At 48.8% G+C, this 60,948-nt stretch overlaps 1 protein-coding gene across 1 annotated transcript; it reads left to right on the top strand.

The window, feature by feature from the left end:
• Positions 1 to 762: 762 nt before the first annotated feature.
• MN1 (MN1 proto-oncogene, transcriptional regulator) lies at positions 763 to 40,392 on the top strand. The gene is made up of 2 exons (XM_081842597.1): positions 763 to 4,475; positions 35,715 to 40,392. Exons 1-2 carry the CDS (start codon positions 1,106 to 1,108, stop codon positions 35,897 to 35,899), a joined length of 3,555 nt encoding a protein of 1,184 aa, XP_081698723.1. The 5' UTR covers positions 763 to 1,105; the 3' UTR covers positions 35,900 to 40,392.
• Positions 40,393 to 60,948: the final 20,556 nt, after the last annotated feature.

Here is a 60,948-nt window from a genome sequence, read left to right as displayed (position 1 = left end):
CATTCCTTTTCTAGTTCTGAAATCTCGAAGCCATCGGCAAGGAGGATAGTTCACAGGAAAACTAATTACACAAAATCAATATTTAATCACAGCCCAGCATCCTGATCCTGCAGAAATATCCTTTACAAACTCTCCTGCCAGACACAAAGACTTCTTCGGGGCCGCTTATTTCTAGGTCTCCTGGGGGAGGCGGGGGAGGCGCCTGCGGTGCAGTGGGGGGGCGGGGAGCTGCTCCCCTTCTTCCCGGGGACCCCGAAGGAGCAGCCCGCGCGCTGGTCTCTGCTGGGGGGGGGGGCGGGCGGGGCGGGCGCGTAAACCAGCTGCTTGCTCGGGGCTCCGGCGCGGGACGGGGCGGGAGAGAAATCGGCGCTGGGCGGGTGAAGTTCAGCCCCCGCGGAGGTCAGCGGGCGAGGCGCGCTCGCACCCGGGCGACGGGGAGAAAGATTTCAGAAAGAGCCGCGCGGCTATTAAATGACACCCGATTGATTCGGGGCTGCCGGCCCACTAATTGCTCTCTTAAGGAGGCGCCGCTGGGGCGCAGCCCGGCCGCCCAGCCCGCCGGCAGCAGGCGCTGGAGATGCTCGGCGGCTTCCTTTGGCGGCGGGGGGGGGGCGCCGCCGTGCGAGCGCGCGGCCGGGAGAGCCACCTTAAGGAGGAGCCCCGCCCCGCCGGGCGCTCATTGGCGCAGCCCGGATGGCTGGACGCGGCTGCTGAAATGCAAAACTTGTTGCTGTTTCTTGGGCGCGGGCGGAGAGCGAGCGAGCGAGCGAGCGCAAAAGAGGCAGGCGGGCGGGCAGGCAGGCAGGCGAGCGGGCGGGCGGGCGCCTGGCAGCGGCAACGCGACGAGGACGACGAGCCCGCCCGGCTCAGCCTCCCGCGGGCCATGAGGCGGAGCGCGCCTCCCGGCCAGCCGAGTCCCTGAGCTCCGGCGCCGGGCAGCAACTTTCCCGCAAGATGTGAGCCGGGCGCGCGGGGCGTCCTCCCTCCTCGCGTCGCGGCAGCAGCGGCCCCCGGCTGGCTGGCTGGCTGGCTGGCCGGCCGCCCGTCATGGCCCCCCAGTGACGGAGCGACCCGGCCGGCCAGGGAGCGAGGCAGCAGCGGCGGGATGTTCGGGCTGGAGCAGTTCGAGCCGCAGGGCAGCGGGCGGAGCGGCGAGCGCGGCGGCGGCGGCGGCGGCTTCGGGCCGGGCATGGGCTCGGGCTCGCACTTCAAGCCGCCCCCCTTCCACGGCGGGACCCCCGGAGGCGAGGCGGGGACCCTGGGCGCCCTGAGCGAGCCCGCCTCGGCCATGCTGGCCATGAACTTGAACTTGCCCGGGGAGGCGTACGGCTTCCACGCCTCCCGCGGGGGCCACGCGGACCTGCAGCAGGCCCAGCCGGTGCACGGCTTCTTCGGCGGCCAGCAGCCTTCGCACGGCGCCCACCAGCCGCCGCCGCCGCACTTCGGAAGCGGCGGCTTCGGGGCCGAGCCCAGCGCCTCCTGCCTTCACGGCGGCCGGCTCCTCAGCTACCCAGGCGGCCAGCAAAGCTTCGCTGCCGACGGCTACGAGCAGCATCTGGCGGAGGGCCAGGCAGGCGCGGACGGCTTCGGGCAGCAGAGGGCAGGGCCCCTCCAGGACTTCCAGCCGCCGCCGCCGCCGCAGCAGCACCACAACCCCGGCGTGCCGGCGCCCTGCCTGCCGCTGGATCAGTCGCCCAACCGCGCGGCCTCCTTCCACGGCCTGCCAGGAGCCGCCACCTCGGAGCCGCACGGCCTCGACTCGCAGAGGCGCCTCCCCAGCCAAGCAGCGGCCGCCGTGGAGTCCCTGGAGTACAGTTACCCGAGCGGCGAGAGTCATTTCGACCTGCCCGTCTTCTCGCCGTCGGAGGCCGACGGGCAGCTGCCCCACTACGGGGCCAGCAGGCAGCAAGTGCCGCCAGGCGGGGGGAACTTCCCCGGGCCCTCCTCGGCCTTGCCCCGAGGGCCCGGCGGCCTCGGCAAGGTGCACCCCCAGCAGCAGCAGCAGCAGCACGGCGGCGGCGGCGGCGGCGTGTTTTTCGAGAGATTTGGGGGCGCTCGCAAGATGTCGGTGGGCCTGGAGCCGAGCCTGGGCGCAGGCAGGCACCCTTTAATGCAGCAGCCCCCGCCGCCGGGGGCCCTGCTGGCCAGACAGAACTCGTGCCCGCCGGCGCTGCCCCGCCAGCAGCCGTGCCCCGAGGGCAACGCGGCCAACCCCGGCCTTCAGGACGGCGGCCCCCTCCTGCAAGGCCAGCACGCGCAGTTCGAGTACCCCATCCACCGGCTGGAGAACAGGAGCCTGCAGCATCCTTACGGGCCGGGCGAGCCGGTCTTCAGCGTTCACCACCACCCGCCGGCTCAGCAGCCTCCCAGCCAGCGGCTGCAACACTTCGACGCCCCCCCCTACATGAACGTGGCCAAGCGGCCCCGCTTCGACTCCTGGAGCGGCGGCAGCAGTGGCGCGGGCATGCACAGCGCCAGCCTCGATAGCCACCTCTCGCCCTCGACCGCCTTCCCGGGTCTGCCGGGAGACTTCACGCCGCCGGGGCCCGAGAGCTTCCCGCCGCCGGGCGCCGACCACCAGGCGGCTCTCCAGCAGCAGCAGCAGCAGCAGCAGCAGCGCCAGAACGCCGCCCTGATGATCAAGCAGATGGCGGCCTCTCGCAGCCAGCAGCAGCAGCGCCTCCGCCAGCCCAGCCTGCAGCAGCTGAGCCACCACCACGCGGGCCACCACCACCACCACGCGGGCCACCACCACGGCGAGCCCGCCTTCGAGGCGCAGGAGGGCGCCTGGTTCCCGGCGCCGCATCCTCCCTCGGCTGCGCCAGGCGCAGGGGACTTGCTCTTCCGGCCAGGCGTGGGCGGCATGCCGGGCTTGCAGGAGCCGCCGCTGCGGATTCCGTCGGGGGGCGAAGGACACGTGCCCTCGCCGGGCAGCCTGCACGGCCAGTTCGGCCTGAGCCCGCCCTCGGAGCGCAGCAGGCCGGGCCCGCCGGACTTCACGGCCCAGCAGGGCTTCCCCTTCGGCGCCTCCAGCCGCCAGGCCACCCCGCACAGCGCCTCGCCCGCCTCCTACGGGCCCCCGACGGACTTCCAGCCCTCTGGGCCGCCGCCGCCGCCGCCCCGGCCGCCGCAGTCCAGCAGCAAGCTGGGCGCGCTGTCTCTCGGCTCCTTCTCGAAAGGGAGCGTGGCGGGCGGGGTGGCGGGGCCTCCCGGCGGCGGCGGCGGCGGCGGGGCCCCGGGCCCCAAGGAGAGCAGCGGCCTCTTCGGGCAGAGCTGCCTGGCGGCCCTCTCGACGGCGTGCCAGAACATGATCGCCAGCCTGGGCGCGCCCAACCTCAACGTCACCTTCGGCAAGAAGGGCGCTCCGGCCGCGGGGAGCGGAGGCGTCGGGGCGGGGAGCGAAGGCCCCAAGCGGAGCAAGCTCGGCCCGGCCGAGCCTCCCGAACCGGGCAGCGGCGGACCTCAGCCGCCCGCGCCGGCCCCGCCGGCCCCGGGCGAGAGCGGCCTGTCCCCCAATTACTCGCCCGGCCCGGGCCCCGACGCCAAGGCAGGAGGCGGGCGCGGTCGGGGGCGCAGGAAACGGGACAGCGGGCACGTCAGCCCGGCTGCCGGAGGGGGCGGCGGCAGCAGCTTCTTTGACAAGTACGGCCCCACGGCCGGGGTGGAAGGCGGGAGTCCCGGGCAGGGGGCAGAAAGAGGGGGCGGCACTCCGCATCTCCACGAGCCCCACAAGGCGCTGAGCTCGCCCCCGTCGGCTTGGGCCAAGGGCGGCGGCGACCTCCTCCTGCCTCCGCCGCCGCCGCCGCCTCTTTCCGAGCAGCCCGAGCTGCTGCCTTCCCTGGAGAAGGCGGACTCCTGCTCGCCCCGCGGCGCAGGCGACTTCCCCGACGAGGCCGGCAAGGAGGACGAGGTGTCGTCGAGTTCCGACAACCAGCTGGCCAAGGGCTGCCCGGCGGGGCGCAGCCCGGTGCAGCCCCGTCCGGGGGACCACGCACTACTGAACGGACAGAAGGCCTCCCTGGCCCAGCTCAGCCTCCACGCCGGCGCAGGCAGCAACTCTACCTCCAGCCCCGACAGCTACGGCGGCGGCCCCCCCGCCGGCGCCCCGGTGCAGGACGAGATCCACCCGCTGGAGATCCTGCAGGCGCAGATCCAGTTGCAGCGGCAGCAGTTCAGCATCTCCGAGGACCAGCCGCTGGGCCTGAAGAGCGCCAAGAAGCCCCCCGACGGCCCCGCCGGAGCCGCGGGCGGCGGCAGCCAAAGCGGCGACAGCGCCGAGCTGAGCAGCTGCTGCGCCGCCGTCGAGAGCGGCAAGGGCGCCATGAGCACCATCGACCTGGACTCGCTGATGGCCGAGCACTCGGCCGCCTGGTACCTGCCCAGCGACAAGGCCCTCCTGGAGGGGCAGGACGACGACGACGACAAGGCCCTGGCGCCCTGGGAGAAGGCCAAGCCGCCCAACCCCAGCAAAGAAGGTACGGGGCGCGCGGAGGGGGGGGGCTTCTGGGGCGCCCCTTCCAGGCAGATGCTGTGCAGAAAGGGGGCGGCAGGAACCCCCTTGCAAGGCTAGGCCAGCACAACCCGAAGGCGGGTGGGAAGTGGACTCCAGCCCCTTGGCGGCCGTGGCCTTCCTGGGTCCCGGGCAGGTGGAGGAGGAAGCAGGCTGCGGGAGGATCAGCCGCAAAACCCCGCGCCCACTAATGTCGGCCCCGTTCCCTCCGACCCCCCCCCCCCATGCCTTTCCTTGTGCTTGAGAAATGAGGGAGGAGCGGCAGAAGGCCGAGCTAGTATTTTTGTGTCTCTGCCGCACTGCCTGTGTGATGTGCAGGGTAAGTTTCCAACAATGGGATGTATGTTCTTGCCAGGATAGCTGCTTTAGGAAAAGCCAACTTCTTGGAGGCTCACGTGTGAATGATCCCTTTGAGGTGTCCCACATGTGCCCTTTGCTGTGCTGGGGCTTTGCTCCCTCCGCCCCTGCAGAATTATCAAAAGGTACTCATGGCGACATCACGTAGAGCAGGCTCTTCCAGCATATTTCCCCGACTCTTTCAAATAAGCGCACTTCAGTAGCATTTAAGTAAGAGAGGAAAGGAACTGTGTGCCTGGTTAAATTTCTTCATTCATCTTAGGAATCTCTGGTTTTCTTCTTGTTCCTAAGGTGCATTTGATTTATTCCAATTCAGGTGTTGTGTTGAAGTAATTAAATATAGTAATAAATAAAAAAGTTAGAGGAGCAGACATTGCTTAGTTTTTCATTTGTAGGTCAGACTTAAAATGTGTTGAGGGCTAAAGCTAGGCAGTTACAATGCTCTTCTTCATTTGGTGGAACTCTAGGTTAGTGAGTGGAAAGGCAGGGGGGCGGCAGGACCTGGTGAACTGTGACCAGGCACTTCTTCATTCGCTCATTAGTATGTGGAATTCAGTAGATGGGTAGGATCCCTGTGAAACAGGATAAGGAGCTGACTACTGGGGAATACTAGCCATCGGTCTTCCTTTTTTGTGGTTGTTTTTCCAGCATCTGCTCAGAAAAAGTTTTTGTTTTGTTTTGCTTTGTTTTGAGCCTTGTGTTTTTAGGGTATGTGGAAAGGTTTCTAGGAGGCTGTTTGAGAAACTCCCCGCTCCGCTGGCTTTCGTCTCTTTGGCTTTGTCGAATCTGAATGCTTCCTTTGCTGTTTGTCTCTTTGTTCCCTGGCAATGCCAGTGCAGGGAGCTTCTTTTTCTGAGGCAGAGAGTGCTTAGCATGCGTGGCAGATGCCGGGAAGCCCATCAGCATTCTTCAGGCTTCATCCAGGCAAGGACATAAATTGGTTTGTTTGGGGGGCTGCCTTTTCCATTTTTAAATGGAGTTTCACACAGCATCCTTCCTGGCTCCTTCTTTTATTGTTTCTTGTACACGACATCTAGATCTGACTGGATCAATAGCTAGTTAGCACAAATCACAGCTCCCGTCACCTCTACCTTGCCAGACGCACACCTAAGTGCAGACATGCACACACTTGTTCCCTATAAGTACAATCGGATTGGAAAGGAGAGAAATAACTTGACCATCTTAATTTGTTTCTAAGAAACACACAGGTGAAAAACTTCTGAGCTCTGCTTTGCTTCATATCAGTGATGTTTTGAGGTCACACATTGGCCACAATCCAGCAAAAGAGTTAGGCGGGTTTAAGCCTGATATTTGCATGATTTTCATTTCCAATGATTCCTGCCATTGTTATGTGATTTATAACAACTTTAAAGGCAGCAGCCCTTATTGTTCATACCATGCTAAAAAAAGGCACTGTCACTTAATCTGCCAGCTTTCTGAGCAGAAAGCTACCATCGTATTACTGGGTCTAAAGTTAAACGTAAGATACTCATCTAACTTTGCCAATGGTATGAGTAGAAAAACGTAGCCAATTTCTGAAAATTTGTCCTTAAGAAGGCTAACAGAGGTATGTAGAGAATTACAGTAGGTGTTCTTGCCAAAGGTTACCAAATATTTCAGGATTTATGCAGCTGAACAAATGAACCATCTACAGGAGGAAAAGGGGCAGTCTTTACATTTTTTTAAAAAAAAATCTGCCAAATATAATATATTTATTTTCATCCAAAGACCCACAAAAACATTTTCAAAAGCAAAATAAAACAGAAAATCAGGGAAAGGATTCCAAGGCAGTCACTCTGCTTTATCCAGAGCATGTAGGTTTCTATTTCTCATTACTTCCGAGAGGACAAATATATATTAGAAGTCAACCAGGACCTTTAAAACAGAGCCTATTCACACTTTGCTGCTGCATCATTTTTTAAAAAAATGATACATAAAATGAAACAAAGCTAAACATTTATTTTGAAGTGTTCATGCAGTGCAGTGCTGCTATTCTGTGAGTTTGTGAGTGAAGAATAATGGGATTGGAAGCTACTGGACTTTGGAAGTTAGGCTGTGCCTTGTTTCTGAGGATTTCTTGGAAACACTTGGTCATTAAGAACTTCAGACATAAGCATCTTCCTTTTTTCCAAGCTTAGCTGCAGTTTAACATCGACTGCAGTGTAAGAATTCATCCCCACCCCTCTCTCTCTCTCTGTGCGTGTCATATATCCCATAGCTATTCTAATTATAGCAGTTAACAATCTGTGAAGACCTTTTCTTACTGGAGAAATGCACTGTTGAAATCAACTACCATATCTCATTTTTGTTTATTTTATTTGTATAGATGTGTTTTTAGGTTTCTATTGGTTTTGTTATAATTGGCTTTAATGTTTATGCTCTTTATGTATGTAGTTTTGGGTCAGTTTTGTGAGAAAAGTGCTTAGTAAATATAAATAATGTTATATATCTGAAGGCAGCCCTGTTCAGGGAAGTTTTTAATATTTAACGCTGTACTGTTTTTAACACTTGATTGGGAGCCGCCCAGAGTGGCTGGGGAAACTCAGCCTCATGGGCGCGGTATAAATAAATTATTATTATTATTATTATTATTATTATTATTATTATTAGTTTAAAATTAGTTTGTGTAGATATAACACATGGATCTATATTTATGAGTAACGTTGTTGAATTTGTGTATGTCAGAAATTTAATACAGATCTGATACAGGTTTAAAACTCTAGGAAGCCAAAATAAGCAAAACCCATACCTTTTTTAAAGACTGGACTAGAATCTTCCATAGTGACTCCTAGCAGCAAAGGATGACATTTCAGTAGCAAACATCTGATAGGGCCATTTACAGTTAAAACAAACTTGGAAAGGCAGTATCAGTTTATCTATCTGTCCTTTGCTCTGGAACAGTTCCACAAAACTCAATGGGAGTGTTTCTGAGATGAATGGAGTGAGGAGGTATTCTGGGTTACAGTCTCAGGGCTGTTTCCCATGTGGCAGCAGGGAGAATTCTGTATATTTTGCTCCTACTACTCACATTTAGAAAGTATCGTAGAGCAGAATGAGACCTTTGAACCATTTATATGCATGGCGGTGTACACATTTTATTTCTAAGTGGAATTTATCTTTGAGTATAAAAATACCAGTATGGAGTGATGCTAGATTCTGTCTAGAAATAAGCTCCCCTCCATTCGGATCCTAGACACCTTCCGGAGAAGGAAGTTTCCTCTTATTTACTTGGGAGTATATTGCCAACTTAAATCAAGGTGACATTTTTCCTTGTTTGGGTATATAGAGTCACGTTTGTTGCACACGCTATTTCTTTCATGAATAAGCAAGAAAAGTGCTACAAAGCCCATTCTTTCTGTTCAATTTCTTCTGTCCTCGATTTCTTCATTATAACTTCTTAAGATCCATCTCAGTTGGACACACACCCCTGACGCCGTCCCATAGGAACAGGCAACCTTAAACAACTTAGGTGGCTGTCAGGCAAAATATAAATAGATGTGGTTACGCTCTGCAGCCGTTGCATTTTTATTCACAGGCCTTTGCAGTGCATTTAGCTCCTGTTTGTTGGTCTGGAAGCATGTCATAGCTCTCATAAACCTGTCCTTGTAACTAGCCAGCACATGGAGCAGACAGAACTCTGAACGGGAGAACCTGCTTAGCATGAAACGTTTATTTGTGCCCTGAATGACGGGCTGGATGAGTCTGTTGGGCCAAAGCTTTCATCTCCTAGTGTAGTCTTGGGTAGTCTTTATTTTTAAAGTTTCTGATCTGCATGAGGGAATAGCTTCGCTTGTTGAGACTTGTTTATAACTTGCAGAAAATTCCAAGCACCCTCAAAAAACAGTACCGTGTTTAGGTTGAAATTGATTTACGACGTAAGAGCTATTATAAACAGGTAACCTGACTAAATACTGCCATTGTCATAAAACTGTGAATCCCAATTATTTGGTTTCAAAGCAGTATTTAAACTTATGTGAGGTATTTTAATAGCATTGACAATGTAGCTTCCATCACCAAGTTGTTACATGATACAGTCCATTGATATGAAATATGCATCATTAATAAATGATCCGGTTTAGTAGTGTGATTTATGATAAAAACTCACCTGTGGAAAGATATTAAGATAGTCATGTAGTTCGAGTTTCACATTTAACAAGCTTTAAAAAAAATTATTTGTGCAATTTTTTTTTTTAATGAAATAAACCAAACTTCTTTTACGTGATTTGATTTAATTCATTTGTTAGCCAGCATCATACTTTTGTCTCTCAACAGTGAAGTATTTCACAGTCATTTGATGGGGAAAATACTTCTGGTCAGTCTTTTCATTTGTCTTTCCTGTCTTCTGTTTTCTGCATTTCTGGACGCTTCTCAGGAGAAAATGTGCATAGTTTCATAAAACAGCTGGTGCTAAAGAATTGGGGCTGTAAGTATAGAATGGTTAAAACCTTTCTCCATGTTTATCTGTGAGAATAACTGGAGGTAGCTTACATCTGCTGACTGACATAAGCACAAAGAGCTTTGCATTGAGTTTAGGCCCCCCCCTCATTTTTTTAAAAAACCTTAAATCTCAGTTTGTGGCACATTTGTGGTGCTACATGTAAACTGGAATTTTAATTTGCACGTCAAATTGAAGCAAGCAGGAGAATTTCCCCCGTGTTCTCAACATGCTGTGTGAAAGTATGTTCTGTTGCCTTGAATTGTTGGGCGTTAAATTTGAGTAGCATATTCCAGATTAACACAGGGAATGTGTTGCATAGTGAAATCAGGTTTAGGAGAAATGGTTTATGATTAGAATTGTGTTTTTCTTAAATGCAAATACTAGGTGTCATTTAAATGTACTGATTTACTATTTACTTATACAGTACGATTTTGTAAGAATCTTACAATAAAAATGGTTTGCATGAACTGCAGAGGAGGAGGAGGATAATGAGGATGTGCGTAACATTTTAATACAACCCAGTGACACTTTACTGCTTCTCCCGTACGTACAGAAGTATTCGTAGACATATAAATTTACACACTAATAATAATAATAATAATAGTACAATTTTTTCTACCCCACCTACCCAGCTGGGTCTCCCCAGCCACTCTGGGCTGCTTCCAACAGTTTAAAAATATATTAAAGGTACAAATACTGAGAAACCACTATCTTACTGGAGTGCAGCCTGTGTTTCCACATAACCCAAATCACATTTCATAAAATGAGCCTTGCCTTCCCCTCTCCCCCCCCCCTTTCTACAGAATAATTTATTTGAGTTCCCACTGTAGATTTTTGAAACTGCATTGGACATTTAGAATATCTTATGTGGGAAACTTTGCTTTCTTGAACCCTTTGTAGTGCTCCTCCTGTAGCTCATCTTAAAGCAGGAAAGCACTATTTGCCTAACGGTGTAAAGGTGTTGACTATGACAATCTATAGTTTATTTTGGTGAGCAGGAGCCAGCCTTCCACTAGCCTTCTCTAGTTATTTTTGCACATTACAGGAATCTTTGGAAGAGTGTTAACTTAAAAAAAAATCCTGCTTAAAATTGGAAGGTGGGCAAAAGCTTCTTCAGTGATATTCTAAGAATATTTTTCTTTGATTAGCAATACATTTGGAACCTGACTTGATTACCTGCTATTTATAGTCTGTATTTTAAAATTAAGTATTAATTGGGGCACAGGCAGTTTAGAAATGTGATGTAATTATACTGCCTAATAAAGTTCTAGGCATTGGTCTATTGTTGTAGTACGGCCTCTAGCTTTCATTAAAAATGGGTGGACAACCTCAGTTGTTTTTAGTGGTGTAAAGCATGTGGGAGAAAAGCCCGTTGCAATATCCAGTTTGCGCATGAATGGGACAACTGGGATGAGGTGCTCCCTTCCGCTGGTCCCTCTCTCCCCCTCGGGCCCTTTCTGCTCCAATGTGGCAGTCACATTTCTTTCAGCACGACATACATTTCAAGATTACGTGGCAGAGATCGTCAGATTCCTCTTAAATCTTGGGCTGTGTGAATTTTACTAGCTGGAGGGATAATCCATTAATTTTAACTAGCTGATTTTCTTAATGCTTCAAAGGGAGCAACTTAGATGATACTGCACTGCAAAAATTATTAGCCAAAAGCCTCTAATTGTTAGCTCCTTGGCTTTCAAATGATGGAAGTGATGTTTAGTTTTTATGCGGAACTGAGTCGCCTGGACCTCCTCAGTGGAATTTACTATGTGGAGGCGCCAGTTGGATGTTACAAGGGATTGTGTCAGTTAATGCTCAGAGTTTGATGCTGAGAAGGATTTGTTCCCTACATTTTCTTTTTAGAGCTTTTGGGTCTGTGTGGGTTCTAGAGGTCATGTGTGGCTGGTGGGTGTGTATCTTGTGTTGATTTGGGAGCCTTTTAAACCTGTTTGTAGCCGGCAATAATTGCACCTAAGATAAATTTGCAATGTGGGTTCTCTCAGCTTTGTTTAGGGACAAAAGCACTACTTGGAATAATCTGTAGATTTATTGGTTTTTAATAAATAAATTATAACAACTTCCGTTAGGTATTGGACTAACCTGAGATATTAAGTGCTGAAGACTTTTGCACAAAGAAGACTTTGTCTGAATAATTTATTTTTATGTGGGACCATTGTTTGTCTCAAAAAGCTGAGAACACTCCTTAAATAGCATCAAATGTTGCCGACATTGAGACCCTAATATTTTACCTGGTTGAGTATAGTTCCAATAGGTTGAAGATGTAGTGGTTAGAGTAATTATTGCTCAAGGAGAGCTCATATGCTGTTTTAGCTTGGTTTTTTTTATGTAAATAGCTTCTTTGTGCCTTGGACACATTAAGTTTTGCAAAAGTAGAAATTTTAAGGGTATCTTCCCACTAGAAATCCATTTAAAAACATAGCTTAAAAACACAGTAATCAGATTTATTTGGTATTGTGGCTTTTTTTTAATTAAAAAAATTAAAATCCAGTTCAGCACAGAAAATAGCTCCTGCTCTGAGTGTCACAACGCTTTCTCCTCTCAAAGTGCAACAGTTCATTTGAGGTTATATGCAAAAGCAACAAACCTCAAGGCTCTGAATAACTGCAGAGGTTCTCACCAGAAGATCACTTTCATTCAGAACGTAGCTCTTCTGTGTTGCGCTCCTTGTGCTGGATTTGTGGCCCTTGTGTGGGATTCTCGGTAGCCCTTGAGCCCCAGTGCACAACATCAGAGCTCCAGACCTCACAGGGCCCAACTAGATGTGACATGATAGGATATTTATTAAGTGATGTCCTGACCTCTTTTTCTTTGGCAGATGCAGTCACATTGACCCCAATTTGGATTGGGGTCCACAGCAAGGGGCTTTTAAATCCTTCCCTTGCCTCAGTTTTCAAATTTCATCCCTTCCTAGAGTTGCTAGTAGCAGTGGAGGGGAAAATATGCAGGCACAGACCTCTTGGCACCTGTTTCTTCTACTTGCCTGGGCTCAGTTGCCTGAAAAGAGAGCTGTTGGGAAACTGATGCAAAATCTGGTTTTTCTTTTAAAAGAATGGGGATTTGATAATTGAAATGCTTTCTTGCACTCCAGTCAATGGCAAAGCATCTTAGGAATTTCAGGCCAATTTTAGGTAAATTTTAATTGCTGAAGAAAAATGGCTTGGAGTAAAATGTCAACCAGCTACCTTTCTAAAAAATAATAATAATAAAAATCTTGTAACTGCTTCATCTAAGGCTAAGCAAACAAAAAATGGAGATATACCTTCGATTTGGGAGAATTTGTTGTCATTTAATGTTTAAATAAAAGATGGGGGTGGTGTCAGCCCCTTTGCTAATGTGAATATATTGAAAGGAACATGAACTATTAACACATGTAGAGGAGAACTAAATTAAGTTTTGGAGTGCCTGAGGCTCTGGCGATTCTCCCCTCTCCATTTTTCCCAGTGTGTTCTATGATATGACCCCCCCCCCGCCCCAATGCAATTTACATTTTCACACTGGAATGAAGAGGAGAACAGATAATCTCCTTCATCGCACAGAATCTGGAGCATGCGGTGGGCGGGTGGGGGGCAGAATGGCTACCTAGAGCCTCTTGACATGCTAGTCTTTAACATTTCTTTGTGACTTTAAAGATGACCCACCGCTCAGTTAAAGCAGCCTCCTTTTTTAATTTATTCTCTGGCACTTTTGACCTCCAGGGTTATATCTCAGGGCAGAGGACTGGGCTGTAAGCTGTTTTGGTCCCATAACAGTGATATCTGTGTTGAATTTTATGGACAAGGTGGCTCAAGAGAGATTGTTTTAGCCCAAGTCAGTCCCTCAGCTGCCCCGTATATTTTCCCAGTGATCAGTCAGTCTTTTAACACCAACTAGTTGTTCTGCTGCTGATGTTGGCATTGTGAGGTGAACTGCAAATCAGAGAGAGATGCAATTACCGTATGTTCCAACAGGAAAGAGAGAGACTGTTGGGCACCAGAGCAATCTGCATACTTTTGGTATTGATGTTCACACCATGCAGTGCTTCAGACTAAAGCACTGCCCTGTCTCTACTTTGACAGTTGCAGATTGATCATGCCACCATGAAAGGCACTTGAGTAAGTTTTCATGGGGTGACATTTCCCTCTTGGAGGTGCCATCCCATCTTTCTCCCTCTATGTAAAAGAGAAAAGTGTACTAGACCAACAATCTGAACCTAAGCAAGGGAGCGGGGAACAGAATCAGCTAGGCAATGTTTTGAACTCAGAATTCTGGTTGCAAAAATGGATCCAAAATGGACTCTTTCACTTCTTTCTGGAGTAGCTGAAAGGCAAAGTTCAAATTCCCAATATCTCCTTCAGACAGGTTCTCACTCCTTTATTTCTGAAACTAGCAATTCTTTGTTTGCTTGATCACAGCTAACGCACGGTTGTACGTATTGGTGATACGGTATGTTGGAAGTGTAAATAATGCAGAAGTGTAACAGCAGGTATCTAAACTGGGCAGTTCCAATTTACATTAACTGGTTCTTAGTGAAGATTTCTGTATGTGTGCTTGGGGAAGGCAGGGAGTTAGGCTATTTCCATCCAACTAAGACAAATATATAAGCCAGAGAATGACTTTGAAAACACTGGGAGCTCCATGACTCTCACTTCATGAAAGCAGCAGAGGGAATCTAATTACTGCTAGTCGCCAACTCTTGAATGCTGGCCTCATGTTTGATCAATGAAAGAAAACCCAATCCATTACCCGCACTTCCCCATAGATGTGCTCCGTCTGACTGTTCTTTCAGATTCCAGCCACAGCCATGAACCAGTGCTGCTTATGTCATAACTTTTCCAAACGGTGGAATTTCAGGAAATGTGAGACATTCTGATACTCCATGCATGGGGTGGTGTGCCAGCAAGAATGGTAACTCGTTCAACCCAAGTTTGATCATAGCTGTTCTGAAAAGGTGATGCTTGAAAACTCAAATAAATGCCACTGTGCTCCTTCATTCTTTTCTTCCAGCCTGCCTTCAGTTCTGGCGGTGGGGGCAATATTTAATTCATTTCAGCTCTTTGCAGAATGAACAGCGTCAGGCCAGATTATGAGATGATGGCAGTTGGCATTTCTAAAGTTTGGAAATGAAGCTTTCTTGACCCACCTTCACGCATATGCACTTTTAGGGTTGCAACTGATATATCTAGATGAATTTTCTGAAGGGTGCTTCTTTGCTTTTCTATCTCTATTTATTTATTCTATCTATCTATCTATCTATCTATCTATCTATCTATCTATCTACTATTTATTTATTTATTTCTGGGTATTTCTAGCCCTTTACTAACTGGTCCTAAGGCATAAATAAAACCATAAAGCAAGAACAAATGAATAAACAATAACTGTGTGCACATCATAATTAAAACATCCTTATTTGGATATAATCTGGAGCAGCAGCCTTCTTCAGGAAGAGTCTCTTGGTTGAAGGTTGGCTGTACACACGTAAATATATCTGAGTTTTGCCAAGTCTAAATTTATCCTGACCTGTCGTCCTTTGATTGTTTCTTTGAAATCCATTTGTGTAAATGACTCAAATTTTTTGGTTGCAAATTGGCAGAACTCGGAAGAGAGTGGCCGGTGAGGGTGGGGAGTGTCACTTGAGGTTGGTTTGGATGGATCCTGCAGTTTAATTTTTATGTTTGCCTGTGCGGAAGGGTTTGGCGGCTGAAGGGCCTTAAACTTCAAAGGGCTTCCAAGTGGAAGTTGCTGCTTTGTCTCACCCTGGGATTGTACACAATAGCCCAGCTAGGGAACGGCAAATAGAAGATGGCTGCCTGTCTGATGCGAGACTGGTACTTGCGGTTACAGAGCTTATTACCATGCTTTAGTTACAGGTTTCCTCCACCACCACCAGGACTCTTCTATGGTGGCACCTGGTTGAGGTGGGCTCCTAACCAGCGCTGTTTTTCTAGAAGGAGATGCTGGAACTCACCATGAACGCCTCCCTTGTACTCTCGTAACGGCAATGGTGCCTGCCTGAGAGGTGGCGGAACTGAGTTTTGGTGAGTTCCAGCTGAAAAAAAGTCCTGTTCCTCACCATTTCTTGGTATGCCTGGGGACTGTGCTGGTGTCTTTCTCGTGCCAGGGTTAGGGGAATGCATTTCTGTTCACCTGGGCTTTTAACTTTGTATTTACAGTGCTGTTGTTTTCTTAGTGGGGCTTTTGCGCTCTGTGTTCTGCTGTTGTGTTCCCTATTTCTGAATCTGATTTATTTGGTTTTAATGTTTTACAAGGCTCCGGAGACATTTTTATGGAGCTGTGGGGTGTGCATTTAGGAAATGAGAGAGAGAGAGAGAGAATTTGAAAGACTGTTGAATTTAAAAATCTGGACAATATCATTATTGATTTTAAATGATAAGGAAAAGGCTGTAGTCCTTAATTCAGCTCTGGGATGATAGTGTTGTTTCAGAAAGATTAATTGCCACAGTTAGGTAAAGGGACCCCTGACCATTAGGTCCAGTCGTGGCCGACTCTGGGGTTGCGGCGCTCATCTCACTTTATTGGCTGAGGGAGCCGGCATACAGTTTCTGGGTCATGTGGCCAGCATGACTAAGTCGCTTCTGGCGAACCAGAGCAGCGCATGGAAACGCCGTTTACCTTCCCACCGGAGCAGTACCTATTTATCTACTTGCACTTTGACGTGCTTTCGAACTGCTAGGTGGGCAGGAGCAGGGACAGAGCTATGACAGCTCACCCCATTGCAGGGATTCGAACCGTCGACCTTCTAATCGGCAAGCCCTAGGCTCAACCCACAGTTCTGGGATGATAGTGTTATTTCAGAAAGATTAATTGCTACAGTTACTTTCAGCTAAATACGACATGTGGAATGCCCAAACTGTGATTACGAATTTAAGTGGCATTGCTGAAGGCACTTGCTGCCCATCCAGGCTGCGATCTTGCTCCCCGAGAGCAGCGTCTGCAGGGCAAAGTGCGTGTACAGGTGGCTCCATCATGTGGAGGCAGAAATCCAGGCTCAGCCAGAAGGGGGGGGGGCGCTTTGCTGAGCTTTTGTGAAGTTTCTGTTAATCTTGCTGCTTCTCATTCTGCCTCTTGGACCTGATGTTTAACTGGACATCCCACTGTCAATCGCTCTGTAGGATTGCCACAGTAGAGCATCTCTGCAGTCTTTGATCTTGGTGGAAGCGGCCCGTGTGTGAAAACAAGAATTTGCTTCTGGCACTAACTTGCATGGCCTCCGTTTAGCCCTTTTCCAGAGGATGGGTCATGGGGAGGAGAGCATTATTCATTTATTTAAAATCTTTAATACTCTGCCCTTCAGTTTGACAACTTGCACAGCAATTTGCAGCTGGCATTTAAAAGAAAATACCCCCCCCCCGAAAAACACACATTTGATTTAAAAAATAAATAAAATGCAGTGAATACAGTGAAAGAGCAGAAATACAGTGAAAGAGCAAAAGCAGCAAGGACAATCCCATACAAATAATAAAAGTGTTGGATAATTCAACAAAAAACCAGTCTTCAGCAGGAGGGCCTAATATACAGCAGCACCTGCCAGTCCCCCTGCTCAGAGCCTTCCACCAAGGAGGTCTCCTCAGCCTGGAAAAGGACCTTTCTCTGTCTGCTACCCACCTAACCTCTGAAGGTGGAGGCGCCCAGGCCAAGCCCTCAGAAGGCAGCATTCCTGTTCGGGCATTTTTGCATGGGAGCCTGTAGTCCTGCTTCTCCAAGGGAAGGAAGAAGGGAAAAAGAGCCTTGTTGCCATTGTTATTATTGCGGGCTTGTTTTTTGTTGGTATGGTGAAATGAGAAATGAGAAGGCCTCACAGGAGGACTGTGGTGAGGGAGAGGAAAGCTGCAAAGACTCGCTGCTTCTCCCCAGTGTCTCTTGAACTACATATCTTCCAAATTTCAGACTGGCTCCTGAAATGCTATGGCCCTGATTACGTGGGTGTGTTTTTAAATCCTTGTAAGGGAGCTTAGTCTCAGGAGTCCGTTATTTCCAAGAGTGGAAGGTAGAAACAGGGGAGAAATTCGAACCACTTCACATTTCAAGGTGCTTCTATGTAATTTGCACTTTCCCAAACAAGACACAAACAGAAACATTAGCCACCCTTCAAAATTCCACACTTCTTCAAATTTTGTGGTGCAATACTCCAAGTGATGTGTACAAAAATGCATATGCTAGGGTAAAGTGGGCATAAAATGCCTATATTAGTGAAAATAACATACAAAAATGAATTAGAAAAAAATTGCACTAAATGCTGATGAGTTTGACTCAACCCAACAGGGACTCCTTGTGACATTTGCCCAACCACCCATAGTCAATGCAGCTTTTCAGATTGCAAGATTCCCCTCTTATGTGGGGAAAGGTCGGAGCCAGCTGCAGATCCAGTCTCTAGCATCTTTGAAAAGGACCAGGAGGCCTCTTAGCCTGAGACTCTGCAGAGCTGCTGGCAGTCAGAATCTATAGGTTGCCGCAATAGAATGGACTATGGTCCATTTCAGTATAAGACCGCTTTGTATGTGTTCAAAGAGCTGCATTTTCCCTGCAGCAGTTATATTGCAGTTTTGAACCCTGGAAATCTTTATATCCTCCAGACAGAAGTGTTTCCTGAATCTTGGAAATGCATATTTGGAACCTGAGTAGCAAATGTATGATCACTGTCTATAAACAGATTGTTTTGGAAAGCCTTTCTTTTGTGTGAGGTGGTTATGGGCAAATACTGTGTTATGTGCAGAAGTATGAGCCTTTGTTTCTGTGTGCTTGTTATTTCTTATTTTGTAAGTGACTGCGGGGAGTGGGGGAGTGCATGGCTATTGGCTTTCCTGCCATTTACTTGTTCCTAAATAGTCTTTGGGGGAAAGTTCTTTTGCAAAGTTCAAAATGCCCATTTTCCTACTTCCTTAATGTGAGTCGCGTCTGAAATGCAACATATAGTTGGCCTTTGATTTGTCCTCATCTCCCTTTGCACCAGCTTCCAATGCTTTGCTTATATACACTTTATGTGATGCTTCTGCTGGAATAGATGTCATGGGCTATTTCCCCAAATATTTAACACTGTTTCTGCTGTCAGGCGTGGTCCACAAACCACCTGTTACAGCCTTATTTTTTTAGAAGTATAAATAGGGGGAATGTAACTCTTGCTTCCTGGCTCTAGGAACTAATTTCACATTCTTCCTAAATAAATATGCTTTCAAGTTGTATTATTGCTCTCTCTAGTCACATTTGGAGAGCAGGCAGGTCTGAAGTGGCATCCAGTCACTTGTGTGAGAATTAGTAGAAAAGGTTATCAGTGAGTTGACTGTTTTATGTTCTCTCCTAACCGGCTCAGCAAAATGTGGGGAATAGCCCAACATCTGGTTAATCTAGAGTACTGTACTTGAGCATCCCACCTCTTGGGGGATTCACAGCAAATCTCTTATACCAACCAAGTTAAAGCTATAGCTGAATACAAGAGATTTTGTAAGTACATGATGAAGATGACGCTTTATTGATTGCACAGTATAGATAAATTGGCCCAGATTCACAGCTCTTTGCTTGAGTTGATATATTGTTGTTTTTAAACATACATATGAGAGTGCCATAAACACCAGGCCCCTTTTGCTGGGAGCATGTCTGTATAACATTGAATTTAAAATTCACTTTTGAATTTGCCATTGCTGAATGAATAAATTAATCCATGCCTGGAGCTTTTTACTCTACAAATCCTGCCAAATATCATAAGGAGACTCTTCTACTGCTGGGTCCTTTTGCCAAGAGGCTTATCTGACCCTGGAGAAGTGCTTTTATTGTGTCATGTTCCTCAGGCTGAAAAGATTTGTTTTGTCTCAAGGCTTTTAGTGCAGAATATGGACACAGTATTTCTGCAAGGAGGCTCAGCACTAAAAATCTGCTTAGCAGGTGAGCATTGGCTGGTGGATGCTGGTGGTAGTTGGTTTATATAGAATTTTTACACGGAGTGCTTTATGTTGCCTGTTCCTGTGCTTAACTGCAAGACATCCATTCATAAGACTGAATGTTCCAGATGCAGAGACCGAGAGTGCTTGACTCACTTGAGATAGGTCAGGGAGCCAGTAGGTGGCTGAGGTTTGAAAACATCAGGTCCATGTCCCAAGTTCTTCTCCCCTAAATCCCCCTGGTGTTTGGTTATGGCTCACTCTCACCAGTGAGTCTGGGTGTGGGTATTTTCGGACACCTCAGCATAGTGCGCCAGTGTTGTTGACTCTGGTGTCATGCCATCCTGGGTTATTAGCTGGCTTTTGTAGAGATGAATATAGATTCTTCTGTTCCGTAGCTTTCCTGTAAGATTGGAAGGAACAGTTCCCTGCTTTGTGTAATGGCCCTTCTTCTACTGACGTCCGTGTTTGTAAGATAAAGAAACCTATTTGGCTTACAGTAAGCAAATGCAAAGGACTCAAACAAGAACATCCTGGCACAAAAAATATATATCAAATTTTGATTTTAATGTGTCTGTGTTTATCATTAATAAATAAACCTCCCTAGCCTTGTCATAGGGTAAATAAGACTTAGGAAAAGCCCCTGCTTTTAAGTAGATATTTATTTGCTTCAATTTATGGGGAAAACCTGTATTGACTGTCTCACAGTTTGCCAGAGAGAGAGAGAGAGAGATGCAATAAATTGTTTTTTCTTAAGTAGCTAAGCTACTGAAACAAAAGTTCTTCAGTGCTGAGAGCAGATGTGTTGAGGGTAGGCTATCTTCTCCTGACGTTTCCTTATTATGAATGATTTCTCTTGCAAAATCCTCCTTGGTTTTGCAGATATTTCCATCTTACTCCATTTAAATGGCAAACGCCGTTTATGTTTCTGATAGTGCTCACAAGTCACATCATTGTGTGCTCATTTGAATGTGCTCTTGTGCAGAGGTGTTCTTCAGCATTTCTAACTCCCATTGTGTGAGTTCTCCACTGTGTTTTACCCTCAAGCAGAGATGGGCACACATTTTGTTCAAGCTTGAACAAAAATCAGATCAGTTTCCAGCAACTTAAGTATGTGCATAGTGGGGTTGAGGGCTACTTCATTAAGCTTTAAATTATTTCAATGGACAACAGTTTATCCGTAAAGTCCCCGATTTTGCTTGGTTTAGAGAACAAAAGATGTTGCCCTGACGACAGAGGAGCCATTTACAAAAATAATTGACAAAAGTTGGCCAAACAGTAGATGAGCTGCTGAACCTGGGAAGTAGGGATATAATTTAATTAATTAATACTTTCCCCAGTGTCTTCTGTTTGCTTTTATGCCCAGTGGCAAATGCTTTTTGACATAGACTAACTCAGAAACTAGCCCTTTTCCAACTACAGAGCTTGTCAGAGTGGAGGAACATTCTTAAGTCTTGTCTTGTAGCCAGTGAAATGTATTTTTGTTCCACACCCAATAAGGACTTGTTTTTATTAATTGAAAACTGCAGATCAGGTAATCTTAAAAATAAAAATAAAATTTACATATAAAAGTATTAATAATGAAAGCAGGAATTTTGGTTCTGCAGTTTTGCCTATTTTATTTGTGATTTTAATGATTTATAATGAATATCTTCATCGCATAGCTGAATATGCTTCATTTATTTATTGCATATCCACATAATTTGCATACCTAGCCAACTCAGTTTTTAACCTTCCTGTTTTCTGGATAGAGTTCATACTGTTGACGTCTTACACAAGGCATCCCAGTAATAAGGTGCAAAAATAAAATAAAATAATCTTTCTTGCAACTTATATAATATAGACTGACGTACACACTGTGGCTGGGATCCAAAAGAGCAACTTTAGGTGTGCCTATTGATGGATGTGCATGCCTGAAGAGGGAGGTTTCCACCGGCAAAGCTACGTCAGGCCACAAACCGTTCTCAAAACTCTCATGGCATTAATAATTTTACGATGCCTTATGAAGAACGGCTAAGGGAGCTGGGCATGTTTAGCCTGGAGAAGAGGAGGTTAAGGGGTGATATGATAGCCATGTTCAAATATATAAAAGGATGTCACATAGAGGAGGGAGAAAGGTTGTTTTCTGCTGCTCCAGAGAAGCGGACACGGAGCAATGGTTCCAAACTACAAGAAAAAAGATTCCACCTAAACATTAGGAAGAACTTCCTGACAGTAAGAGCTGTTTGACAGTGGAATTTGCTGCCAAGGAGTGTGGTAGAGTCTACTTCTTTGGAGGTCTTTAAGCAGAGGCTTGACAACCATATGTCAGGAGTGCTCTGATGGTGTTTCCTGCTTGGCAGGGGGTTGGACTCGATGGCCCTTGTGGTCTCTTCCAACTCTATGATTCCATGATTCTATATAAACTGTTCTCTGAAGTCTGGATGGAAAGTGTAATATGAACACCTTATCAATAAATATTGCCTATTTCTCACCAGTCACCAGTTCTCTTCCCAGGTTGTGCTGTTGCACTGAGGGTAGCTTTTTTCTAAGAATCCTCCTTCCTGTTACAGTAGTTCCAGATCCTACGGCACCTTATGCACATTATATTGTCGAAGTCTAGCTTCTTTCTTTTAGCTTTCTTAGTTTAGATACGTCCTTGATTTCATTGTGCGATGGCACAGTAACAAACAAGGGCTTCCAAGGATTCAAGCTGACTGGTGAGAAATAGGCAATATTTATTGATATGGTGTCCATATTCCACTTTCCAGCCAGACCTCAGAGAACAGTTTATATAAAATTATTAAAACAATAAGCATCAGAATACAAAGCAATAAAACAGAGAAGACGAGCAACTCTTTGTCATTGGAGTAGCTCCCCTCTGTGGCACGATGTTCTTTAGAAGCTGCTCTGGTGGCAGCTGCAGGAAGTGAGGGGTCAGTGCTGGGCACTGGGTGGTGGCACCTCACAAACGGTTTCTATTCTATTCCATTCCCCACACATCCTTCTGCTCTACATTGATCTGGAATAGGTACCACTCCCTCAATCTGTATTTGCACAAATTGAATTTTCATTCCACCCATGCATATGCATTGAAAGAACCAATAAAATCCAGGGACGACTTCTCCTCTTTTTCAGCCGTTGATATTGTGAATTGTGGCAGGATAGTTAAGAAGTAGCCAGCCCACTAGTGCTGGATGCAGGTGTAGTTGATGTTGGCACAAAAGGTTCCTCAGAGACACTGATTTGTTCAGTGTTGTGTCTGTTCTCTCAGGTTCCTCCTTTTGGATTGGTTTCTTACAATTTGCTTTTGACTGAAGCTGTATACACACCATAATTTTAAAATGGATAAAAAGCACACCGCTCCCAGAGAATCCTGGATACTGTAGTTTCCTCTCACAGATCTTCACTTCCCAGCATCCTTAATAAACTACTGTTCCTGGGATTCTTTGAGGAAAGCCATGCACATTAGATGTGTTTTATTTAAATGTATCTTGTGTATGCAGCCAGCAGCAGCTCAACTCATTTGCTGCTACGCAATTTGTGCCGCTCCACAGCCCAGTTTCATCTCTGTGTTGCTTAGCTAATAGAGGAGCAGGGGCCACAGTTCAGGTGCCTGGGACATTCAGTGGCACACACCTGTTTCTACCCCGTTAGGCTCTCAAAGAGGATGTTCTTGTGACACAGCAACCGCCTGGTCTTTTTAGGGCCTTTGTGAAAAGTCCAAGGATGCAGCATCACGTACGTGTTTAGTGGCAGCCCCCAAACCTTTGAGCCCCCTCTGCTTGCTTCTTCCTGGTATATCACATTGACCCACGTGCATCTGTCTTCGTCTAGCTATTTTTGGCAGGCGCCTCTGCATAGAGGGCAAGGACTTTGCAGGGCATAGTTGAGTGAGCTGCTGGGAAGGGGTGAAGTGTTCAGGCCACACACCTGTTTGTGACTTGGTTGATCTGTCTTAAATGTCCTCTGGCCGTGGGAAGGAAGACAGGCCTGAGCTTTGCTTTAGAGCCACAGAGAATGGGTCCTTGGGAAAGCGGCAGGAGCACCATGGATGGAGAGACTGCTGGGTAACGTATGCAAGATAGTAAAAGTACCGGTAAATAAGGGGGGTCTATCCCTAGCCTTGACCAAACTGCGGGAGGCAGTGGAAGACAGGAGTGCTTGGCGTGCTCTGGTCCAGGGGGTCACGAAGAGGCGGACACGACTAAACGACTAAACAACAATCCCTAGCCCTTAAGACCATGGGTCCAGTCCAGGGCTTCAGCCAGCCTGGAACAGGAACATTGGAGCCGTGTTTGGGGCATTTCTGTTTTAAAATAGCAAAATGTGACTGAGGAAGGATAATGCCAGTTCTGCATATTTTTCTGAGGGGACTGCGTCTTAATGTTGCTGTGTAGATTTACGCCATTAAATCAGAAAATAATTTGAGCGTTTGGTATCTCTTTGTAAATTTGTCTGTCGCCTATAGAGACATTTCCGAGCAGATCTTTTCGCACTGGTAATTGTGCAGAGGAAGATGTGGTCGGCCTTTCAAGAGTATGGAAATTTGGGCCTCCAGTTACAGGTTTTGCGGTTAACAGATAGACCTCGCCCAGCTGCAGCAGCCAGACCCTGATGATATTGCTTTTGCATCTGAACTGTTAGGAAATGGATCCCTGGCTGTGCCTGCCTCCTCCTGTCTGCCCAGCCTGTTCGCTGCGTGGCCTCGGGCAGCTTGTGTGTGCCTATGAGAGACGAGTGGAAATGTCAGGGGTCAAGCTGCAGACAGGCAGGTCAGCTTCAGCCACAGCCTTGCACAGTGCAGAAACAGGGAGTTCTCTCTGGGGAAGATTAACTCTTTCCAGCACTGCTGCTTACTAAAGAACGGCAAGCTGCTGAGCGCGAGTGAAGGACAGGCCTCGCCTTGCGCTGCACTCTCTTGGTTTGCACAGTAACTGGGATCAAAGTTTTGCTGCATCTCCACACTGGACTTGAAAGACCCCAGGGTGTGACCATCTAGGGAGCCTTGTAGCTTTGGGCTTATGCACCTTTCCTATGCACTTTAAAGCTCAGTCAGAGCAAACAGCATTCTGTGGAAAACCGAAATTGACGTTTGCTCTAACTGAGCGCTAAGAGCAGGTTTTCATGGGGAAAGCTCCAGAGTGAAAAAAGCCCAGCACTTGGACATGGAGCTTTAAAGCACGGACCTGTGCCTGGAAAGAGCAGAGCAAAAGTGCAAGTGTGGACAAGCCCTTAGTGGATCCCAAGGCACAGGAGCTGATGTTGCACCTTTGTCCCAGGGGTGGTAGCAGATGCTGGGATAAATCTCCATTGACCCTCTTTGTACAGCCCATTTAGAGGAATTTATTCGGAGGCCTGGATGCAAGTCCTGCCTTTGCTATGTCCTTGCGAAGTTGCCTCCTTCCAGTTTTTCTAAGATTTGTCACAGCAGTTGCAATAAAGATTCTAAAGCATGTTGCAAATGCTAATGGCAAAGAATCTATAGGAGTCCTTTGGCCCTCACGTTAAATGCACTTTTGGAGGAGAGGAGAAAAGTGGGGACAGCTCTCTCTCTTCATATGGTTTTTACCTTGCTGTTTGGGGGATCTTAAAGCATGCTATGAGACCATATGGCTTTCACAAGATGGGCAAAGCCTCACTTGAACCATCCTGACTGACTTAGGGATTTTAAAGATGCTTTCTGTAGGAAATGCACAATGGTCTTGTGTAACTGGAAACACAAATACCTTACTCAAAAAATAATAATACTTTGGCTGAATCTGTATTGCCTGTTTCTTTTTAAAGCCCTCATGCAGCAGCAGTCCCTTGTGGGGGCAATGTCTGGTGCTGCAGCTACAGTTGCATTTGAAAGGTGCATGAGTGTCATGGGCATCTACTGATACCTCTGTCCACTTATCCAGAAAATGCTGGTAAATAATTCATTTTGTAATAAAATGAAACCTTTTAAAAATTGACTGTATTTAGAAGCTGCACCACTGGAAGTGGGGAGTGTTCCTTTTCCTTCGCCCTCTCCATCCCACCCCCCTTGATCCCTGTTCCAGGTTCTTAGGGTATGATTGGGGCATGGAGGGTAGTCTCACAGGCTAATACCTTGCAACTCTAAACCTCTTCTTAGCAAAGATTCCCTGCCTGGATGGCACCAGCCAGAGTGGAGGGCTGATTCTTACGTGTTGCTTGCGGAAATTGACGTTTCCTACATAGCTGTAGTTTTTCTTGTTCATTTGTTTCAATCTAGGCATCTCTTCCCATAAACGTCTCAAAGTGACTTAACAAAAAAATGGAAGTAGAGTACAAAATACAGCGTTAAAATCTGACATGCTGTTTGTCCTCTGATGGGCTTCACTTCCGAGGGCTCATCTGCAATGAATGCGAGTCCTGAGCCTCGAAAGCATGAGTCCGAGAGGTTTTCGACTTGTCTCATGCTTTCTAGGCACAGGTCTGAGCAGTTTTGCCTTTGCCCTGCCACTTTCCCCAGGAAAACCCGCTCTTCAGTGATAAACTGGAACAAACAGCAATCTGCAGAAAACCTCATTGCTATTTGCTCAGATTCAGGGCTAAACTGCAGGTTTTTCCAGGGGAAAATGACGAGACAGACAGTGTGGATGAGCCCTGATATCATACAGACAGATGAGAAGGTTTTCAAAATCATAAAACAAATCCCTCTAAACCCCCATAGACTCAGTCACCAAACAAATGCCCCCCAATACCTTTAACTGCTTCAGAAGGGTGAGGGGAGAGTCTCCATCAGGCAAGGCCTCCTTCCACCTGCCTTGCCCCACCCTCCGGCCCTAGGAGTCCTCATAAGGGAGCTGTGCCTGGAGGAAGAACTGAGGGGGGAGACTCCATCAGGCAAGGCCTCCTTCCACCTGCCTTGCCCCACCCTCCAGTCTCTGCTTCTCAATTTGTATTGTATCATTTTATGCACTGTGGCTTGCCGTTGTTTTATTGATTATATTTTAGAAATAATTTATTGTAACTGTGGAGTGGATTTCTGTTTAACTTTTATATGTTATTATTATTTAATACTTTTCTAATGATTGTTGAATGTTACTTTTTTGATATAGGTTGCCTATTTTAAAGTTTTATTATCACATTTTTGTATTGCATTAGATTGTCATAAGTTGTACATTTTTTGTTTCTTCAGCTTGTAAACCGCCTTGAGTATTGTAAGGTAGAAAGGCGGTAGACAAATTAAAAGATGATGATGATGATGATGAAAATGAACACTCCTATGTCTGGGAGAAAGGTCTTTTGCTTGATGCCAAAAAGATGTCTGTGTTGGCACCACTTCATCAGGATTCCTACAGAAGGCATTTCATAGGTGGAGGACAAGGCCTGTCCTCTTGTAGCCAGCCTCTGAATTGCTACCAAAATGAAGGGCTTCTGAAAATGACAATTTAGTCAACTTAGTCACTTTACACAGAGGATGACCTCAGATGTTCCACAAGATGTTGGTCCTTAGCTATACAAATCAGAAGTTTGAGTTGGACCCACAAATGAATTGGCAGCTGATGCAATTGAACTAGAATCGGATGTTATCTACTCCAATCATGTGGCCTGTTAGGAATCTTGTCACTGAATTCTGCACCAGCTGCAGTCCCTGAATAGTTTTCAGAGGCAGCCCCTCATACAACACATTGTTGTAATCCATCCTAAAGGTTGCCAAGGCACAGGCAACGGAAGTCACTTCTTCAGAGTGCTTCCTAATGGCTGCCATTACCTGGCTTTCTCCCCATGTATTCAGTTTTCTGGACTTTCATTTTCCCTCCCAAGGTCCATAATATTCTGCTTCTCAGTGTGAGAGGCTGTCAGGAGCAGTCGGTGATATACTTGAGTAGCGTACCCTATTCACTCTTTAGGTAAGGGGAAGCATTGGAAAGAGTAAATAGGACAGAAACATGACAGGGAAAATGTTGCCCTATGGCAGTGCAGTTCAGAGGCTCCGGCTTTGTTTTGGAATGCGGTGGTTATGGTTAAAATATTTTTTAAATTGGCGGAATACAATTTCAAACTGATATAAGTTGGTGAGATATGAAACCATCTTTAATTAGGAGGAGATACTGATAGCAAAGGAGTAGAGTGGCTCCAACATCCTCACACTTCCCAGGTTGCACCGCGTAGCCTCTTGTTAAGTTGGCATGTGCTAATCTCACTGGCTAAGTACACTGGGAGCCCCTGGAGGAGTCTGTGTCCATTCTGCTCTTCTTGGGCATGTGGCTGTCTCTTTGCTTTAGGCAAGCCAGGTTGGCAAGCTTCACTCTCTGTTTATGAAGGGAGTCCCATGTGAGGGGCCTTTTTCATGTTTGAATTGAAAGCTGCCTTTGAACTCCACGTTACTCTGCAGGGAATTGTATCTTTCACCTAAAAGGCACCACGGGAGAGCTTTCTATGGGAAAACGTCTTTGGGGTGTTGTGGTGACCAGACGTTAGCCACACCCTGCTTTTCAAGCAACATTCAGCCTCTTCTTTTGCAGTACACAAATCTGTGGCTAGGGCAATGTCCCACCTGCAAGATGATGTTCTTAAAAGTTGCTGAAGGTTTTCAATGACTAGCTCTCCAGTGGCTGGGATGGGGGGATGTTGGGGCAGCAAAAAGTCAAGCATGAGAATGGAGGTTGCTGCTGTCCATCCTCTTTGATGGGCTTCCCTTCTTATGGCTCACCCACACTTCTGCCTGTTCCCTGGCTAGAAAATACAGGGCCATGTGTGCTTTTTGTTTGGCCTGCCACTTTCTCTGGGAAAACCCGCTGTTTACTGCTAAATCTGAACAAACCTCAATCTGCAGAAAAATCAATGGGCGTTTGTTCTGATTCAGCAGTAAACAGCAGGTTCCCCTGGGGGAAAGTGGCGGAAGAAGCAGAAATGTGGACAAGACTTCAATGTCAAGAAGATGGCAGTTTATTTCAGGTGGGCTGGATATTTAAACAGACGCAAATCCTGTCCCAAACCAGTAGGTACAAAGTTGAGAATTGGAGGTTGTTTAGGTAACCAGTGCTGAATAGTTTTTGGTTTAGACAAAATACTTGCAGGCCACTGGAGTGCCTCCTTTCATTTTCTGCTATGGGGTGTGAGAGTAGCTGATTGGCCAGAATGTGAGGAAATGGGTGTGGTCTGCTGGGGGCACCCAGTGCATTCTGGGTGGTGGCTGCTTCTGAAATGCTGAACGTGGCCACAGAGCCTGAAAGACAAATGTTGCCCCATCACAATAGAGGCTCCAGGCACCTTTCCATGGCGTTGGTTCATGAGCCTTGGGTTGCTGGTGTGTATGCTCTGACCAAGAAACCGTTGGCGGGGGGGGGGGGGGAGGTCCTGAGCCAGATTGCGAGGGAGGCTGGGTGGTTGTGTTCATCTTTTGGCCTCTTGGTCATCCTATTCAGAACTGATTTCGCTGCACCTTCTATTTGCACTGGGTAGAAAGCTTCTCTGGGGGGACATTTCTGATGGGAGCAAAGGACTAAAACTCCCTTCCTCCATGGCCATGGCCCCAATACAGCCACCAAAGGCTATACATACAATGTGACGAATCATCACACACAGCTTTTCCTTTAGCTTTGCCTGTTGAGCACGAAAGAACTGTTGCCTCCTTTTGTGTGTGCAGATGTTGGCCTCTGCCTGGAGGGACAGCCTGTGCTTTTCCACTGCTGCCTGAAGGTGGACGTGCGAGAGCCAGTAAAGAGCTCCTTCCTCTGTGCCCTTCTCTGCATTGTAAGCCTGTGGGAAGTATCGGGTTTTCTTCTTTTTCCTTTTGGCTGGTAAATGGAAGAGCAGCAGCTGTGCCTTTTTGGCCCTGGGTGCCTGTATGTGTGATGGGGATGAGGTCAGCCACTGCTGGTTTGGGTGCAAATGTAGCCTGTCTTCATGGCACCCTCCCTTTCTTCAGCGTCACAGGCTCTTCCTTTCCAGACCTTGTCAGTGCTCCTCGGTGGAGTCAGTGAGGTTGCCTCCCACCTTTGCTCCTTCCTTTGCTTCCTCCATGCAGAGTCTCCAGCAGCAGTGCCAGCAGGAGAAATTCGCTGTTCGCCCTCCCACCGCTGTTAGGCCAGCCTTCCACTCTGGGTGGAAATACAAACCAAAATGACTTAGTAGGAACATACTCCCAAGGTGTCTTAGTTTCCAGCAGGTCCCTGCTATCTGCTGGTATCTGGTTTTCTCGGCAAAAGCCAAGGGTCAGCAGCTCCTTTCCAGCTTTTGGAGCCTGAGAAGCAAAACAAACATCCTTGCAACATGGTCTGATACATGCTCTCTTTAGAATCTCAGGCAGCACCTCCATTAATCATCCTGTCGGTGAAGGAAGAGCCTTTGAAGATTAGAGGACACTTGCCAGGGCTGACAAGAGCTGCTGCAGGAAGGGCCAGGCACAGAGGAGGCGGCATTAAGGATAAATGGGCTCCTTCCCAATGCAAGTGTGTGCATTCATGTGGAGGGGGGGATCCCACCCAGGTTTCCCTCCCTCTCCCGTCTCCATGGTGAGTGATGATGACTGCTAATACTTCAATGACTGGAGCAGGGGAGAATGTCCCGCTATGCATCACCACAGCGTCTGCTAAAGAGCCTTTTGCTTTCTCTAGAAAAAGTGGTTTTTGCAGAGTGAGTGGCATGGCTATAAAAATGCTTCTTCCTGGCCTTTGGAGTGCAGCCAGTTCCTAGGCAAGCCAAGTGTCTCATGCCATAATGCTACTCTTTCACATGTGTCTCTCCTTGTGGGCTTAAGACATGCAGAGCATACGGGAGGATCAGAAACCCAGATTTTGAAGCATGCACTTACTTAGGAGCTGTGTGTGCCTCCTTGAGCACTGGCCAGAGGTGCAGCAAAGCATCTCCATCCAGCAGCGGAGGGCTGAACAACTGGAGGGGGGAAATGACCCATGCAAAATGGTTTTGAATGGCTACAAGTCGCGCTGACTGTATGCCACCTCCAAGAGTCATGGTCTGCCTCTGAAGACCAGTCGCTGAGGAACATGCGGGGGGGGGGGGCTGTTGCACTGCTGTCCTGCTTGTGGGCTTCTCAGAGGCCTCTGGGTGGCTGCTGTAGGAGCAGAAGGTTGGGCTCCTTGGGCCTTGAGTCCATTCCTTCAGGGAGGGAGCTAGGAGAGCCTCTTGGAAGGAGCTTGTGGGAAGGAATGTAGTTTCTGCTGCTGTTGTAAATGGAGAGGAGTGTAAGCTTCTGCATCCAGTTTTAAAAATGGTGTGGTCATTTCAGAAAGTGCTGTGTGGGGCAGTGGTGGGTGCGCATGGCACATCTCCTTTGCCTGGCATTGACCGTGACCCCTTTGCGAATGAGCCTTTCTGTTCAGTTGCAAGAGCAGATTGCTCCGTTGGTGTGAAAGGCAGCGTGTAGCTTGTGTCGGTGTTCTGTCCTCTGAGTATTCTGTGGTGTGCACAGATGCACAGTTAGGTGTCCAAACCAATATGTCAAACTGTCACGGGGGAGACTTAGTGAAAAAGATCTTGTCCTAAGGCAGTAATTTTAATAGCGAGATGCAGCAGCAGCAGCAGCAACAGCAGCAGCACTGGAAGCCACTCCCACTAGGGAGTGCTTGGCCTTGTGCACCAAAGCGCATGACGGGGGGAGGAGGAGGAGGAGGAGGGGGTCTCCCAGAAGATGGGGCTTGAGCCTTCAGCCTTAACCTTAATCAAGGAGCTTCACGGTTGGCTGGCCACAGAGGGCCCAGTGCCATCGGCCAGCCCCACGCTGGGCTGGGAGGATGCAACTCTGGCTCAGCCAGCGACTGCCTGTAGCTGCAGGGCTTTGTCAGAGCCTTCTGAGAGGTGCAAGGGATGAGCCTTGAGGCAGGTCTCTTCCTCCTGCGAGAGCAAATTGACAGCACTGGATGGCCAGACCTTGACCAGGCTCACAGTTGCTCCTTGGTTGTGTGTGTGTGTGTGTGTGCATGCACCTGTGCTTCTGCCGCCTCCCCCCCCCCCCAATCGCTTCAGAAGAAAGAGACGGCTTCTGGCCTTCCTGCCATGTCTCCTGTTGCCTTCATTAAGCTGCTGGTAGGCTCATAATTCAACATTCCTTGCAGGTGGTGATGTGTGAGATGCCTTCTTTGCTGGCAGGTGATATTTCTGAGGACTCGTGGCCTTGTGTGCTGCTTCTTCCTGCTCCTTGCAGAAGCAGAAAGATGCGTCTGCCCGAGGCTCCTTCTGAGGGCAGGTGCTCTGAAGAGAGAGGCAAGGCCTGGCTCTCTCCTGCACCCTGTCCAGTTTCCCTCCTGGTAGCGGCAGCACTGCCTCTTGACTGCTGCCACAAAGAGTGCTAAAGCAGAGCCCCTGTCCCCCTCCCCACTGAGCATCCTGGCCCAGGGTGTGCCTGGACTCTTTGTCCCCACGTCCTTCTCTGTGCCGCTCTGCCTTGGCAGACCCCACCCTGAGAAGAAAGGGTTTGTGGGCTTGTCTTCGGCCCCACGTTCCCCTTTGCCGCCCCGTGGCCCCAGCATTTCCTTGGCTCCTTGCTTTCCCGCCCCCTGCCTCATTGTTCCGCTTCCTTTGGACTCCCTGATCCTCAGCCAGCGTTCTGGCCCCTCCCTGGAGCTCCCCCTTGCTCCCCCTCTGTGGCTGCCTTCTGGCTTCCTGGAAGGTCTTCTCACCTCCCTTTCAGCCTCCTCTGCTGATGCTGCTTGTCTTCACTTGCCTAAGCCTGTGAGAGTTTTCTCCAGCCCAGCTGACCTTTCATTCTCTTACAGAAGCTGGCTGTTGGCAGTCTCATGTTTTTAGAAATCTTCACTGAGCATGTCAAAATATCCCTAAGAACGTAGGAAGAATCCTGTTTGGATCAGGCCAAAGGGGCCCCATGTATTCCAATGTCCTGCTTCCCACTCAGCCCCCCTGATGTCTCTTGGGGGGGGACCCCTGCCCCGCCCACAAGCAGGTTATGAGTGCACTAGGCATCTCCCAGGTTCAGTCCCCAGCAGCTAATATTCAGGGCCTGTGGGAAGGTAATACGCAGCCATCGTGACTGGTCGTCTTTGCCTCTGATATACCTTGTGTGACATCGCAGCTGCTCAGCTCCTTGCTACTACAGGCATTCCTGCCACAGAACCCTTCAGTGCACTAAAAGAGGTGGCAGGGAAAGGAGAGTGCAGGTGCTGTTTAGAAATGCCACAGAGCTGCTTGCTGTGGTGGAGAAGAAGGCAGAGAGGATACTGAGAAGGCCGACAGATGGACCTCCTTCCCCTTTGCCATTGATGTGGCCAGACTTTCATGAGGCCGCATTTTTGGTGGGATCTTTGGCTTGAGCGGCACAATCAGCATGGATCCTGTCACTATAGTCTGCCAGCACTGATGGAGGCAGTTTTGTGTTTATGTGGGACCAAAAGCTCCATGGGAGGATCAGATGGGAGGTTTGCACAATCCCCAGTGAGATCAGGGCATAAGGTTTTTTAATAGCAAAACTTGCTGCTGCCGCCGTTTTCAGCCATCTGGTTAGTGAGTCTGAATAGGCACCCCTAGTTTGTGGATTTCTCTATCAAGGAGGGGACAGGTCTAGATTTGGTGGAGTGGTGGGATGGAAATATTAAAAGAAAATAGTAAATAATAGCTGCCAGTGTTGAGCAGACTCCAAGGCTTAACCTCCCTATCTCCCGTTCTCTGGGAAACCCTCATACAAATATCCACCAAGCCAATTCACTTAAAACCCAAGACAGGATTGTGCCGTCAAATTTGGCACAGTCTGATGTTCTTGTGATCTCCTGAGCTCCAATTAGGACCATGAAGGAAAGGAAGAATGGACTAGATCAGTTGGGGCCCACGTGTGTTCCTTGGCTGTACAACTTGTGCTGATTTGAACTCATCTCTCACTCATGAGACTCGGGCAGGGTGGTATGGTATTTTAAAAGGTACAATATATAATAATGAAAAATGACCTGTGTTTATTTAACTTTGTCACCAAGACAGAAGTGTCTGCTTAGAAAACTCTCAGGCTAACCTCTTCAAGGCTGTAGGGAGCTCTGGAACTGCAAAGCGGCCTTCAATGGGGTGCTTTCCTGCTTTTTAAATCTGATGACAGTGTGAACTGCTGTGTGTGTGTGTGTGCGCGCGCGCAAAAGAGTCTGCATTTCTAGGCCTGGGTCCAGGCTTTCCAGGTCTGGGTCCAAGAACTTTCATTTTTGCCCTAGTGCTTTCCTTGCAAAAGCCCACTCTTCAGTGGTGAAAACAATCCCACGGAAAACCTGAATTGATGTTTGCTCTGATTCAGCAATAAATATTGGGTTTTCCTGGGGAAACCAGTGGGGCAAAAAAAAAAGTGGACAAAGAAGGTGTATGGATGTGCCCTTAGTTTTGATAAAGGGAGGCAGTTCCTAAGCTCCACAGGAACCAGGTTTGTTATTTTAGAGGCTGAATTCTGGGGGGAAAACAGCAATAGAAAAAATAGCTTCTTGGGAACCTCAACTTTTCCTTTCCAAGTTTCTATCCCTTATGGCTAAAAATGTATGCTTGAAATTGTGTGCACAGTCCTTGGGGGAATTCTAGAAGCCAGAAGCCCAAACTTGATGTTACCTATATTGTGCAACTGTCACCATTCACATCCGTTCGCCATCTCCCCTGGGAAAGTCTAGTTGAAGCTGACATGCAGCGTGATGCCATTGTGTTCAGCTTTTCCCTGCCCTTGCACCACTTAATTGGCTACTGCTGCCTATGTATTTGGATGGGGGGGCGGGTGCTGAATGCTGAACTCTGCGACATCATGTCATGAGTCTGATTCAGCTGTTGGAAGTTCCCAGGAGAGGTAGGGGAGAAATGCAGATTGGCCATCTGCACCAGGGAAAGTCCCATTTGGCCCAAGGTGGCAGCTGCGTAAGATTTCCAGTAGTTTGGGGATAGAGGCAAAGACACACACACATACACCCACACACCCACACACACACACACCCGCCGCAAGACAATAAAGCAAGAATAAATTATGTAGAGAGAAAACAAAGTAAGTTATGCAAAGTAAGAGAAATTTACTCTTTCCTTGGCACAGAGTTTGGTTTTTCTGGGTGTGGCAGTTGCCATTGTTTGTGTGGTGAGTGTGCAGCCTGTGGCTTAGGGTGACATTCATTATTTGGAACCCCAAGAGACTTTGGATTTCCCATCTTGATAATAGAGGCAGGGCAGGACCTGGCAGTTGCTTTCAAAGGCAACCTGGGATGCAGGCAGCTTCTTTCTCGTGACCATGTGCTCCAGGTAGGGATAAGGGAGAAATCTGATTGGTTTGCATTTAAAGTTTCATCTGTGGAACTGCTACTGTTACAGATGCAACATAATGCTCATTCTGCACTTGCAATAAATCAATCTTTTACTGTGGCAGCACCTACACTTTAGAACTCCCTGCCTGCTGATAGGCATGTGTGTCTTTGCTGCATTCTTTCAGACCCTGCTTAAAACCTTTTTGTTTAGTCAAGCCTATCCAGACATGTAGTTAAATGCATTTTGTCTTTCTTTACCTATTGCAGATTTTAAACGCTTTCATATATGCTTGTTTAAAACTTCTTCTCTTTTTACTGAGAATTTTAATATTTTATTTATATTATAATAAACTGCTTAAAGGGGTTTTCCCTGCACAATCAAGCGGCATATAAATTATGTTGTTAAAATAAAGGTGAACCTACCAAATTCACATGAAACAGCCATCCTTTTACATCCACACTTCTCCAAATTTTGCAATGCAGTTCTCTGGTCAAGTAATGTGAACAAAAATGAGTAATGTTAGCCTGCATAGGAATGCATGTATTAGTGAAAATGGCTTTGCAGAAATGTACATATGGTAAAATTCCATACAAACATTAGCAGAAATCCACTGATGAATTTTCATGAGGACTTTTTTTAAAAAAGCAAACTAATGAGAAAATATGGAGAAATTAGAAAGTGAAACTGGCAGATTTGCCCATCCCTCATTTCCAGTACCGTCTGAGTTTGGTCTTCAGGGCAGGGGTGGTGGTGGATTAGGCTGGGTGGGGAGCGGATGGGCACCCGTGTTTCTGCTTCTCTCTCACCCAGAAAGTGTCGTAATTCATCACTGCTAGCATAGCCTTTTGCATAATAATGCCAGGTTGTGAAATGTTTGCTTTTTACTTTGATACCTTCAGGGTTTGCTGCCTTGAGATATGGGTATTATTGTCAAGTGTGTAACTTCCTTTAATAAAGAGATTAAAGATACAGTGCAAGTGATTCAGATTTCTTTAGTTTTAGGGACAAAAGGCTAAGCGGAACCTTGCTGCATAAATGCAGCTTCGGATTTATTTGATTTCTATAAATTTCTATAGCACTGTACCAAATGATGCACAGCTTGGGGCGACAGAACAACTCCTGTGGACCTTTGGCTCCCTCCCTCCCTCCCACTCCTGCCACACTCCCCTTCCACCCTTCCTTCCTGACAGATGTCATTGACTCCCCTCCTCCTCCTCCCACATTCCTTTCCCTTCTTCTTCCGAGAACATCCCAACTGCTTGAGGCTGCCATCAGAAGCCTGAGAACATTGTGCATTGAGTTATTTCTGTTGTTGTTGTTGCTGCTGCTGCTACACTGAGCTGACCATAACCTCTCTGTCTACCCTCTGCAGCCCACGACCTCCCCTCAAGCAAGTCCTCGGCCGCGGCACAGAGTGGCAGCCATTTGCAGTGCCTTTCTGTCCACTGCACGGACGACATGGGCGAAGCGAAGGGCCGGACTGCGGTGCCAACGTGGAGATCCCTGCACTCGGACATCTCTAACAGATTTGGGACTTTTGTGGCTGCCCTGACTTGAAGAAGAAGTGGGGGGGGGGAGGATCTTTTCTTTTCTTTTCTTTCTTTTTTTGTTTAAAGGGCCACTCCTGCAAGTCGGACTCTTTTTCTAGGTTGGTACCTGCTTAGCGGCATAGAGACTGGAAAGGGTTAATTTAAAATAAAGCTCACCTTGATTTTTTAAAAAACATCTCTCACCATGGTATGTTCCTACTGCTAACCCATCTGTAAGATGCGTCTGCCTGAAAGATGGGTGCCCACCCACAGGAGGACTGATCTCGGCTGCCTGGCTAGCTGAGGCCTTCCTTGTCTCTCGGTATGTTGTGATGAGGCAAGACTTTGTACACATTCCCCCACCATGATTTGTTCTGTCCTGATTAAAATGCTCCTCAAAGTGAAATTGCCACCCTAAAGCCACCGAATGGATGATGAGCTTTTGTGCATCTCCTGCAAGCCAAACCTGTAATGCTCAGTCCAGGATTCAGCCTGTGCTGTTTCTTTCCAGAGAGCGAAACTAGGAGGAGAGGGGGAAGGGGGATGCAAGCTGCTCCCCCCCCCCATTCCTGCTGCCTGTCTGCTTTTTTTGTCACAGAGTCTCATCCCCATTCTTCTTGGAGCAGCCAGAGGGCCAGGCAGAGCCACTTGCCCAAGCAGGGGACAGAGCCGTGTGTCTCCGTGGCGGCTTCCCTCCAAGGGCACCGATTCTCACCCAAGGCCTGTGAGCAAGCAGAGGGTGCTTTTCCTTCTTCCTCGCTCCTGATGCTGCCGGCCACCTTGGGGAGGGACAGAGTTTGTCTCGGCTGAGCTCAGTGTTCCTGGTTGTGTGACCAGTGTATGCTTCCTTACAGGCTTGCATTGCTAAAGCAATTGAAACAGGGATTTATTAAATTTCATTTTAAAAACCTATTGTCATCCTGTGGAACTGGGCTGAGGCAGCTGAGGGCAGGAGTGGCTGCTGAATCCTTCGGGCTCTTCTAGGGCAGGGCTAAGCTGTGACCCTGTGGCAGAGCCGAAAAGCTGGGCAGGCCCCACTCTCTACCGTGCTGCTGGAAAGTGCTAGTTTCATTAGTGTTCCCCCCCCCCACGTCTCTGTCCAATGAAACTAGCATTTGCTGGAATCCACTGGCCATCATCACTTGGGGCAGATTTAGCACAGGCCAACCAACCACTGGCTGGAGTCTAATGGAGCCCCCGGTTTTTCGAGGAGTGTTTCAGAGGAGCGCATCCTGTGCCGTTAACCCAGGGAACCCTAAAAAGAGATGTCACACAAGTTGTGTCCCTCCCATCACTTCTAAGTAGCATTGGCACTACTGAGTGGCATTTTCCAGTCCCTCTGCCTCTAGGGTTTGAGCAAGGCCAGCGCAAGACATTCTGCCCCCTGAGGCAAAGGGGCTTTTGAAAGAAGCAGGTAGTCTGAGGTTCTGCAGAACCTCCCGGCTGACCATGCCTTGCTCTGGTGAAGAATCCTGGGGAACCTAGGTAATTTGGCAGACTGGGGCATTTGGGACCAGGGGATCCAAATATTTTCTGTGCCTCTGCCATTTTCCAGTGTCCAAAAATAGCTCTTAAATTTTAAGAGTAGCACAAGCGCTCTCTGGGGCCACCTCACTAGAATATGTCACTGCAGAAGGACCTTGCTCAGAGCAAGTCCTGGGTGGTCCAGTGCCACCAGCAAGACCTGTGGGAGCACTGCTGGTCCATTTGCTCCTGGGGCCCTAGGTGGTGGGCATGTGCAGGGCAGACTGGCATAGGGTGTGCACATTTGCCACCCCTCCCAGTCCACTGCCTGAGGCAACAGTTGCTGGGTGGTTAACAAATGGACTGGCCTTATTTGGGCAAGTGTGTGTGAGAGAGAATTTGGAAAGGCCCTTAGAAAATGCCAGAAATGTGTTGGTAAGGCCACATGAGATTTAGAAAGCTGCTTGAGTGATGTGGGTGTCTGCCACAGTCTGCAGTTCCTTTTGTGATCCAGTTCCTGCTGCTTCCATCTGTGCACTTCAAGGGCTCTCCTGTCTGTCTGTGCCTCCCACCCTCCTCTCTCTCTCTCTCTCTCTCTCTCTCTCTCTCTCTCTCTCTCTCTCTCTCATATGCCTACATGAGACCCCTTCTCCCCTCCCATGGCGCTAATACTGCATGGGCCAGAAGAGGCAGGCTGAGCATGATTCACAGGCTAAACACATTTTGTATTCAGAAGGGTTAATTCCATAGCCAGCTTTAAAGCAGGGTGCCTGTCGTATTAGCTACTTGAAGCTGTATGGGCAAGTGGTCACTGGCTGGCATTACCTTGATTCTCTGAAGGGAGGATCACAGCAAAGGGAAACCCTAAGGTGTCAAGGACTTGTTGGTCTTCAGATCAGCCGTCCCCAGAAAGAGCCTGTTAGCTTCCACCTTTCTGGGCCATTGCTTTTCAGGCACAGGCTGTTGCTGCAGCTTGATCTCCTCCCAAGCCCTTGGGGGCCCCCCCAACCATAATACTGTAAAGCCATGTAAATGGTGAGGTAATGGGAATGGAAAGTTGTGGAGTGGGAAGGCACCTCCTCTGCCTGCTTTTGGGCAGGGTGCATTGCAGCTAGGAAGCAGCAGTCCCCAGCAAGTCTATGTTCTTTGCTGTTGGCCTTTCCTGGGATGAAGGAAAGGCCCTTTTGGGCTCTGGGCAAGGCAGTTCTTTCAACCTTTGCCTCACTGACTGCATTTTCCTAACTTTCTATTCTTCTGGTTAGTTTCCTTTAATTGGAGGAGCCGCCTCCTCTTTCTTAAACCCAAGAAATTCAGATGAAGGCATTTTAAATGTCTACTCAGATTTGTGTGAAATTATTTTCGTGTAGCTAAAGCTAGATTTTACATTTTCTTCTTTTCTCCCTGCGAGATTTGCAACTCCAGGCCAGCCGGAGAGTCTTTGGTCCCTTCCACATGACCTGTTCACTGAGCATTCGTTCTGACTTGTGTCCAGGATGGGTAATGGACATGGTGTCATCCAGCAATCATCCCATGCTCTCCTGTGTCTTTGCCCATCATGCTCCTTCTCCTGAAAAGTCTGGTTTTAAGGGCAGTGGGAATTTGGTTTGTGACTGAATCCCCCTCCCCCTCTGTTGCAGGAGGCAGATCAAAACACTGCCTTACAGGAATGAACTTGTCCCTCCTTGCTGCAGGCACATTGAAGAGAAGGAAGCAAAGCCTGCTGGGCAGGAGATCTGCTACTCAGAAGGGCTTGGGTTTCCACCCTTTGGCGCCTGCCACCTCTGGGCGATGGGCCTGGGGAGCAGAGCTGGAGGAGCCTCCCCCCTTGAGACCATGCAGATGAGCTGCTGCCTGGGTCCCAGTCTAGGAGCACTGTTGGCCTGGGGACATTCCCATCAAACCACAAAAGATTATTTTAAACAACATTAATTTGTTTTCTTTTTAAAATTATGCTTTCTTGAACAATCAACACAACTGAAATTTTAAGTGTTTAAAGAATACGGAAATTATTAAAGAATAAGAAATTAATAATGATAACAAAACAGGAACTTTAAAAACCATCCAGTAGATTAAACTCTCATTCAGGCAATTTGGTGGGGGGGAGAAAGTTTCCAAATTGAAATCTTTTTCATTGCCAGAAAGTACTTTTGCAGCTAAGTAAATGGATCTCAGCAAACCCCTGCTGACAGCTTCCTGTTTGGTACCCACCCCATGCAAGTTGGAAATCACAAGAAACTGGCTGTAGACCCTCGTATTAGGTTGCTTGCCCTAATTGGCACTTGGGCAGGGAGGATAGTCTGCTTTCATGGCAGCCAGAAAATCCTCTCCAAAGCTGGATGCTCCACCGAGCAGCCTGGTTGTTCCTTCTGAAAAGCAGGGCTTCTGTCAGAACCGTAATCAGGTTAATTTGCTCTGACATTGGTCTGAGTCTCTGCACACGCAGAACCCTCTTTCCTTGAATTCTTAGATTTCACCTCACTTCAATAGGAAGTCCGGAACTGTTCAGCAGAATTCTTTCTCTTACGATGAAAACTGACCTACAATAAACCAGAAACATTGGACAACTCATTTCTGCAGAGAGATTCTAAGATGAAATTTCAGGGGACTCCCACTTTGCTGCTTTGTCTGTGTTCACCACCCCTAAAACAACTGCAGCTTTAAAAACGGTTTTTAAAGACAAAATGATGCTATTACTTTGTATTGAATCTAATTCCTTAAAAAGAAATCCCTTCCCCAATCCCTGACAAATCCTTACTGCATAGCAAATTCAGCCTGACAAACATTATTGCACATGTAAGATATGAATGTGGAGGGCAATCTGTAATCTACCCTTTCCCCCTCCCTACTCTCACCCCCCTCCCCTTTCTGGAATTTTTGTTTAAATTCATTTCTCAATGCTTGGTTGGAAGACTGTGACAAAAGCTCATGAAAAGTGAGTGTTATTTTTTTCTTTTTTAAAATATGTAAAGTGCAGTCTTCTGTATTCATGCATATTGTATATATCTGTATATGTTTTACTGAGCAACTAAATAACAATAAATATGATGTTAATGGTGACTATTGCATATTTTTGCCTTAAATTGTGTATATCTTCTCTCCTCCTCCTCCGATGTTTTGGAGTGCTGCAGGGAGCGTGTTTCTTTGTCCTCTTCTCTGCTTGTTGGCTAGCTTTGCCAAAGAGAGCGGCAAGGGCAACGTGTGCTCGCTTATCCAGAAGGGCTGGGTGGGTCTGGCCAAAGCTCATCTCTGCCTCTTGTGGCCCACAAGGGGGGTGGGACCCTCCTCCCTCCCAGCTGTAACATGTCAACACCCTTTCATAATGTGCTTGTTTGAGACCAAATGTTTCCAGCTTCTCCTCTCTAAATGGGGCATCCCCCCTCTTTTTCACTGCCACCCACATCTGTGCCAATCAAGGAATGCCATTTTGATGATTTTAACCTTTTCTTTCCGCAGATCTCCAAGAGTTATAGCGATGCCATTGCTGTTAGCATAGCAGGCGGGCCAAATAAAGTAAAATCTGCAGGGCAGGTGTTTGCAGATACTGGGATCCATTGAGATCAAAGTGGTGAGGCAGAGTGGGAGCAGGAAAGTAGAGAGAAGACGTGTCTCCAATAGTTTCTCTTGCAGCAGCACCTGCATCCCTCCTAGATCAGACTAAAGGCGTGTCCAGTCTCCACTTCCCTACAGTGGTCAAGCACATGCTGTCAGCAAACCCACAGACAAGACATGAGCACTATCGCCCCCTTGGGCCTGATCCAGCAGGCCTGTCTTCCGTTCTGGAAGTAGCGCACAGCAGTCACAACTGTAGCCTTGGAGAGGCTTATTGCCCATGAAGTTGTCTAATTGCCCTTTGAAAAGCCAACTTAAGTTGGTAGCCACCATTACAAAGCAAGCAGGTTCCATCATACTTCCTCTCAGTCTTGAATATCCCTCCACATACTTTCATGGGATGACCTCAGCTTCTAGTATTGGGATGGAGAAACCCAAAATGTCTCCATCCACCTTCTCCACACTATTCATTGCTTTATGGACCTCTATCATGTGCCCCCTTCGTTGCCTTTGAGGAAAGAAACAAAAAACTAAAAAATGTTGTTGCTTTTGCTGCTGTCTTGGACCAGGAGGATCTCCAAAATGCCTGATTCAGTTGGACAGGCTCCTCTCTGGAGGAGAGGAGGACAAAAGAGGCCCTTTTGTCTGGGCTATTCGGCCTCTTTAGCCTTTATTAGAAGACCTAGAACCTCTTTAGTACAGTGTGTTTGATAAAGGGTGGAACTCCTTTTAATATGCAGTAACTAGCAAAATGCAGACATTGTGTAAATTTGGGGGCTAAGGGCTAATCCTTTTGTTTTCCTCCTGAAAAACCTGTGGGATTTCCGCGGATTGACGTTTGTGCCAGTTTAGCGCTAGAGAGCAGGTTTTCCATGGACAGCGGCACGGCAAAGGGGAAACTGCTCAGACAGGTGCTTTCTAGCAATGGGACAAGCAGAAGTGTGGCTGAGCCCTGAGTCTGTCTACAATTTTCCTCACATCCCTCCAAGTCCCAACCAGTTTTGGAGGCAATCCAGGCAGGCATGTCCAGTGGCTTGATAGGCATGCAGGTCTTGATCTGCACGGATCAGCGGAGGAGAAGGCCCTCTGTCTCTGTGTGAACACCTGCCAGCGAGTGAGCCAGCTGGTGTGAGGGGGCCTGGATTGAAACATTTTAAAAAGAAATGTCCCATGGAAATCTCCCCCTAATAGTTGTGAAGAGCAGGTTTGCTCTGTGCCTGTTTGGTCCCCTGTTTCACGTGCTGCTAACTCAGGATGGGCATCTAGTCTCCTTCCTCCCAGGGGCATAGGTAAAGGGACCCCTGTGGCCGACTCTGGGGTTGTGGCGCTCATCTTGCTTTATTGGCCAAGGGAGCTGGCGTACAGCTTCTGGGTCATGTGGCCAGTATGACTAAGCATGGCAAACCAGAGCAGCGCACGGAAACGCCGTTTACCTTCCCGCCGGAGGTATTTATCTACTTGCACTTTGACGTGCTTTCGAACTGCTAGGTTGGCAGGAGCAAGGACTGAGCAACAGGAGCTCACCCCGTCGTGGGGATTTGAACCGCTGACCTTCTGATCGGAAAGTCCTAGGCTCTGTGGCTTAACCCACAGCGCCACCAGGATTTATTTTAGGGGGCAGGCTTTGTGTTTGAGGGGGCAGAACTGAGTTATCTACAATGCAATTGGATAGTTAAGTGTTTTTATTTATTTAGGGGGACAGCTGCCCCACCCCCCTGCTACACCCACGCCTCCTCCCTACCAACTATCTCTTCTTTGAGTGGGACTGCCTTCCTTCTGCAGAGCGGGGGTCGGGGCAGGCAGCTGGCCTTCACACCACCATTGGTCTGTGGGGCAGCTGGTGCCTCCATGTTGTTTATGCACAGTCAGGTACATATTGGTGTGTATCTAATGTGGGTCTCCTGAGGGTCCGTTAAGGGCCCTGATGTAATTGTGCCTCCTGTTTGCTGATGGGATGATAATTTCACTGCCTGCCTTTTTGCAAACAACCTTGGTTTCCCAGTGCACGACCCCTGCCACGGAATCCTACCTTCTGAACAAAAAGTCCCGTATTCCCAGAGAGGCTGTGCTTTGGTGAGGAGCCTGTGGGGATTTAATAGGCTGAGGTTAACTGACACAGAATCTTCTGCTCTGAGGTTGGGGGGGGGCAGCTGCTCTCCATGCCCTTTTATCCTCTGCAAAATGCACCCCCACCCCACCCCCACTTTTCCCATTATAATGCTGGGATTCTTCTAGCCTGCAAGAAAACTTTGCTGTGTAAATTTGCTCTTTGTGAAGAGCTCTTTGTTTAACCGCATTGTGAGAATTTTCTGGGGACAGAGAGGAGCTCTAGCCCCTGCCCCCCCCCACACTGAATAAAAGCCAGCACATTACCACATTCTTCAATAAGTGCAAGGCTGCAGGGAGTTGGACAGCCCTACCCTGCAGCCCTCCTCCTTCTTGGTGGGGCTTTTTTCATTAACCCCCTGCTGCCTAACCCAAACACACAGCAATGTTTTGTTAGCGCCCCAGGACAAGCAGAGGCCTTTTGTGGCTGGAGGAGGGAGCTGGGTCTGGAGGAGGCAGCTGCTACAAAATGCGACCCTGCGTTTTTGAACAAACAGCTTTTGGTGGACCTGATGAGAATACAAGAGAGGGGCAAAGGCTAGAACTGAGGGGCTCACCAAAGCCAAGTCACAGCTTCTGAATCACAGCAAAGGGAGGCCCAGGGGTGCAACTTAGGGAGCAAAATGGCTTTCTGCAGAGGTGAACCCAGTGGTCCCAGAGGTGGTTGGACCTTGCATTTTTACACTGCTGTACACGCCAGAGAGCGGGCAGGGATGCATTTGCTTAATGTGCACTCCCTGATTCCTCATTCTGTGCCTGAAACCTCCCCCTCACAATGCTTATTCTGTGAAGGTGTCATTTGCACATGTGCTGATCCCTCCTCAAATGTCCCCAGCGCAGCTTCACCGCAAGATGGAAGCTGCTTTGAGGGAAAACTCATCAAATAGCAGTATTTCTCAAGGATGTACACAGTTTGTGTGGATGGGGCTACCTTCATGCATACACTGAGTTTGGTGTGGTGGAGCCGCAGTACAGTGGTACCTCGGGTTACGTACTTAATTCGTTCCAGAGGTCCGTTCTTAACCTGAAACTGTTCTTAACCCAAAGCACCACTTTAGCTAATGGGGCTTCCCACTGCCGGCACGCGATTTCTGTTCTCATCCTGAAGCAAAGTTCTTAACCCGAGGTACTATTTCTGGGTTAGCGGAGTCTGTAACCTGAAGTGTACGTAGCCCAAGGTGCCACTGTAAATGTTTGTGTATACACAGCCTACAAGTATCCATTGGCAGCTGAGGGCTGACTGGGTGAAAACCTGCAGAAGATGGGCAAATTCCCCCTCGGACCATGGCTTGGTCAAGGCGAAATGCCCTTCTCCCTGGTTCAGTCTGCTTTAGGACAAGAAGGATCAATGGCCCCAGCAGCTTTGCTTCTCATAGGAGGGGGGGGCACCCTGGGAAGCTGTCAACCAATGAGGAGCCTTATAGCATCACCTGCCTTTCAAGTGCTCACATTTGCACATGTGCTCACAAGGTGCCTTTTTGAGTGGAGGTGGGAGATCCCTCATCCGCCTTATGGATGAAAGCTTGCCTGTTCCCCATTAGGAGGAGAGGCTGGCTCTCTTTCAGGGACTTAAGAGGAGAGCATTGGGTGGAGTTGTCAGGCGGGCAGAGGGTCCTCTTCCTGTGAGCAATGCATGGCTTCTCTACTTGAGCCACCTGCTCCCTGCCATAAGGGGCTCCAGGCACCAGAATATCCTGGCCTGTGGAGGGTGCATGCCTGGGGTGCACCAATGAGGAAACAGGGTTGCCTGTGCTTGGGGTATGTGCAGAGCACCAGGCGAAGGAATATTCCCTAAATTGAGGTCCCCATGGAAGACGCATCTGCTCCATCAGATGTGCTCTTGCTTCTTAAGGGGAAGGAAGAGGTATGCGAGGCAAGGCTTCTTCCAGGATAGGTGGGGAGCTTGACCCCTCTGTGTCCTCCTGTACGAAGCCCCCTTTTTGCATCTATAGGAGAAGCAAGCAGTGGCCCTTCAGGGTTCCTGATCCCACAGTAGCCCTTTCGCTCTGGCCCAGCTTGGTGCGGAGTCAACAGGGCTCTGGGAACAAGGAGCCCTTGGGGGGGGGGCAGAGAGGCCCTTCCTGGGAGGTGAGGTGGACAGTTTGACCTCTCTCATGTATCCTGGTTCCTTGTGAGGTTCGCCTTCAGGGCTTGAAATATGCAAATATGGGATTCGTTTGAAGTGGAAAGCTGCCTGGCCATTTTCATCAGAGAAGGGGGATCTAAGAGAGGAGTTTAGAAACTCCCGTTGTGCTGTGATCCCTGTTCAATTGGTCTGAGACCCCATTTGTAGGTGTCTGGTGTCCTGTCTGCTTCTCGAGAATGCCTTACCTCCAGACCACAAAACTTGGAATGTGACGCATAAAAGAAAGACAGTGAGTAGTTAAGCTATGGAACTCACCTCCACAAGAGGCAGCAGTGATGGCCCCCAACTTGGATGGCTTTTGAAGAGGATTAGGCAAATTCATGGAGGAGAGGGCTTTTGAAAGCTACTAGCTGCAATGGCTATACTCTGCCTCCATGGTCAGAGGCAGTGATGCTTCTGAATACCAGTTCCTGGAAACCTCAAGAGGGGAGAGGGCTCATGTGCTGGGATCCTGCTTGTGGGCATCTGGTTGGCCACTGGGAGAACAGGATGCTGGACTAGATGGGCCATTGACTGATGAAGTGTGAGGGGCTGGTGCTTAGCATTTACCACCCTCCCTCTATCTGTGGTTCTTTTTCCAAGGAGCAAAATGGGTGGTTTGTTTTTTGAGCCAGGGATTGCTGGTCTACTCCAGAGAGATGGTTTCAGTACAGCACCTGCTGCATCTTAGATGATTTAGGCGAGGGTAGGGGTGGGATATGTTGTCCATCTATCCCAAAGATCTTCAGTTGTGTCCAGAATAGCAAAGGAAGATGATACTGCAGTGCTCCCCTCCTCCAGCCTCTTTGATCTTCTAGTATCAAAAAATCATGACAATAATTGGCCTATTGACTTTAGTTTAGTGTTATTTATTTTGTCATAAAGAATTCTAGGTCACTTTTCATTAAAAAAGGGGGGAGCTCCCAAAATGGTTTACTACAACAAAATGATATCATAGTAATAAGAAACCATAAAACAATAAAAAGCTATCATTACAGTACTGTACTGGAATCAAAAGCTGGAATTACTGGTCAGGGGCACAGGCCCTTGTAACAACTTTCCTCAGGGTCATCTCTACTGGAAATAGCCTACCCCCCACTGTGATGCTGTCTATAGGTCTCTGGGGCCAGAACTGATGACCGTTCAGCCCCACCCAACTCTGCCTCCTGACAGGTCTTGCAGCAGGTGTTGCAGATCAAGGTAAGGACCAGTGGGAGGCAAGGTGGACAGCCATTTCTGAGATCCTCATGCCTGCTCTCCTGGTGGGCCCAAGTCCCTGTGCTGGCATCCTTAGTAATGTCCATGGCCAAACTGTGGTGGCTGTTCCCTGATATACATGGCTGATCTCCAAGCAGGCGGGTGGACAGACATGCCCCCCCCCACCGTCCCAAGCCCCCTCTCAGCTGCTTGGGCTGCCTCATTGAAGCTGGGCCTGGAAGCAACCCAACAGTGCCAGGTACCTGTTGTACTGATAATCCAGGCATTTTTGTCTTCTTTTCAGTAGTTAAGGAGCTTCCCTTGCTCAGTGACATTGGGCTCCAAACCTGGCCAAAGGTCTTCTCTAAGGTCACACACTCCTAGCCCAGAATGCCAGTGTAAAGACCCTCAGGGGCTGATTTCATGTGCAACAGTGAGCTGGCGAACACCCAGCACTTGGAAGCCACTTTTGCATTTGACATGCCTCAGGCAGTGCAGGGTCACACCCACCCTGCTGCTTCCCACGAGACCCCAGTGGAAGGCAGTCCTTCCCCTGAACTTGCAAATACGAATGTTCCCTGGCCACACAGAGCCTCTTGCTGTTAGGCTCCCGCACTCCTTAGCCCTCCTGGAAGGAGCAAGAGAGCAGGGTTGGGGAAGTGGGCTACATCAGCAGCAGCAGCAGCTGTTGGGCAGACAGGGCTCCACCCACCATGGCATCACCAGGAATTGGCCCCTCAGTCTTCCAGGGCATGAGCCCCAGCAACAGGGGAGAGGAAGGGCCGTTGTAGCTCAGCAGGAGAGCCACTGGGCTTTGCAGGCCCAGACAGCATCTCCAAGCAGACCTGGGAAAGGCTTCTGCCCCGGAAAGTCCCGGCTGCCCATCAGTGTGGACGAAGTGAACCTCGCTTGATGGGCCAAAGGTCTGGCCTGGGAGAAGGCAGCTCCTACGTTCTTACAGAGATCTGAAGAAGTGTATCTGAAGAAGTGTGCATGCACACGAAAGCTCATACCAAGAACTGACTTAGTTGGTCTCTAAAGTGTGACTGGAAGGAATTTTTTACATTTTGTTTCTTACAGAGAATGTCATCTTGGAGAGCCGCATGACCTCCCTCCCTGGCTGGGCACTTTCCACTCATTCCTGTGGGGTGTGTTATTACTAGAGCAGTCGAGTACAACATTTTCCTGTTGCCTAGAACGGATACAGAGGGGAATGTGGCTCCAGACAGGGAGGACTTCCTGTCCTACCTGCTCTGGAGCTTCCTCCCCTTGTGTGTGACCAGGTAGATGGGCATGACCCTAGCTGACCACATCAAGGGCTGGCCACGCAACCATCTCTCTCTTGGTCTCTTGCTCTCCTGGCTCTTAGCCAGTGCATGGCTCAACCTTCACATAGGATGAGCCCACAGGCAGAAAGTCTGAGATGTAGCCCAGGCTTCTTTTCACTGTAGCCACAAGGTAGAGCCTGCCTTCAGAGTAACTGCTGTGAACTGAAGGTGAGTAAAACTTGATTCTTACTTTTAAAGAAGACTGTGTTGTGTTATTATTATTTTAAGAGGGAAATAAAGGGGAAACTTACCAGGAACAAGCCAGACTGGATTGCTTAATTAAAGGATTCTAACGAATCATCATGGGGTCATGAAGAGTTGGACACAACTAAACAACAACAACGAATCATCAACTTGCTTCCAATAAGTTGCAAAGGGAATGTGCTCTGCTGTTTACTCACTAGAGTGAGTGAGGAGGGATAATATCAAAACAATATATCCTCTCCTACGCTCCTTAACATTCCCACAATTCCTGGGCTTAAGACACACTCAGGTATTTATAGAGGCTTCAAGCTCAGCTCTTTCAGTGAAACAGTTGGACAAGATCCAGTGCCAAAGTCACCATATAAATAAGTCCCCTGAGCAGATGGCTCCTAATTGGGAAGACTTGGGAGAAGGACCCTGGAAGGTATTTTGGGCTCCAGCCTGGCTTGGCCTCTCTGCCCCTCTGGAACAGAAGGAGATGAGGCAGGCGGATCCAAAGGCAACTTGCCCCAACCCTGGATCACCTTCCGCTTCCCAAGCTTTGTTGGGTGGCTTCCATGGGTCACGTTACAAGAGAAGAGCCCTGGCAGGTCAGCGCGAAGAAGAAGCCGCAACTGGCAGGACAGGAGTGTGGCTGTCTTGGCTTGTGGGTCCAGGGGTGGGGGTGGGATGGAGGGAGGGAGGGCATGCTGCCTCCTCTGAACCTCACAGCTCACCACATGATGTGACTCACCACCCTGTGGTGACGAGCTCATGGAAGCATCCTTTCCTGGCTCCTTCAGAGACGGAGACATATATATATGTAAAGAGAGGGACTAAGGTGCTGAACCGCAACCAAAGTTTATGAGGCAGACATGCAAGAATGGCTTAAAGTTAAGGGAAATGTATTTATTACAACACTTTTCATGAGCAAGTTATCATTTTGTCAAACTTTATTAGGGAAAGTAATTAATGGACTGTAAAAGGTGCCAGTGCGTAGCCAGGGAAAGAGCAAGCCCCGTGCAAATTGACACTTGTGAGATTTATGGCCCCCTGTCCCCCATTTATTAATATGGAGAATGCACATGAAGTTGGCTATAGCCAAGAGGTGGCCTCAGGAAGAGCCGCTTGCAGTGCCTTCATGCGAGGGATAGAATCCTAGAATCCTAGAATCCTAGAGTTGAAAGAGACCACAAGGGCCATCGAGTCCAACCCCCTGCCAAGCAGGAAACACCATCAGAGCACTCCTGACATATGGTTGTCAAGCCTCTGCTTAAAGACCTCCAAAGAAGGAGGCTCCACCACACTCCTTGGCAGCAAATTCCACTGTCGAACAGCTCTTACTGTCAGGAAGTTCTTCCTAATGTTTAGGTGGAATCTTCTTTCTTGTAGTTTGGAGCCATTGCTCCGTGTCCGCTTCTCTGGAGCAGCAGAAAACAACCTTTCTCCCTCCTCTATGTGACATCCTTTTATATATTTGAACATGGCTATCATATCACCCCTTAACCTCCTCTTCTCCAGGCTAAACATGCCCAGCTCCCTTAGCTGTTCCTCATAAGGCATCGTTTCCAGGCCTTTGACCATTTTGGTTGCCCTCCTCTGGACACGTTCCATTCTGTCTGTGTCCTTCTTGAACTGTGGTGCCCAGAACTGGACACAGTACTCCAGGTGAGGTCTGACCAGAGCAGAATACAGTGGCACATTTATTTCCCTTGATCTAGATACTATACTCCTATTGACGCAGCCCAGAATTGCATTGGCTTTTTTAGCTGCCGCGTCACACTGTTGGCTCATGTCAAGTTTGTGGTCAACCAAGACTCCTAGATCCTTTTCACATGTACTGCTCTCAAGCCAGCTGTCCCCCATCTTGTATTTGTGCCTCTCATTATTTTTGCCCAAGTGCAATACTTTACATTTCTCCCTGTTAAAATTCATCTTGTTTGTTTTGGCCCAGTTCTCTAATCTGTCAAGGTCGTTTTGAAGTGTGATCCTGTCCTCTGGGGTGTTAGCCACCCCTCCCAGTTTGGTGTCATCTGCAAATTTGATCAGGATGCCCTTGAGTCCATCATCCAAGTCGTTGATAAAGATGTTGAATAAGACCGGGCCCAAGACAGAACCCTGTGGCACCCCACTAGTCACTCTTCTCTAGGATGAAGAGGAACCATTGATGAGCACCCTTTGGGTTCGGTCAGTCAGCCAGTTACAAATCCACCGAGTGGTAGCATAGTCAAGACCGCATTTTACCAGCTTCTTTACAAGAATATCATGGGGCACCTTGTCAAATGCCTTGCTGAAATCAAGGTAGGCTACATCCACTGCGTTCCCTTCATCTACCAGGCTTGTAATTCTGTCAAAAAACGAGATCAGGTTAGTCTGACATGACTTATTTTTCAGAAATCCATGCTGACTATTGGTGATCACAGTATTCCTTTCTAGGTGCTCACAGACTGTTTGCTTAATGATCTGCTCCAGAATCTTCCCTGGTATTGATGTCAGACTGACTGGGCGGTAATTATTTGGGTCCTCTCTTTCCCCCTTTTTGAAAATAGGGACAACATTTGCCTTCCTCCAGTCTGCCGGGACTTTGCCTGTTCTCCAGGAATTCTCAAAGATGACTGCCAGTGGCTCTGAGATCACATCTGCCAGTTCTTTTAATATTCTTGGATGCAGTTCATCTGGCCCTGGAGACTTGAATACATCTAAACTAGCCAAGTATTCTTGTACTATCTCCTTAGTTATTCTGGGCTGTGTTTCCTCTGCTGAATCATTTGCTCCAAATTCTTCAGGTCGGGCATTGTTTTCTTTATCGGAGAAGACTGAGGCAACGAAGGCATTGAGGAGTTCAGCCCTTTCTGTGTCCCCTGTTTGCATTTCACCATCTTCTCCTCTGAGTGACCCCACTGTTTCTTTCTTCTTCCTTTTGCTACGAACATACCCATAAAAGCCTTTTTTGTTGCTTTTAACCTCTCTAGCAAGCCTGAGTTCATTCTGTGCTTTAGCTTTTCTGACTTTGTGTCTACACGTGCTGGCTATTTGTTTGAATTCCTCTTTGGTGGTTTCCCCCCTTTTCCATTCTTTGTACACATCCTTTTTTAATCTTAACTCAGTTAAAAGTTCTTTAGATAGCCACCCTGGCTTCTTTAGGCACCTTCCATGTTTCCGTCTCATTGGTATTGCCTGAAGTTGTGCTTTTACTATCTCCCTCTTAACAAACTCCCAGCCATCATGAACTCCCTTTCCTTTTAGTATTACTGTCCATGGGATCTCACCCAGCACTTCCCTAAGTTTTATGAAGTCGGCTTTCTTAAAGTCAAGAAATTGAGTCCTAGTATGCTTGTCTGCTCCTTTCCGCTGTATAGTAAACTTCAGAAGAGCATGATCACTCGCGCCTAATGATCCTTCCACTTCTACCCCACTAACCAGGCCATCAACATTGGTTAGGACCAGATCTAAAATGGCTGTTCCTCTTGTTGCTTCTCCCACTTTCTGGACAATGAAGTTGTCTGCAAGGCCAGTGAGGAATCTGTTTGACCTTATGCTCTTGGCTGAGTTTGACATCCAGCAAATATCCGGGTAATTGAAGTCCCCCTTTACTACTATCTCCCTTCCTTTTGCATGCTTGGCCATCTGTTCCAGGAAGGCATCATCTATGTCCTCCGTTTGGCTTGGGGATCTATAGTAAACTCCCACAATGAGGTCCCTGTTATTCTTCTCTCCCTTAATTTGGACCCAAATGCTCTCACTTTGGCTTTGAGGTTCTAAATCTTGTATCTCTTCACAGGTATACAAATCCCTGACATATAACGCCACTCCTCCTCCTTTCTTGTCTGGTCTGTTTCTCTGAAATAGATTGTATCCCTCCATTATTACATTCCAATCATGGGACTTATCCCACCAGGTTTCAGTGATGCCTATTATGTCATATTTAGTTTGCTGTGCCAAGAGCTCAAGCTCATCTTGTTTATTTCCCATGCTTTGCGCATTACTGTACAGACATTGAAGTCCATTAATCATTCCCCCGTGTCTCTTATTTAAGGATCTTTTCCTCCCACCACTAGGTCTGCGTGCTGTTTGCTCCATTTGGTCTATGACATTTGGATGATCATCTTCATCAGTTGATAGACTCCTACCTTCAGGAGCACTGTCTCCCTCCCCCACATTAGTCAGTTTAAAGCCCTCCTGGTGAGGTTTCTGAGATTTTTGGCAAAAACATTCCGCCCAACCGTTGTGAGGTGCAGCCCATCACTTGCCAGAAGTCCATCTTCAAGAAACTGCAGTCCATGATCTAAGAATCCAAACCGTTCCTGTTTACACAATTTGCGAAGCCAGCTGTTCACTTCCACTATTTTTCTCTCTCTCCCTGGGCCACGTCGTTCAACTGGGAGGACAGATGAGATGACAATTTGTGTATTTAATTGCTTCAATTTCCTGCCCAGAGCCTCATAGTCTGAGGCTATTGCTTGCAGTGGCATTGGTTCCCACATGAACCAAGAGGAAGGGGTATTTGTCAGTGGGTTTTATGATTCCTTGCAGTCGTTCAGTTACATCTTGGATCTTAGCCCCAGGGAGACAGCACACTTCCCGAGACATCTTGTCAGGCCCACAGATCACTGCTTCTGTTCCCCTCAGTAGGGAATCCCCTATCACCACTACACGCCTCCTCTTAGGTTTGGTCGGGGTTCTTCCATGAGCTGTTCGTTCCAAGGTCGCCTGCACGTTCCCTGAGGACTGACTTTGCTGCTCGTCTTCATATACCTGATCGACTGTAATGAGGGAGAGATCCTCAAATGGAGCCTGCTCTTTGTTTTCCATGCTAGGGGAGAGGACCTCAAAGCGATTGTGTATTTCTAAACAATCAGAGCGAACCCTGGGCTTCCTACTTCTTTGAGTCACGTTTCTCCATATATCTGGCTCCTGTGTTGGTGAACTAGCCTCCTTCTCAGGGGAGTCCCCTGTCTCCTCCTTGGTGGAGACGGTGTGCTCTGTTGCTTCCAAGAAGAGCTCCAGCTCTCTAATTCTTTGGAGCGTAGCTACACGTTCCTCCAGTTGCTGGACTTTGTCTTCTAAGAGGGCAATCAACATGCAATTGCTGCAGGTAAAACTGCCTGCAACCTTTGGCAAGATGGCAAACATTGCGCAGGAACCGCAGGCGACTGCAGCTGTTCCCTCACTCTCCATCTTGAGAACGTGTCGTTGGGGGTGGCTACAGCGGTCCTCCATCATAAGAAGCGTGCAGACAGGACAAATAACTCCCCCCCAAAAAAACCCCTGGGTCTCCCCCAACAAACGTTTGCGACTAGCTTCCCTAAATCTAAAAGATGGATCGAACTGCAAGCTCTGATAAGCTCCTCCCACAGCTAATCACCTACCTCAACAGAAACCCTGCCCCCTCTGACTTTTGCACAGGGGGAGCAGCTAATCAGCCACAAAGAAACACACACAGGAGGAAACCCTTTTTGCTCCTTCTTCAGCTGCTGCCCTGCAAGAGAGGCATGTCTTCATGAGACTCGGCCAGCCTTCATGGTGGCAGGCATCTTGCTGGGTTCTCTCTGTGCCCCTGCTGCCACCCAGCAGGACCCAGAGTAGGGCTGAGCTCAGGAAGCCCCTTGAGGGGCATCGTGACACCAGGAAAGGCTGTGTTGCTTCAGGCTGGGGAGGGCAAGATCGGGGTTTGGAGAGAGCTGCAGGGAGCACCTCAAAGGTGAGCAGGCAGGTGGGCAGACACAGCCATCGGAGAGCTCTCTGCAGCTTGGGTGGCACTAGAGTGGCATGGGCACCTCAGGGTGGCAGGCCCGAGGCAGCTGGGAGGAGCGGCGGATGCAGGCCCCCGGGAGCGCCCTGCTCCCTGTCTCTTGCTCTTCTTGGCTGCCGCCGCCTCCTCCTCCTCCTTTTAACTCCTGCGGAAGGTCATCCCACTGCCCCTCCTTGCTCCTTCCCGCACAGATCTTCAAAGGAGCCCAACTCTCCTGCTTCCTGCTAGAGGCAGAGCTCCTTCCTTCGCAGCGAGAGGCAGCAGAGTGAGGGGTCCACCTGGGAAAGCCCTTTTCCTTGGCCTGCTTGGCGCAGAGGGAGGGCGACTTCCGCAGCAGCCCTTCAACAGCTGCAAGGTACTCAATGCAAGGCTCAGTCTTGACGGATGACATCTTCCTCCCCAGCGTCCTAAAAATGCCCCGCAAACTCTCTCTTCCCACCCCGCCCTCCCTGCCTCCCCAGCTGGCACGGAAGAACCACTTTGCAAGGATCCATCCATGAAGTGGAGGCATCTGGCAAAAGAGCACAAGTCCAGCTCCAGGGAGCAGACTGAAGAGAGCCGGTGGGCCACTTTCACCGGGGTGACTCTGGCCAGCTCGTAGGTGGTGATGGGTGGAGAGCCCTCTCACCTGTCTCACAGGGAGTGCAGGGGTGGGCAGAAGTCCCCCCGCTTGAAATCCTGCATCTGAAATGGAAAGACACCCCCCTCCCGCCACCACAGCAGCACCTCTCTCCGCCTCCTGCCTCCTGTGTCACTCCGGGGTTCCCTCTTGTTCTCCCTCCCTCCGAGATGCCTGGAAGGTGCCGCAGGGAAGCAGCTGGCTGCTCCAGAGGGAGGACGGAGGTGCTGAGCATGACATGCTGAGCCTCCCGTTCAGACATGCACGGCAGCCGCCCGGCTTAACAGTATGTTTATTCCAGGTCGGGCCACTCCCTGCCCGGTTATGTAAGTTGCCAACAGCCTGGCTGCAAAGCGCCTGCGAGAGCAGAGCACTCTGGTGGCAGGACAGCTCCAGCCCAGCCCACCCCACCTCTGCCTTCCTTCTTCTCCTTCGACTGGAGGTGCCAAAGCCGCCACCTCCTGCTTCCCTCCCCAACCCTGCAGAGCACAACCTCGTTGCAGAAGGGGCACCTGGGCCCTTCCTGGTGGTGGGCGGGGATGCATCTTGCGTGGGGTGGCACCTCCCGGCCACCTGCCTTGCCTTGGAGGACGCAGCAGAGCTGGGTGGCTGGGCAGCTGCAGAGGACCCAAAGGAATGCATGTGGGTGATTCCTGCCCACCTGCCCACGTGCCTTGGGAAGGGCACTGAATGCTCAGCTTCCCAGGGAGTCTGCTGATTCCGTTCAGGTTGTGGCCTGAGGGCTGGGATGGGAGCAGGCCTGAGCTCTTATCGCCCCGCCCTGTAGGAAATGACTCAACAGTGACGGCAGCCAGGGCCTGGCACATTCCCCCTGCCTGACTTCTGATCCTGGGACTGCCTTGCCTTGCCTTTCCTGCCTGGGCTTATCAGAGGTCCCAGCCTGGGGGATGCCATGGCGCCCACCACAGCCTCTGCCTTCCTGGGTAGGGGCAGCAGGCTGGCCAAGAGCGGCCTCCATGCCACTGGAGGAGACTGGCTGTAGCAGGCAGGGAACCAGTGTGGAAACCCCTCATGCCCATGCCTAACGCCAGAGCCCCTCAGCCCCTTTCTTAGCCACATTATCTTGCAAAGGGCTGGCAAGGGCCAAACATATATTTCTGCTTATTTGCTCTAAGCTGGTGCGTGATAGTGACCATGAACTGCTGGTGGGGTTGGAAGGAGGCTACTGGCTGCCTGAGAAATCCTACTGGGTTCAGAGGAAGAGGCTGCCCCCCTCTTAGTGAACAGGAGGGCTCTGTCAGGCCACCCAGCACCTTGCCTCGTGGGGGTACGTGGGGGGACACGTCTTTGTAGCAAATGGCTTCCTCCCCACCTGCAAGATGGCAAAGGTGCAGGTCCGATTCCCAAGTGCTGCTGCTTCTGCCCTTTGTGGAAATGCATCTAGCAGAGGAAGATTGTCAAGACTCATTTGCTTCTGCAGTATCTCTGCTGGATGATCCTCTTGTTAAAAGTGACAGGGAGGGAGCAGGACGGTCAGCCTTTGGCCAGGAATAAGGACACTGCCTTTCTTGATGTTGGTGAACAGAAGGCCTTGGGTGGGGGAGTGGAAGAGGCACCACAGCCAGTTTTTCTGGGGTATCATCAGATCCTCCCTGCCCACCAGTGCCCTTTACAGGCTACAGAGACACAGCTCTTGTGCAGCTCCTCTCCTAAAGCCAGGAAACCCCAGCCAGGGATGCCCCAGCCTGTCTCTGAAACATTTCTAGCTCCTGGCAGGTTCACTCCCTGGACCTGGCAGGAATCCTCTTCCCTTTGAAAAACGGTGAGGGAGGGAGGACACAGCATCGGTGAGAATGTGGGAAGGGCCCCAGCTCCTTGGTAGGGCACATCCTTTGAATGCAGAAGATCCCAGGTTCTGTCTGCAGGCTGGGCTGAGAAAGACTGCTTGCTTGAAACCCCAGAAAGCTGCTGATAGACAATACAAAGCTAGATGGATGGTTGTTCTGACTTGGTATAAGACAGCTCCCTTGCTATGTTCCTTGTTATTAGAGGGGCATAGAATTTAGCAGGGTGTGGAGAAATTAGGAGTTTCTCTCCCTCTCGCTCCCCCCTCCCCAGGTCATTGCAGCTTGTTATCTTTAAACTGGACTTGACTCAGAGAGTCCCTCAGATGGAGGACTGAACTCTCTAAAACCAGCCACTTAGCCACTGTACTTCCTTCCCCTTTGGGAATTCCAAGGATCCAGACAATCTTTCTTCTGGGTTCATTTACTGCCTTTCTCACCTCAGCCCTGTTAATCCCAGGACTGGGAATTCAATTAGGTTGGCACAACTCTTATGGGCCACCAGCCCCCCCCCTTCCTGCTGGTGCCAGAGGGAGGGGGCTTGGTAGGGCCGCATCCTGCCAATGGACAGTATTGTCTTTCCAAGCATGCAGGATTATCATTTTTCAAGGGCAGGTATTGCCACACATTTCACACAAACACCCTTCCCTGTGCAGCTCCTGTCGATGGGGGTTGCAAAGCAGGGAGTAATAAATTGGCCTTTGAGCCAAGCAAAGGCATCTCCCTTCTTCCTGGATGGATCAGGTGCATCCCAGAGTGCCCCCCCCCCCGGAAAACAGCATCCAGGCCAACAACTCAAGCAGCAGCGTGGAAGGCAGTGCCAGGAGCACCAGAGCAGAGTCTGACTCTGCCATCCGTCATCTGCTCAGCCCCAAAAGAGGGAGTCGGGATGAGATGTGGCAACATCTTCCTCCCTGTCACCACCATTAATCGACATGCCAAGAAGCAGACTTTGCAGAGGGCCTGGGCATCCCAGAGAGGCCTTGCCTCTAATTCCAGATGGCAGGACCAGGTCCCCCCAGGTAGCATTTAGCAGACACCCTGCACCGTCTTGCAGCCTGCAGGTGGAAGCAGCCAGCCAGGCTCTTCATGCAGGCGGGTATCAGGGCCATATTGTGGGACTGCATCATTGGCCAGCCTCGGGAGACAAGGCAGAGCTGGAGTGGGAGGGGGCAGCAGTGGCAGGGCAGGGGGGTGGTGGCAACTGTTGGAATGAGGGAAGGGGTCAGCTAAGGTTCTGCATTTTGCTGAGATGAGTTGGGCTCTTGCTGTGTTATGCAAAAAGAGATCCAGCTGGTGGTCTGACTACACTCCTGAACTCTGAAGACATGGGGCACCAACGGCCATCCTTTCTGCCTCTGTGCATCTGGCCAGGCAGGTGTGGCCACTTCCGGGGTGGGGGACGGGGGAGGGGGAAAGACACAGGCCTTGTGTGCGCCAGAGAGCGGGTGACAGCTGCATGCAGGGGCAGAGGGCAGCTTTTATCTGCCCCTCTGTAGAAGAAAAGCAGGATAGGAGTCATGGCTGACCAGAGATCCTTGGGTGATCTGCCAGCCAAAGACAAAACCTGCAGAAAAAGAAAGAATTATGCAGAGGCAGCAGCAGAAGAACACCTGGATTAAACTGGAAGGCAAAAGGCTGAAAGTAAGGACTTCTCCACACTTACCTTTCGTTGCTCTTCCCAGGCACAGTCTGTGCTTTAATGAGCCATGTCCAAGCACCCCCCTTTTTGGTCAAGAGCCCCAGGCTCTCTTTAAAGCTCAATCAAGATAAACATCAATCTGTGGAAATCCGAACTGATGTTTGCTCCGATTCAGGTTTAAAGAGAGGGTTTTTGTGGGGAAAGAAGAAGGGAAACACAAGAACGCTCAGGTACAGACCATTAAAACACGGACCTCTGCCTGGAAAGGTTAAGTATGGATAAGCCCTAAGTGAGGAGCATTAGGAGCTGCCCAGATCATGAGAGGAATAATAGAATCATAGAGTTGGAAGGGACCTCCAAGCACACCTGGACGATGTGGACCACTTGGATCCCTTCCAATCAGGATTCAGGCCTCATCATGGGACTGAAACTGCCTTGGTTGTGCTGGTTGATGATCTCCGGTGGGCTAAGGACAAAGGTGAGAGCTGTTTCCTAGTTCTGCTCGATATCTCAGCGGCCTTTGATGCTATCGACCATAACATCCTTCTGGACCGTCTAGAGGGGCTGGGAGCTGAGGGCACTGTTATACAGTGGCTCCACTCCTTCCTCCTTCAGAAAGTGGTGGTGGGGGATGAGTGTTCAGACCCCTGGGCCCTCACTTGTGGGGTGCCTCAGGGTTCCATCCTCTCCCCCATGCTTTTTAACATCTATATGAAGCCGCTGGGAGAGATCATCAGGGGATTTGGGCTGGGTGTCCATCAATATGCAGATGATACCCAGCTCTACCTCTCTTTCAAATCAGAACTAGTGAAGGTCCTGTGTGAGTGTCTGGAGGCAGTTGGAGGACAGATAGCAGCTAACAGACTGAAGTTGAATCCTGACAAGACAGAAGTACTGATTTGAGGGACAGGGGGCGGGCGGGGGCGGGAGATTCCCTGGTCCTGAATGGGGTAACTGTGCCCCTGAAGGATCAGGTGTGCAGCCTGAGAGTCATTTTGGACTCAAAGCTGTCCATGGATGCACAGGTTAATTCTGTGTCCAGGGTGGTTGTCTACCAGCTCCGCCTGGTATGCAGGCTAAGACCCTACCTGTCCGCAGACTGTTTCGCTAGAGTGGTGCATGCTCTAGTTATCTCCCGCTTGGACTACTGCAATGTGCTCTACATGGGGCTACCTTTGAAGGTGACCCGGAAACTGCAATTAATCCAGAATGCGCCAAGCTAGACTGGTGACTGGGGGTGGCCGCCAGGACCACATAACACCTGTCTTGAAAGATCTACATTGGTTCCCAGTACATTTCCAAGCACAATTCAAAGTGTTGGTGCTGACCTTTAAAGCCCTAAACGGCCTTGGTCCTGTATACCTGAAGGAGCGTCTCCACCCCCATCATTCAGCCCGGACACTGAGATCCAGCGTCGAGGGCCTTCTGGCGGTTCCCTAATTGCCAGAAGTGAGGTTACAGGGAACCAGGCAGAGGGCCTTTTTGGTAGTGGCGCCCGCCCTGTGGAACGCACTCCCATCAGATGTCAAGGAAATAAGCAGCTATCCTATTTTTAAAAGACATCTGAAGGCAGCCCTGTTGAGGGAAGTTTTTAATATTTAATGCTGTATTGTTTTTAACACTTGATCGGGAGCCACTCAGAGTGGCTGGGGAAACTCAGCCAGATGGGTGGGGTATAAATAAATAAAAAATATTATTATTATTACCTCAAGGGTCATCTAGTCCAACCCTTTGCAATACAGGAATCTCAGCTAAAGCATCCATCACTGAGCTCTGGTTAGAAAAGCCAGACAATGACTTTCCACCTCTGTTCCACATGCCTCTCTCTGACACTTGCTAGGAATCATGTCTGAGGGCCTATCCACGCTTTCATTGCTCTGTGTGTCATCTCTGGGTTCACACTTGCACTTTTTGCTTTGCATTTTGCCCCAGTCCCTTCATCCTGTTCCTCCTCTGCCCACTCTTCAGTTGGACTTATTGTCTGATTGTATCTGTTGACAACTACACTCAGCTTGCTAGTCTGGGCTGAGCATGTGCAGCCAAATTGTGTCTGTGTGTGCCACCATTTTTAATTCCATAAGGAAGTATTTAATATTGGGAGAAGTTCTATAATTTTGCAAGCCCACACTTTGCAGATTTGCGATTATGCAGATTATATAAAAATTGTATTACGGTCCCAGACCAGTTTTACATACCATACTAAATGAGCATAAAACACAATAGAATTAAATTTGGATTAATAATCAAATATAACAAAAAAACAATATGAATATGGCAGCAATTGGAAATGTGGTTTATGGAGATTTGCGATTGAATCTCATCATCAGAATGGGAAAATGAGTGAAAAGTATTTTTTTAAAAAAAGTGGGGGTGGGGGGAAGCAAAACACAACCATTCAACCTCCAGAGTTTAATTCCCATCCAAGACACAGTAGAGTTTCTTTTTTTCTGATTAAATATTTATTAAGTTTTCACAAATTATATAAAGACAAAACAAAGCAACAATACAAACAAGCATAAATCAGACAAAAACAAGTATAATTTCATTCCCTTATTTTCAAAGACCTTACTTCCCCGACTTCCTCACACCTTCCCTTTCTGTATTCCAATTTCTAATCAAAGTTCAGCAAATCCTTTCCTTTAATCCTGTTTAGATCTTTACCTTTCTTTTCCTTTCATACCCATTACAGCTAGTAACCACATATTTTCTAAACCAACATTGTTTCAGCATTCATTAATTTTACAATATTTTTTAAGATAGTCCTTAAATTTCTTCCAATCTTCTTTCGCCGTCTCTCTTCCCTGGTCTCGGATTCTGTCGGTCATTTCTGCCAGTCCCATATAGTCTATTACCTTCATCTGCCATTCTTCCAGAGTGGGTAGATCTTGAGTCTTCCAATACTTTGCGATAAGACCATCGGCTGGGTGAGGACTGCAGGGCCTGCTCCCTTCCAGGGCCTTTTCCAGCTGGCCCAGGGGGCGTGGCCCAGGCCCTCTCTCCTGGCTTTGTTTTGAAGGGGCTAGATCAGGGCTGCCTGGGAGTGGGGCCCCAGCCAACATGATGGCTGGGACAAGTTCCACGGGGGGGGGGGGGGGGAAGCACTGGGACATCCGATCTCAGTGATCATGGGCAGGAGGCGGAGTTACGCTAAGACCAGACCATGTCATTACCGAGGAGGCAGGTTTAGTCGTTGTTTGAAGACTATCCCTGCCTCCGGGTCTGGCCTTGACCGGATGGATACTGGAATCAACAGGGGAAACCTACATGACCTGAAGGTGTTGCTGTGTAATGCCAGGTCAATGATGAA

Source organism: Podarcis erhardii (genome assembly GCF_964252035.2).
Source record: "Podarcis erhardii genome assembly, chromosome: 15".
In the NCBI taxonomy this organism is placed as follows: domain Eukaryota; kingdom Metazoa; phylum Chordata; class Lepidosauria; order Squamata; family Lacertidae; genus Podarcis; species Podarcis erhardii.
The sequence above is the reverse complement of the archived record's forward strand: the minus strand, read 5'-3'. Positions and strand labels throughout refer to the sequence as shown.

Bases quoted from the DNA above. Each gene is read 5' to 3' on its own strand.
- MN1 (XM_081842597.1), top strand. From the start codon at position 1,106: ATGTTCGGGCTGGAGCAGTTCGAGCCGCAGGGCAGCGGGCGGAGCGGC. The intron at 4,476-35,714 runs GTACGGGGCGCG...TACCCTCTGCAG, and splicing joins GCCCAACCCCAGCAAAGAAG to CCCACGACCTCCCCTCAAGC.